This window comes from Phalangium opilio, unplaced genomic scaffold (assembly GCF_054372755.1).
Source record: "Phalangium opilio isolate 3A_F unplaced genomic scaffold, DU_Popi_V2 ptg000100l_1, whole genome shotgun sequence".
In the NCBI taxonomy this organism is placed as follows: domain Eukaryota; kingdom Metazoa; phylum Arthropoda; class Arachnida; order Opiliones; family Phalangiidae; genus Phalangium; species Phalangium opilio.
Genome location: NW_028324203.1, coordinates 1,939,294 through 2,011,382, shown reverse-complemented (window position 1 = coordinate 2,011,382; position 72,089 = coordinate 1,939,294). Strand labels below are relative to the sequence as shown.

At 34.7% G+C, this 72,089-nt stretch overlaps 1 protein-coding gene and 2 long non-coding RNA genes across 5 annotated transcripts; all 3 read left to right on the top strand.

Annotated features, from left to right (window-relative positions):
• The first annotated feature begins 29,152 nt into the window (after positions 1 to 29,152).
• LOC149632427 (uncharacterized) lies at positions 29,153 to 29,690 on the top strand. Its single transcript, XM_089851098.1, has 2 exons — positions 29,153 to 29,370; positions 29,427 to 29,690. Exons 1-2 carry the CDS (start codon positions 29,153 to 29,155, stop codon positions 29,614 to 29,616), a joined length of 408 nt encoding a protein of 135 aa, XP_089707224.1. The 3' UTR covers positions 29,617 to 29,690.
• Positions 29,691 to 35,481: 5,791 nt separating this feature from the next.
• LOC149632426 (uncharacterized) lies at positions 35,482 to 36,436 on the top strand. 2 transcript variants are annotated; one of them, XR_016373854.1, is made up of 4 exons: positions 35,482 to 35,554; positions 35,618 to 35,848; positions 35,912 to 35,995; positions 36,214 to 36,436. It is a non-coding gene; the product is annotated as an uncharacterized LOC149632426 (long non-coding RNA). The 2 variants fall into 2 exon arrangements; XR_016373853.1 differs by lacking the exon at positions 35,482 to 35,554 and having other exon boundaries at positions 35,577 to 35,848.
• A 13,242-nt stretch (positions 36,437 to 49,678) lies between these two features.
• On the top strand, positions 49,679 to 53,149 carry LOC149632425 (uncharacterized). Of its 2 annotated transcripts, none has more exons than XR_016373876.1 (3): positions 49,679 to 49,755; positions 52,524 to 52,588; positions 52,665 to 53,149. It is a non-coding gene; the product is annotated as an uncharacterized LOC149632425 (long non-coding RNA). The 2 variants fall into 2 exon arrangements; XR_016373877.1 differs by lacking the exon at positions 49,679 to 49,755 and adding an exon at positions 51,638 to 51,700.
• The last annotated feature ends 18,940 nt before the right edge of the window (positions 53,150 to 72,089 follow it).

Genomic DNA, 72,089 nt, shown 5'->3' with positions numbered 1-72,089 from the left:
ATTATTACGGATTGATACGATACGCGAGCGATTACACTCTGGAGTTAGTCGACTTACGGCCAATCACGGAGTCGATCGCTCTCTTATCGTACAAAGCCAAAAGCGATTACGTTTCGGACTATAAACTGAGGTCGGCCATTGTAGGTAGCTTCGTCTCGTGCTACGGGCGACTAGAATTGAACAAGATGCTGCTTCAATTGGACCGCTCAGCCTTGTATTGTGACACCGACTCCATAATCTACCGCCATCTACCGGGAGAGTTTGACATACCGACTGGCAATCATATTGGTTGCTGGGCGGACGAACTCGGCGGTGATTATATAAATTCCTTTTGTAGTACCGGTGCCAAAAGTTACTCGTTTCGCACTAGCAAAGGAAAAGAAGTCAAGAAAATTAAAGGGTTGACGTTAAATCGAGAAAATCTTGAAAAACTTGACTTTGAAACCTTTGAAAGTTTGGCGATGAATCCGGAAAAGGAAGTTACAGTCAATGTCCCTTTTAATTTTAAACGGGACAAATACAAGCTGCAGCTAGAGGCCGTTAAAATCACCAAAAGATTTCGCCAAACCTCGAATAAGAGATTGTTGAACGCCGATTTGACAACCAGTCGTCCGTACGGTTTCAAAGAGGCAACACCCGCTTCAACATCTCTTACGCATGAATTACGAGGCTAGGCGGAGACATGCTTTTGAGGGCTTGTGGGAATCTTGCGTTCCTATCGAAGCCCTGGCCAAAGACGGTTTCTATCTTTCAGATGTAGAAACACAGACGACGCGCTGCGCCTTTTGCGGTATTGCCTTGTACCAGTGGCGTTGCACGGACCATCCATCGAGGGAACATCGGAAGCACAGTCCATCGTGTCCGATGGTTTCCAAAAAACCGTGCAACAACAAACCATTGCGTCAGGGGTTTCCCGACTTCCCGACCAGCGAGGGCACGGATGTTTGCGACCTCCAAACGTGCCCAGCCACCAACGAAGAGCGGTCGGGAAACGAAAAAGTGCGCGTGCGCATCAATCCGTCGTGTTTTCTACTGTAGTGCGTGTGTACAGCCTACCCTCCGAGTCTCGCGTAAACTTTGACCTCCTGAATGCCCAACGGTTTCGGCAACGGATTACGGACTTTGAAAAATTTTTTTTAAAAACAATTAATTAATAGGGGTTTTTTCTGGGTAAAAGGGTTTTTGTTTGTTTATAGTGTGTTTTTTTTAATTCTGTTTAAATGTGTAAGGGTTTTTTTGGGGGTTTTCTGGGTTTATATTGTTTTAATTCTTTAATTATTGTTATGTTTTATAAAATATATTTTTATGTTACTATATAATATGTGCATCAAAATAAAAAATGTTTATTATTCGAAATGAATCCGCCCGAGTCAGTCTCGCATTCTTTAAAGTTCCAAACACCCGCTCAGTTTCTAATTGTGGGGCCGACGCAAGCGGGAAAAAGCAGCCTTTTAAGTAACTTATTGCAAAATCATCAGCTTATGTTTGACCCGCAGCATAAAAAGGTTATTTATTGCTACGCGGCCTGGCAACCAAACTACGAAAAGTTGAAACAATTGATTCCGGGAATTCAATTTATTCAAGGATTGCCAACCGCCGATCCGGACTTTTGTGAGACGCACCGCGATTCCTACTTGATACTAGACGATTTAGCTAGTCAATTATTTAAACAAGCTCATATTGCCGATTTAGTGTGCGTGACGTCGCATCATTTAGGGTATACGGTCATTATTATTACTCAACAACTGTTCTGTAACTTGACTGATGTCTCAATCATCCTTCTGGAGAAAGTATCTCCTTTTTAAAGAGAACCCAGCCAAACTAGCGTTGTTAAGGGTTATCACAAAAAAAGGTATATTAAGGAAATTTGCCCTTGAAATAAACGGAGATATTGGTGTAAAACGTAACCGGCAAAAAAATTAAACTGCAGTGAAAAACACTAGGAAGAAATTGAGGGTAGAAAAAATAGGAAGAAATTGTGGGTAAAAAAATAGGAAGAAATTGTAGGGGGAAAAACCTAGAAGGAAATTGTAGGAAAGCCAGGGAATGAGTTTAAAATGCGCAATTATGGATTTGGGATCAAGTTTATTTGGAACCGGCATGGCATACGTTGCTTTATCGCGAGTAACTTTCTTGGCCGGTCTCCATCTCTTGCAATTAGACCCGGATAAAATTATGGCAGATGGACGAGCCATTGCGGAGTATTACAGGCTGCGTCAAAAACACAGACCTGATCTACCGCTTATAGAAATAGTGGGGTCGGAAGCAAAGAGAGGTACAAAAAGGCCGACGTCGAAGAGTATTTTAGAAGGTGAAGGAGAGCGACCTAATGAAAAGGCAAAAGAAAGACCAAATAAAAAGATCAGACTATGTCTTCAAAGTAAGGACATTTTTCCCTTGAAGGGATTTGAAAATAGAGATGGAGTAACGTGCTACGCAAATAGCGTTTTGCAATTGCTCTTACTGATTCCGGAATTAAGAAACATAGTTAAAGGGCATAAAGGATCATTGAGCGATAAGCCTATTTTGACTTGCCTTCGTAACACTATTGAGCATGTTGAAAATTCAAATTCGAGTTCCTGCGACGATGGTTTCAATTTGCGAACGGCTGTTGGTCTGCCTTTTACCCACAAACAACAACATGATGCTAGTGAATTCTTATGGGTTTTCTTGCCAAAACTATGCGAAGAAATCGAAACTTGTGACTCTAACGCTCTTCAAGAACTATTATGGTCAAAGTCGCAAAACGTTATCAAATGCCCGAACTGTCGCCTTAAAAAAAGTTCTGGAAACATTATCCAAAGCTGCATTTTCACTCTTCCTTTGCCAAACATCGCGAAAATTGATTGGAAACTATTAATCGAAAGAATGAGACCAACAATGATGGCATGCGGAACTTGTAAACACAGAGAAATTAATGAACGTGATGTATTGATTTCTGCCAATAAGTACGTATTTCTGTGGTTTCCAAGAGATACTGCAGTAAATGGTCACCCTATTAAGATTTTAACCAAAATATCGGGATTCGAAAATCAGAAAGTGGTTTTAAACCAAAGCGTTTACAAAACTAGGGGCGTCATCATTCACAAATGTACATCTTTAAACCAAGGTCACTATCTGAATTTTATTCGAAAAGATAACAGCTGGTACGAGGTTAGTGATACAACAATCACCAACAAGACAGATTCGTCAGTAACTTGACTGATGTCTCAATCATCCTTCTGGAGAAATTATCTCCTTTTTAAAGAGAACCCAGCCAAACTAGCGTTGTTAACGGTTATCACAAAAAAAGGTATATTAAGGAAATTTGCCCTTGAAATAAACGGAGATATTGGTGTAAAACGTAACCGGCAAAAAATTAAACTGCAGTGAAAAACACTAGGAAGAAATTGAGGGTAGAAAAAATAGGAAGAAATTGTGGGTAAAAAAATAGGAAGAAATTGTAGGGGGAAAAACCTAGGAGGAAATTGTAGGAAAGCCAGGGAATGAGTTTAAAATGCGCAATTATGGATTTGGGATCAAGTTTATTTGGAACCGGCATGGCATACGTTGCTTTATCGCGAGTAACTTTCTTGGCCGGTCTCCATCTCTTGCAATTAGACCCGGATAAAATTATGGCAGATGGACGAGCCATTGCGGAGTATTACAGGCTGCGTCAAAAACACAGACCTGATCTTCCGCTTATAGAAATAGTGGGGTCGGAAGCAAAGAGAGGTACAAAAAGGCCGACGTCGAAGAGTATTTTAGAAGGTGAAGGAGAGCGACCTGATGAAACGGCAAAAGAAAGACCAAATAAAAAGATCAGACTATGTCTTCAAAGTAAGGACATTTTTCCCTTGAAGGGATTTGAAAATAGAGATGGAGTAACGTGCTACGCAAATAGCGTTTTGCAATTGCTCTTACTGATTCCGGAATTAAGAAACATAGTTAAAGGGCATAAAGGATCATTGAGCGATAAGCCTATTTTGACTTGCCTTCGTAACACTATTGAGCATGTTGAAAATTCAAATTCGAGTTCCTGCGACGATGGTTTCAATTTGCGAACGGCTGTTGGTCTGCCTTTTACCCACAAACAACAACATGATGCTAGTGAATTCTTATGGGTTCTCTTGCCAAAACTATGCGAAGAAATCGAAACTTGTGACTCTAACGCTCTTCAAGAACTATTATGGTCAAAGTCGCAAAACGTTACCAAATGCCCGAACTGTCGCCTTGAAAAAAGTTCTGGAAACATTATCCAAAGCTGCATTTTCACTCTTCCTTTGCCAAACATCGCTAAAATTGATTGGAAACTATTAATCGAAAGAATGAGACCAACAATGATGGCATGCGGAACTTGTAAACACAGAGAAATTAATGAACGTGATGTATTGATTTCTGCCAATAAGTACGTATTTCTGTGGTTTCCAAAAGATACTGCAGTAAATGGTCACCCTATTATGATTTTAACCAAAATATCGGGATTCGAAAATCAGAAAGTGGTTTTAAACCAAAGCGTTTACAAAACTAGGGGCGTCATCATTCACAAAGGTACATCTTTAAACCAAGGTCACTATCTGAATTTTATTCGAAAAGATAACAGCTGGTACGAGGTAAGTGATACAACAATCACCAAGCGTGATAGATTCGTCAGTAACTTGACTGATGTCTCAATTATCCTTCTGGAGAAAGTCTCTCCTTTTTAAAGAGAACCCAGCCTAACTAGCGTTGTTAAGGGTGATCACTAAAAAATGGTAAATTAAGGAAACATAGGAAATTTGCCCTTGAAATATACGGAGATGTTGGTGTAAAATGTAAGCGAGAAAATAATGAAATTGTGGGGAAAAAACTAGGAAGAATTTGTAGGGAAAAAACTAGCAAGAAATTGTTGCAAAATAAACTATAAGTACATAAATAAATTATCAATCAAAATCTACTTTCAAATGAAAAGTAGAAACTTCATTATAATTTCATGGTTTGAGAGTTTTACAAAACTATTCAAAATCTAATTATATTACTTTACGATTGCGAGTTAAATTCCAAAAATTTTCAAATTTCCTCCAAGCTATAGAAAGTATAGCTATAGTTATTTAGAAACCCACAAGAAACTAATTCCCGGTGTCTATTGTTATTGCTAAGTATTCCTCACAAACGAAGAACGTTTAGAAATATTTCAAAATGTAAGTTTTCCATTTAAATTTCAATATATCAATAAAATAGTTCGCAAAATCACAAGCGCCAATTAAATCTAGCAACATTCAATATCGTAATGCTGCCAAACAAGAGAATCGACCCCGTAATTAAGTAACATCGCTTGCGATTTCTCGCTATCCCTGATTCAACCTGTTTCCTTCTGCTGAAATATCCTCTAGTTGGCCGATGATTGAGAGGGGTGGCGGTTATTTCCTTTGCCTTTGAGACAACGTGGATAACACGTTGTTTAAGGCCATACTTCCTCATATCAGTTAAAAAAATACAATGGCTATAATCTTGGAAGCAGGGTCCTATACAAAACTCTCTTATGGCCGCTTCTATCTCCTTTTCCTTTCTCTTGAAGCTCATTTAACACGTGGTCAAAAAATTTATAGACATCTTCTTCAAGCTTTGCTACTCATGAAGAATTTCCTCAATAATTCTCATTGATATATGTATAGAGTTTCAAAAGAAATAAACATTTTTATCCTACATTTCAAATCGAGGGGTCACTTGAATAATCAGGTGTACAGAACTAAAGAAATCGATTACTTGATTACTAGAATTCTTAGAAAAACATTAGTAATCACAATAATTTTTGTGTTAATCAAAGGTAATGAGAAATCTCCTATAATCACTGGAAATCTCGTGAAACCTTGAGAAAATCAGAAACAATCACATGATTTACTAGTAATCTTTTGTAACCACCTCGGTAATCACACCTTTCGTGAAATAATCACAGATAAACAATCGAGGAATTCGAAAATCCAAAAGAAAAATCATAATCAGTTGAAATAGAAATAATCACTGCATTCATCGAAATTCACGAAGAACCCAGCGGTATTCACGACATTCACCCAAAAATCAATGGGATTCATTGGAATTCAAACAAAAATCGCGAGTAATCAGCGGCAATTACGGGAATCAGTGTAAAGATTATGGAAATCACCGACAATAATCGTAATCACAAAAATCAAGGAATTCTATCAGTAATCATCAAAATTCACATAAAAATTTAAAAATCAGTAGTCAGGTGTGAAACTTTTGGCTGATGACTAGACCCTCGTTTCAAATACTGTCATTTTTAAACTTACTACGTAAATAAAGTACAACATTATATGCTTATCGAAATCTGTTTTATTGAATATAACTTAAATATAATTACAGATATTCAATTATAATTTTAATTAAATTAAGACTGAAGGGACAGATATTATAAAAAAACGTCTTGGTTTGGACCAAGTCCGAAAAAACAAACGATATGTGTGAGGTTTATCAATTGGCTGAAGTTTCAGATATTGCAATTTTTTTAAAATTATTTTTATTCCTTTAATCCTTAATCATTATTTAATTCAATCACCTGATTTTACTGTTAATCGATCTATTCCCTCTAAATTAATTTAAAAAATTACATATCTACGCTTTTTCAAGAATAATTCCATTTTCCCAAAACATTTTATCATGAAATTAATTATTTTGAAGGGATTTCGTGTCAATGTTCGCTAACTTGTAAGCACCTTGACGGAGATAGGTTTAATTGTTGCTGGCTTGGCAAACTTTCAGGTTTGTAATTTATAAGTTCCTGAGAAGACTGCTGCTCAAGAAAATATGATAAATAACTTTTTTGCTCAAACTAATTTATAATCTTATGATGTCTTCTTAAGACAAAGCAACATGTTTATCCGGTGTCGTTTCTTTTAATAGGTGGCTCTCCGCAGTAATGGAAAATTATGATATCGGCTGATATAACCAAAGGTACGGGTAAAGATTACATAAAAAGAAATACTTTTCAGTACCAATGACTTGTTATATTCATTTCCTGCGGAAATAATATGGTTAAACACATTATACCTTACCTCAATTTTCCCAATATATATTAAATTTTGCAATCACCAGAGGTTCCAGTGTCGAAACCTTTTCACATTAGTAAACGGTACATGACTTTCCAGACCTAACCTTAATAACCTAACACTATAAAAAATTCATGTACATACATAAATGTTTATGTACATGGCTTGAGACTCGCTAGCGCCGAAGGACCGATCACTTAGTGTAATCGGTGTACATTTGTTAGTGTGTACACCATTTGGAAATTACATACAGGGAAACTAAACTGGGGTCTTCACTTTCTCGCCTAGAAGCACTGCTATAGGCAGTGCGAGTTGACTGGCCCCCCGCGGCCCGCCTGTAGTGAACTTTGAAACCGTCTGGCGATGACCATAATGGTGGACAAGCCCCTGTGTGTTTTCCGAAATGGTCTCTACGCCTGATAAAATGATTACGCGTAATACGTAACCAGTGCACAAGTAGCGCCAACAATGTAGTAAGGGGTGATGACGTTTCAAATGTAGATTGACCAAGAATCTCAGAAGCACGGAGAGTGAAATTGCAGTGCAATCTTTCCTTCATGAGGTGGCAAAAGAAATGTAGCGTTTTGATATACGAAATTAAATGTATAAATTCGCGCAACAACCTGGTATGGCATCCACTATTAAATATTCACATTTTCCTTTCGAATTATGTCAAAGTTCGCTTGCTCTTTTAAAACAATCTGTAGATTATTCAATATTAATCCCCCAACACGTACTCTCTTCAAAATAATTAATTTCATGATAAAATGTTTTCGGAAAATGGAATTATTCTTGAAAAAGCGTAGATATGTAATTTTTTAAATTAATTTAGAGGGACTAGATCGATTAACAGTAAAATCAGTTGATTGAATTAAATAATGATTAAGGATTAAAGGAATAAAAATAATTTTAAAAAAAATTGCAATATCTGAACTTCAGCCAATTGATAAACCTCACACATATTGTTTGTTTTTTCGGACTTGGTCCAAACCAAGACGTTTTTTATAATACATTTTGAGATGTAGTCCCTTTTAGGTCCACGCTTTCCCTTTCACTGTTAATGTTAAGGTCTTCTTGAGAAACAGGAACAATGCCAAGGCTTAGGTTTTCATTTGAAGTTGGATTAGTTGGCGAAAGATCTACTTGAATGCCTTTAGTTTTGCTCGAAAATTTGTTTGACCTTTTTATCTCTTGTTTCACGATACATTAAATTGCACTGAACAAAGCTATCCATCTTAAAATTTAAATAAATCTAGAATAACATGAAAAAACAAATTCAGCGCGGGTGGCAGCCAGGAGGATTTTTTTGTTTGTTTATGTTCGTAGTTCGGTATATCACGGTATGGTGGCGCACGGTCAAATATTTCTCTAGGTTCTCTGTCTCTCGCTTATTGGCTCATTTGAATATGTTGTGGCACGAAGTGGTTTTTAAGGAAAGAGAGAAGACTTGCACTAGCTAAAGGTATGCATAACTACTTCCCTATATTTACTTCTGAAATAACACTAGATTGCAGCCCAGCCCCTGTAAGTTAGTTTCTCCGCAAGTTTTTAATGGAACGGTCGTTAACAATCCGGAGTTTATCGATAGGAGTATCTAAAAGCAAATTCCTATAGTCCAAAGCTTCAAAAAAGTACGTATGTATAGTTAATATAAATACTACACCTAAGTGAAAATATCACTTTGAAATTTTTCAGACTTCAGAAATACTTTTAAAAGTTTCACACGTAATAATGCACTTAAAAATATGCAGCACACCAAACAAAAGTGTTGGCTACCATTCGTTATTGTCGAATTATTTTCACAAATGTTATTCTCATGATTTTTAATCACTTTAAAAAAGAGTGCGTTACAATTAATGCTAAATAATTTTACAATAGTATAACCATTGGTTGTCTTAGTTCAACCCAGCTTTGTTTCAATTTGTTCCGGGTTAAAACCTATTTATCCTGTACTATTCATTTGATGGGAATAGTCAATGAGATAGAATATATATATTAAGCCTAGAGTCACAACGTGAGATCTACTAGAGATCGACGTTTCGCGATACACCTTTTGTCGAGCATGAATTTTTATCAAATACGGGTGGCGCCACCCTAAGAACCTTTTTATTACCGTCTGCTGCTATAATCTGTGTAACAAGCTGTCAAGCTAGTTTTTAAACGTGTTAAATTAAATACGCGAGTTAAATAATAAAAACTCTAGTCCTTTTTATCTAATAAATGGATGAAATAAAAATCATAACGATGTTTCTGATTGCAAATAAACAAGTAAAAGTTGTAATTAGTTCCGCTAGAGGCTCACAGATGGCGCTGTCATGTTTTGATAAACTTGCTTGATAAAAGCAATGTGTTTCGCGGTAAGCCGATTTGAATTGTAACTCTATCCATCTCATTGGGAATCGTCTGATTTATATACTGCTATTTCCAGAATATCGCGGAGAGGCATAGGATAGGTGTCAATCGTTAAAAATAGCTAAGTTTCAAATTATATTAAGACGAACGTTTCTTAAAATTATTTAACTAGAATTCAGTTAAGGAACAGTTGATGAAAATAATTAATATCGATTATTATATTTAAATTATTTAATAAATTTGACTCCGCTAAGGGAATCTTCTTTTGTCAAAATCAATATAAGACAAGTAATGAAGCTTGCTTAAGAAGTAGATCACTACATGCAATTCATAGTTAATATATAGCGAGTAATTAAGAAATTATCCTACTTATTACATATCAAGGAAACTCGAAAGTTAATATAGGCCAATTAAAGAAATTGTTTTCGCGAAATGCAATATTTTCCTTATGTCTCTATGAAAAGAAATCCTACTAAACCTTTTTTCTTCGCAATATAAAACGAAAATAAAGGGAATTGTTTTTGGAATTTCGATGCGTTAAGTAGGTTTCAAGCTAAAAAGCTTCGTTTCATTTGGTTATTCTAAGAATGACTTTTCATATTGACAGGTGTTTACATATTAATTAAAGTATACTACATTTATATATATCCTAAACGCTAATTTGGACATTTCAGGCTAAAGAAGGAAAGTTTTGCTTAATGTCTTTCATGATATTGATGTCTTATCTGTTCTTAGTTGATTGAAAACCAAATACTTAATTTCCGACACGAGCTGAATTACATTTTCTTTTTCCTGTCCTCTTTGTAGAAACTCAACGGTTCAAATTGACAAATTAACCCCAAATTAATATTATTCTGAGGTTAAACACACATTGAAATGAGTAGTTTTAGGTATTTTCATGGAGCCAATTGTCATGAAAACAACAATAATCGGGTTACAACTTAGGAAGAGGTTCCATTATTTCAGTGCGGCTTGAGATAAATCGGTTCCAGTATGGTCAAACATTAACATTGACACTGGCTCAGGGTATCGTGAAAGTATAATTCGAGGATAGTGCTTAAACACCAATGTAATTGTAAACAGAGCTTTGTATAATTAATTAATTAAACTTCGGCAGTTGATTTTCAATAAAGAGAAATAATTACATATATAGTGTGTTTCTGAAAAGTCTATCAGAGATTAAGGGTGATGTTCATTGGGCCATCTTGAGTCGAAAATGTTCTATGACATTTATTCACGGTTTTCAAAGTTAAGATTGGAGTTATTTACGGACGACCCCTTTAATTTCTTTATGAAATATAAAGACAATGTTAATTTAATTAAGGAGTCATCCATAAAGCATTCAAATTATAACTTGATGACAGTGGCTCGGATGGCAAAATGCCACAGAACAACTTCACCCCTAATTTTTGATAGACTTTTCAGAAAAACCCAGTATAGGCAGAGAAGTTTGCGGTTAGACCTCCACTCGCCTCAAGATATAATATTTTGTTTTCCCAACTTCTATTTAAGTAACATCATGTGCGTAGTTGGCAATCAATGGCCTAAAAGCCTACTTAATAAAGTTTGTGTTAGGGAAAGATAATGATCCCAATCATGATTATAGTTGTCTATCGATTAGATCAGCTAACGACAGTAACAATTATCTTTGTGAAACTTTGTATTTTGTAAGCGTGTGTACATACCTACACTTGAAAATGAAAATAGTGATTTTACTTGTGATAAAAATCATCCTAACCTCTAAATATTTATAATAGTAGAGTGGCAAGACAGTGCTTGCTTTTCGAATTTTCACCTTATATATTTGTCCAGGAATACTTAGATTTACTACTTGGGATCTTTAAGAGGACATAGACCCCACACAAATATCTCATTGACTGTGAGGGGAAGCGCCAAAAACTTTTAAACCGCCTGCTCCTCCTTCCTCGCGTCTCATTGGTTATGCGAATGTGTGGGACAAATCGAGATCATGACCCTTTAAGCTGTCGTCTGCATCACTTTCGCATCGGAAATGATCGGGAAGTGAAAGAAATTGGAACAGTTTGACGGTAACGACGTTTTTGAAGCGGAAAATTCTCAAACTGTAACTAAATTCGACGATTTAGAAGTTAGTGTAGCTCGAAATTCAGTATTGAAAACGAATGCTTTAATAATCTCGAGAAAAGATGAAGTTTACCTCCCCTTCAAACCCTTTGGACACAATTCAGTGTGTTTTCAGCTTTTTAACACTTTAAATTTTCCACAATATCATATTTCCAAAACCCTTAGAAAACCCCAAATCTGAACAGTTACTGCTAAATATATACATCCTGACCCTAAGTATTGAACAAGGGACCCAAATGTGAACAACAATGATAATCAAAGTGGAGGAATAAAAAAGGCCCTAGGTACCAATACGTTGGGCGTAAATTCATGCTCCCAGATGAAAGTTCACGAAGATTTGATAAGCAAAATAGGATAATATTGTTGAAAATTTTCTAAACATTATATTTTGAAATATGAAGAGAAGAAAAAATTCCATGTTGACACCCAAGTAACGTTCCTGTTACACCAACTTTTCTGCACTTGTTCAATCGATAAAAAGGTTAAATTCAACTCAAACATCAAGGTTTTGTTTTTGATGATAAGCAATATTAATGGATAAAGTTAAAATTGATGTTTTCCCGGTTGCCTGTTTTCTCTACTGTAACACAACAAAAGTATGTCTTTTCAATGGTATTTCTAGGTGTTTCCATGTAAAATATGATTCTCGCCAACCTACTTCATATTTTTGAAACTTTAATAGATGTAGCACCTGGTGAACCAAATTGTGACACTATATATTTTATGTGATATAATTTTTCGTGTAATTATAAAAAAAATGTAAAAGAAATCAAATGTGAAATATTGATGCAATGCTTAGAAGTAAATATCCATTCCTTTGCAAATTAACAAATTTAAAAAGATCATTTTTTAGCAAATTACAAAGATTTCAAAATCAAATATAATTAAAATGCTCGAAATGAAAAACTTATATTTAATCTCGTTACTTATAATTCGATCGAAAACTGTACAATATATACATAAACATATCGAAGTTGTCGTTTTGGCATAAAGTTATATTTAAACATGGTTTATTATGAAGTGCAAAGAAGTATTTTGTTAGCTTAGACCTTGCACAAACATAGAAGGCTATATTTAAAATAGTAATTGAAAATATAGCTCTGGAACTTCGAGCGTAATTCAAACCAGTAACCTGAAACATATTAAATAATGAAGGGTGGAAACCTTCGGCGACGACCATTTTAGATCCTCTAACGTGTAAGTGTCCAGACGGGATGCCATAAAAAATAGAAGTAAAGCCTCTAATAATGTTGGGTCACTTTAGTTCTGTTCGTTTGTTACTAAAACATCCACGTTACTCTAAATAAAGCTATTCGCGATTACTAAATATTTTGTTTTTAAAGCCCATAAATTGTGAAAACTTTATCCCAGAGAAGCATGAAAGTGGTTGGAGGCGAAGGTTTCCACCCTACTTTTGGTGCGCTTCAAAGTCGGCAGTAGCGATTGTACTACATACCTTAATACTGTGTGAATAAAGTATCTAGTGAAATCTTTAAAGCCGAAGTCTTTTTGAAAGACATATACTTAAGTATCAATCATATCCGGATCAATTAAACTTGGCGTTCTATTTGATATGGTAAGAAAATATTTCCTTTCAGGCGATATTCAAAGTAAATACCAGAAACAAGTTCTCTTAAAGCGTGTATAAGATTATAACTATTAACCTTATATCGTCAATGTCAATAAATGAAAGTCTATTTATAATATTTAATAAGACAAAATACACAAAAAATATGATTCTATTGAGTTATGAAATATGGTTTTTTTTCTTTTAACTTTCATTTAGTATAAACGTTAGTGATTATGTTTATATTATATGCGAAACGCTGCGGCGAATTTCGGAACTAAACCAGAGAAATGATTTTGGCGCCAAAGAAATTTTTAAAAAGCAGGGCAAACCAAACGGAAGTAAGAGGTAGCCAATGAGGAAAAGTTTGAGAGAGAAGAGCGCGGAATGAAACAAGTTGTTCCATACACAGTGTTGGGTTGTAAATATAATAGCACAAGTCCACTTTATTTTTCCGATTTTGAAAAAGGAATTGGCGGTCTATAGGTATTTCGCGTAATTTTACCTCTCCGAGTGACGTATGTCACGGAGAGGTTCTAAATTCGACGTGTCTGTCTGTTGTTAAACCCCAGGGGACCGCGTTCGCAGTTGGCAAAATCGGAGCAAATGTGTTCTCAATTTCCGTGCCGCATTTACAGTTCCCGGAAATTTGGAAAATTGTATTCCACTTACAATGACTATTACTCCAATGTCTGTCTATCACCACCTACCTCTGGTCATTTGTCTATCTCATATGGACACCAGTCTGTACTTACTGGCCTTCTAAACACCATCATCATCAGGCTTTCTGTCCATCCCACATGGACACCAGTCTGTACTTTCTGGCGTCAATCTCCATCACCATCGTTAAGGTTAAGACATACGCGGCGATCGGCTAGGTTTACGAGAAACGTCTAACCTCCCAATAGCGGGGCTTCCACTTAAGGATCACGCAATTGCGCTGTACTTATCCATAGCTGCGATTCGAAACATTTGTATACTACCTATTTGAGTAAGGTGTATCAACAGGCGTATCCTTCATTTCAAACGTCAATATTAGCCAAGTCTCTCTAGAATGATTAATTGTTCCTTTTTAAAACGATGTAACGCTCAATAAGGCGAATAACTAACGAAGAAAATGTTAAATATTAATTATATTTATTTTAGTATGTAAGATAATCTTGTTTCTCAAATCAAAATTAATAGGAAAATGGATAAAAATCGGTCTATGTGATTGTCTGTGTGTGTCCGTCCGTTGTTACACTAGTGCCTCGCGTTAGCACTTCGCCTTGCGTTGATGTGTTAAGAAATCCTACAGAACTTTAGTATTCCCTTTATCCATAATATAAAGTGAATACGTGGAAATATTTTTCGTAATTACGATTTTTTTAGTAGTTTTGTAGCTTCAAAGCTGTTTCATTTTGATATTCCATAGATAGTTTTTAATATTAACATTTGAAATGGCTGTTTATATATTACTTAAACTATACCACATCTGTATATAGAATATTCCTTGCTATAGTGATAAGAAGAAGAAAGCTAAGGTTACGTCGTGTAAATCAAGTAAGATCCGTAATAGGCTTAGTGAACCACAGAGGAAATAATTGAGACCCGTGATGAAGTAATCTATGGGTTTTGATTTTCCTGTCTGTAATGAAGAGACATTAACAGTTCAGAGTGAACCGAAAGTTAAGTACACGTTAATAATAAGGTCTAGGTGTTGTAATAGAAGTAAGCACAATGATAATGGTGGCAATTAGATCAGTGAAAGGGCTAATCGTAATCGGGTTGTAGCTTCGGAGTTTTCATTCTTGTTACGGAGCTCATTGGCTTTCATTGCGTCTAACCGCAAATCAGTTTTGGTGATATTTAACGTTAACACTCGTGTTGGCAAACTAAGAATATCGTTGATGTGAAACAAGACAAGAGTGTTCATACTTCAAACCAGTTATTAATGAGAATATAGGGTTACAGTTGAGGCCTAGACAATTGGGCCTTTTCAAACACAAAGGTTATATCTCTCCTAAAGTTATACACTTCATTTCCTGTTTTTTTTTCATTGACTATTTTCCATGTGTCCATGACACATCTTTATTGGGTGTAAAATGTGTTCTGCTTTATTGGATAGTCGCTATGCTTAGAATACTACTTTAATAATTCGTAAATTTTTACTTCCAAAAAAAAAAACGAGAAATAATTATATATCTAGGTTAAAAAGTTTGTAGTAGTAGCCCTTCTCTTGACTCGAAGAGGTAATTTTGGTTTTTCCAACTAGTTAAACTCTTCTTTTGAAAAGGAAATTAATATGAATTCAAATGTTGAAAGTAGCCTTCATCATGCTAGAACATTTTAATGCATCCCTAATACAGCACTGAGTTTCCACCGATTTAAAGGTTTTTAGCAGGGATAGTTGGACCGATTTATTACTAAATATGGGTTATGTGCGTCTACATAGAAATTTGTTTTACTTTTTTAAGTCTGATAAATTTTTTCAATGCATTAACGTTTTCAGTTTGCGAAAGACGCTGGTCTCTATGTTTTTCAGTTTTACATAACGTTTTAGTCGCTTACGGTTAAATGCTTTTAATATGATATAGATCGTCGTTTTCAGATGTGTCTTTCATTTGGGCATGCGACGATTGTAATTAGTTACATTGATCCTAGGTGTTTTTCCTAATTAACATTTTGAACCAAAAATGAGTAGGCCTAGTTCATATTTCTGAAGGATAAAATTAAGTACCAAAAATTTAACAGGTGGGTTAGCTATTAGATGAGGACAATGTTGAACGTTCCGAGATCAGGTCTTTGCTTCAAATGTGAACTTATGAAGTCTGCAATCACAAGTTAATAATACAACTTCAAGGTAGAAGATACAATGGAGGATATTATGTGTTTACGGAAAATAATAATTAAAGAATGGAGCCATATTGGTCCAGGACGTTAACCAGAGTTCGAAAAAGTCAACAACCTCAAAAATACACTGAAACTTTGCGCCATAACACAGCGAAAAATCTACTTACACGAAAAAAAAGGTCCCTAGATGACGCTACTAACTATTCCCTTACGTTAGTACTACACTGTGAATAGCTTGATTTCGTGTCACCACTTCATGAAATTTTATTAAAAGAATGAAAATTAAATTATGAACTTTAAATTTTTTCTACACGCGCTCCCTTGCGACTTTAAACCCCACAATGACGACAGAAGCTCTTCAGCCAATCAGAGAAGAGGAGACAATTTGAGGTGAGGGATAAATGAGGTGAGATTGATTGGAAATGATGACGGTCAACCTGCGGCACCGTAACTCTCCCAGCATGCCTCGCGCACGCCCCTACCCTTTGGTAGGCGATTGTGAAGTACTGCCGCGTAGCTCCATTGTATTTGTAAGAGAACTAGACTCGAGCGTGGGAAATAAGGCGGTGGCACAGGGCAAATGACCAGTTTAAAAATTAAATTGGTGGAGGTGGTTCAGTGGGCCACGTGACCACTAAGAAAATTCAAGGGTAACCAAAGTCCAGACATTAATTCAAATATAGTATTTATCCATTTATTTAGTTTAGCAGACGACGTGCCCTGGTCATTGCTCATGGACCAGTTTATTTATTCCAGGCCAGGGGGGGGGGTGTCGCTGGTCAAATGTCCAGTTTAAAAATAATTCTTATTTCCCACCCTGCCAGACCCTATTTTTACGATTCGGTACTGTGCAACCCTACCTAAACGCTGAGGATGCTGGGAGAACTACGGGGCCGTTCCATAGGTGGGGGTACAGAGGCAACGTTATAGGAATAGGGGTGCCACTCCATCCCTTTTTCCTTCATGATTGCACGGATATATCAACTGTCATGATTCTCTTATAATTACCTTCTGTAGTTTTAATTCTTTCAGTGAAACGTTTCATCTTGAACTATTGTTGCTAACAAAAGTCGGTCCCTTGGAGGCGTATTATTTTTACCTTTTGGTTCAGCCAAGAAGTGATGTCTAGTTTACTAGGGAGAACGCCTCTAATTTCCAACCAGAATATCATTGGTCCTTGAAACCTCACGTCAGCGCGACGCTAATGAGTTCGAAAATTACTGTCGACTGAGAAGAGGCGAAATGGCCCGGCCTCCTTTTTTGTATTTTAAAAATGGGGACTGGGACTAAGGCCCCGGCGAATACTTAGGCATCTTACACCTTCTCCCTAATAAACCATAGATATCACTTCTTGGTTCAGCTAAAGAATGGAGAAAACCACACAGTGACTGTTCTCGAATAACTAACCCACCCTGACTGAAAGAAGCAAGTTGTAGGGAAAAGGGGGTATGGTTTATAATACAGCATGCGGAAAACAGTCTTCTAATTACAGGGTCTTTTGGCGGTTTTAATTAACGCTTACGCCAAGGAGAGCGGCCAAGTTGAAACGAAAGACAAACCCCAATTTCATTTATCGCATGCCGAATGGCCCGGAGCGCAACAGTCTGTATTCTCTAGCATCCATTTTACACCCCAGCGTGTACTCTAATACCTTCATGAAGCTAAAACAATTTAACCCAGAGTATTGACGATTTAGAGTTATTTGTATGCCGTTGTCTGTTATACCAAAGGCGAATAGAATTTAACAGAATGTGAGGTATTAGGATATAATGATAGTGGTGATATTTATAACAAACAATCAGCAATACTTTAATATTACCAAAAGCCTATAGATATAAAAACAAAAAGTATACTTCATTAATAATTCCCTGCTTTTGGTTCACTGTCGACGACATGTAAACTGAGAAGAAAACTACTCTCTGCTCAACCTTCTACAGGAACTAACCAATCAGAGAAAAGCTTCTTGACGTCATAGGTCTTTAGAAAGTAGTACATGATGCTGGCGATCCAAACGTTCATTTTTGGTACTAAAGCTAGCATCTGCTACATTATCAGCCTATAATCTCTGAGACTTCTGTTGAACATTTTGTTGCCGGTCCATCCTAATAAAGCAAAGGCCCATTGAGAATAAGGGCAAATGACTAAATCCACTCTTTTTGCTGTCCACAAACGTTTACTTTGAGCTAGATTTTCAATATCCTTATAAGAAACGTAATCCACAATTTGACTAGTGTTATCGTTTTCTGGATATTCTTCTCGGTACTTCATGATGGTAAAACACTTGTCAAAATTGTCAATTATATTACGACTACGAGAACCTAGGCCTAATTTTGATGAACTTGCGTTGGTTTGTTTTTCAATCCCTCCATATAAGATTATTCCCTTTGTTTTAAGTTTTGAAAAGAGATCTTCTAAGATGCCAGTTTCTTTTCCCTCATTTGGTGATGTTATAAGTAGATCAAGATCGTGCCCTTCTGGTTTTTATCTACGGAAACCTCCAGTTATTTCAACTAAGCAATTGTTTAGCAAAAGATTTTGCACCAAAGTTTTCATATTTTGACCTTCTTTCTAGGTCACCGGAGAATTTAGGTCTGAATGAAAAGCCAGGCCATATACTATTCTTAAGTTTGATCTCCATAATTTAGGCGTATTTTTAACTTTTTCCAAGGTATCATAACCTTGGCTGAACCATTTTTTAGCGGTGCTTGGTCCCACACCAAAAACTGATGTTAAATCAGTCACACTTTTGAACCAATTAGAGTTTGCAGTTTTTTCATCTTCTTCACAATGTCCGTTTTCTATTATATCTGTTATGATTCGCGCGGAATGTTGGCCAATATCATGGATTTTGGTAATATCTCCCGAATGGTTTATTCTTTTAGATTGTTTCAGTGCTGTACAGGCTTTTCTAAAAGCTAAAGCTCTGGGGTAATCTCCAGGGTCATCACGTAATTCAGCTTCTTTAGCCAAAATTTCTAAAGCTTTAACCAAATCTACGTTTTCGTGGCTTAATAGTGTAGGCCTTTAACACAAATACTGGTTTCTCTTCATAATTTTTGAAGGTATGACTTCACTATCTGACAATTTACGTTTCAATTTGTAACTTTCAGTTATTTGGGGTGTATGTGATTTAACGCTGTCAAAAAACCATTTTAGAGAGAGTATTTCAATATTACTATCGTGTTTTAAATCAATAATTTGTTTCAAAGCCAATTCCTCAGAGTCTACTTCAGTCAGTACATGGGTAACATTTTCAGATAAAGTTTCGCTTATCTTATAACCATTCTTAATAGCGCAGTTTTTTATTGATTGCAACCGTAATTTTTGTATTTTTGAAAGTATAATGTATAAAAGTATACCTTTTTTTTGTATCAATTTCATTAGAATTATTTACTTTGAAAAACCACGATGTTTATCAGAAACAAATTTACCGCCAAAATACTAAACAATGTAAACGATATTCATCCGCCGTTAGATGGCGTTCGTTACAGAAACGACGACACGCTCACGTGTCAAGCATTGACTAATGAGAGAACGCAAACTTTGAATTTCCAGTATAAAAGTTGGTTTGAAGTTCAGGCGGAGTGTACTACTGAGTAAACTAATAATTGTTAAAGTTAAAATCATATAAATTTAAAATGAATATTAATATTAATATATCCTAATATTCTTCTTCTTCTTTCTTTCTTCTTCTTTCTTTCTTCTTCTTTCTTTCTTCTTCTTTCTTTCTTCTTCTTTCTTTCTTCTTCTTTCTTTCTTCTTCTTTCTTCTTCTTTCTTTCTTCTTCTTTCTTTCTTCTTCTTTCTTTCTTCTTCTTTCTTTCTTCTTCTTTCTTTCTTCTTCTTTCTTTCTTCTTCTTTCTTTCTTCTTCTTTCTTTCTTCTTCTTTCTTTCTTCTTCTTTCTTTCTTCTTCTTTCTTTCTTCTTCTTTCTTTCTTCTTCTTTCTTTCTTCTTCTTTCTTTCTTCTTCTTTCTTTCTTCTTCTTTCTTTCTTCTTCTTTCTTTCTTCTTCTTTCTTTCTTCTTCTTTCTTTCTTCTTCTTTCTTTCTTCTTCTTTCTTTCTTCTTCTTTCTTTCTTCTTCTTTCTTTCTTCTTCTTTCTTTCTTCTTCTTTCTTTCTTCTTCTTTCTTTCTTCTTCTTCTTTCTTTCTTCTTCTTCTTTCTTTCTTCTTCTTCTTTCTTTCTTCTTCTTCTTTCTTTCTTCTTCTTCTTTCTTTCTTCTTCTTCTTTCTTTCTTCTTCTTCTTTCTTTCTTCTTCTTTCTTTCTTCTTCTTTCTTTCTTCTTCTTTCTTTCTTCTTCTTTCTTTCTTCTTCTTTCTTTCTTCTTCTTTCTTTCTTCTTCTTTCTTTCTTCTTCTTTCTTTCTTCTTCTTTCTTTCTTCTTCTTTCTTTCTTCTTCTTTCTTTCTTCTTCTTTCTTTCTTCTTCTTTCTTTCTTCTTCTTTCTTTCTTCTTCTTTCTTTCTTCTTTCTTTCTTTCTTTCTTCTTCTTTCTCTTTCTTCTTCTTTCTTTCTTCTTTCTTTCTTTCTTCTTTCTTTCTTTCTTCTTCTTTCTTTCTTTCTTCTTCTTTCTTTCTTCTTCTTTCTTTCTTCTTCTTTCTTTCTTCTTCTTTCTTTCTTCTTCTTTCTTTCTTCTTCTTTCTTTCTTCTTCTTTCTTTCTTCTTCTTTCTTTCTTCTTCTTTCTTTCTTCTTCTTTCTTTCTTCTTCTTTCTTTCTTCTTCTTTCTTTCTTCTTCTTTCTTTCTTCTTCTTTCTTTCTTCTTCTTTCTTTCTTCTTCTTTCTTTCTTCTTCTTTCTTTCTTCTTCTTTCTTTCTTCTTCTTTCTTTCTTCTTCTTTCTTTCTTCTTCTTTCTTTCTTCTTCTTTCTTTCTTCTTCTTTCTTTCTTCTTCTTTCTTTCTTCTTCTTTCTTTTCTTCTTCTTTCTTTCTTCTTCTTTCTTTCTTCTTCTTTCTTTCTTCTTCTTTCTTTCTTCTTCTTTCTTTCTTCTTCTTTCTTTCTTCTTCTTTCTTTCTTCTTCTTTCTTTCTTCTTCTTTCTTCTTTCTTTCTTCTTCTTTCTTTCTTCTTCTTTCTTTCTTCTTCTTTCTTTCTTCTTCTTTCTTTCTTCTTCTTTCTTTCTTCTTCTTTCTTTCTTCTTCTTTCTTTCTTCTTCTTTCTTTCTTCTTCTTTCTTTCTTCTTCTTTCTTTCTTCTTCTTTCTTTCTTCTTCTTTCTTTCTTCTTCTTTCTTTCTTCTTCTTTCTTTCTTCTTCTTTCTTTCTTCTTCTTTCTTTCTTCTTCTTTCTTTCTTCTTCTTTCTTTCTTCTTCTTTCTTTCTTCTTCTTTCTTTCTTCTTCTTTCTTTCTTCTTCTTTCTTTCTTCTTCTTTCTTTCTTCTTCTTTCTTTCTTCTTCTTTCTTTCTTCTTCTTTCTTTCTTCTTCTTTCTTTCTTCTTCTTTCTTTCTTCTTCTTTCTTTCTTCTTCTTTCTTTCTTCTTCTTTCTTTCTTCTTTCTTTCTTTCTTCTTCTTTCTTTCTTCTTCTTTCTTTCTTCTTCTTTCTTTCTTCTTCTTTCTTTCTTCTTCTTTCTTTCTTCTTTCTTTCTTCTTCTTTCTTTCTTCTTCTTTCTTTCTTCTTCTTTCTTTCTTCTTCTTTCTTTCTTCTTCTTTCTTTCTTTCTTCTTCTTTCTTTCTTCTTCTTTCTTTCTTCTTTCTTTCTTCTTCTTTCTTTCTTCTTCTTTCTTTCTTCTTCTTTCTTTCTTCTTCTTTCTTTCTTCTTCTTTCTTTCTTCTTCTTTCTTCTTCTGCAGTTAGGTTTAAATTCTTCGCCTAGAGCCATAATCTCTCGCAATAGAAACTGATTATCGTATCCGCTAGCATTATGGGCCAATAAAGTTACCTTCTTGACAGAGGCTAATGTTCTTAGAAAAGCTAAAAAATTTGAAACAGGGTTTGCTCCTTCAAAAACTCTCTGTCTCGGAGGAGACAGCAAAGGAGAGGCTGGTGGACTAACCCCCCTTTTTTTTCCTCAGATTCTAATACCTGAATCGCTTCAAAATCATAAAAAATATAAAGCAAATCAGGGACAACTTTCTGTTTCTTAGCTTGGCGAACTTTAGGAGGTTCTTCTTTAATTACCTGAACGTAACAATAGTGTGGACTGGGAGTGTATCTACTGCACACAGAACAATAGGTCTCACCGCACGTATGGGGCTGATTTTTACGCTTAAATAAATTTATTTGCGTGAAACATTGTTTGCAATGAAATAGTTGCGCGCAAATACTCTTCCCGTCTACACCATCTTGTTTATGATAATTAAAACATTCATCTCCTTTGAAAACCTTGAGACATTTGTCACACGCTCGGTCAGCACCCGTACAAGTTTGATCTCTTAAACAATTGTAACAATAAAGATTGCAACTATGATCTCTCTTGTTTCTAAATCCTACCAGACAATTTTCACAGTAATGGTCCATCCCGAACAAAGGTCTTAAAGACGTGACGACGTTGTAATGTCTATTTTGATTAATTAATATCAAACGAGGTCTATTGTCGTCATTGTCGATTTCCCCCAAAATCAACTCGGGCAAATTATTTTTAAAAATATATATTAATATATTATATTGCGCTAATTCGGCTTTAAATTTTTGTATAGATTCTACTTTACCGCAGTCTTTCGGGTTAACTTTAGCTTTGCGGCAAAGCTCTATAGCGGCATCTCGTTGAGAGGCCGTATCGCCTCTATCCGCTCGTGTGTACGAAATCGACTTAAATTTGTTTTTAAGCGCGATATTAGTCGGTTTTTCTTAAGTTCCGAATGCGCAATTGCCACGGAAATCGCTCTCGCTAGACACAGATTATCATTGTTCACGATCCTGATAATTCCTCGAGAGTCACGAGAAAAGATATCAAAGGACCGCACTCCTTTGGGAGCGGCACGGCCAAACCCTTCCACCGGGATTCTCACCACGTGAAATTTTAAGACGATGGGTCCCAAAAAGAATCTTTCAAACTCATCATCGTATAAAACTGACTCTATCTCATCTAAAACAGATTATATAAAAAAGGACTTGGTTTGCCCAAGCCTAAAAAACAAAACGATAAGAGTTTTTTCCAGTTGACTGAAGCGCGGATATTTTATTTTTCTATATAATTTTAAAGACAATCTGTATTTTACTACTCTTTAATTCAATCTCCTGATTTACTGGTAATGGATTTATTTCCTATAAATTAATTGAAATAAAATATTACTTATCTCAGATTTTTCAACAACAATTCCATTTTCGTAAAAATTTTATCATGAAAAATCTGAGATAAGTAATATTTTATTTCAATTAATTTATAGGAATTAAATCCATTACCAGTAAAATCAGGAGATTGAATTAAAGAGTAGACTCACTCAATAGTCTGCCTAAGCATGGATTTATAATAGAAGCTTACGCTTCCTGGATATTTCACTCACCTTAAAACGCGCACAACATTTATTCCTCGTCTGAAATAGTACCAGCCTGGCACGCGCGTTTGTGACGTAGAATTTGAGGCAAATTGAGAGGGGGGTAGAAGTGTTTCACGTGATCGAGTTCTAATTTTGAATAGCGCGTGCGAAATTATTTTTAGAAAAGGGCGCGCGCGCGCCGAAAGAAAAAAGTTTGCCTCAATTTCTACGTCATCAGTCCCCACCCGCGCGAATTTTTGTGACATAAATGTGTTTAAAATCAAAATGCCTTACTGAAGGCTACAGGGAAATATCCATGAAGCGTAAGCTTCTATTATAAATCCATGGCATAAGTAAGGCAACTTAAGCCTTAGTCGAAACTAACATCTAAAATATAAATTAAAAAGGTACCTTAAGTATAGAATTTCAACCGAGACACATAATTAAACGAAAATTAGACCCGCCAGAGAAGTGTTTAATAAATATAGTGTTATATTTATTGAAAAATATCAAGTTAAAGTTTCAAGGCGGTGAAATGGCAAATTAGCGTCGTCTACTGTAGAGTAACGAACAATTAGCGTCGTCTGCTGTAGAATAATCTTTTGAGGTACTTACATTTTTAATTAAATTAACATACTTAGACTTAATTAAATTTGATGAAACTTGAAAAAGGCACACCTTGAATAGTTACTTGTTAATTTAAAAGTATTCCGAAAGCTAACTTCCATGTAGTTTTTAAATGATTCGATGTACAGGAGCACCAAAAACCCCATGTTATTCCTATGGGAAAATCGGCGAAAATCTGTGAATTTTCATTTAACACTACGGGAGGGTGTGGGATCTTATCTAGAAGGGCCTACTGGCCCTCTAGAATTTAGAGTCCAATTGGTCAGCTCTACGAAATGAGAGTGATATCTCCCCCCTGTTTGGCAAGCTTAAACTTTCGGCCGTTATCTGAATCATATCAGATGGAGCTAACCTATTAAGAACGGCCTGGACAATATTGGCTAAGCCTTCAACCAAATTATTAGTTATTCTTACGGAAATTTCGAGACCCGTTAGGTTAAATCTAGGGTACATTTGCACTCTTTGATCCGTAATTTCACAGTGAGGTAGAGAATCTATTGGCGTCATAACTGCCCCCCTCGCTCCGCCTCCAGATTGGTCAGGGAAATTACTAAGACCCGAAAAATCTATAGAGGCGAAATCGTTTTGAGAGGCGAAACCCAGCTCTGGATTATTGTTTAAAAAGTCGCGAGCTATACGATCATTCTGGGAAGATTCAAATTCCCGCACAATTGATTCTTCCTTTTCGAAAATGTTTAAAGCTTTAATCATGTTTTCATCTTGCTCATCAACGAGTAGATTTTCAGCTTGCATTTCGTCTATATCGCGTTGACCTATGTCAAACGCCCTTTTTTCGAAACGAGCCATATATTGCTCACTACACGTTAAAGGCAGATTATTAAAGAATGTTTCCAACTCTTTAATGTCGCGGCATTGTTCAGGCTCACGCGGTACGCTTAACATATATTTAAATATGTCTGTAAATGTTTCAAGAATAGCGTATCCTCTATTAGATAAAAATGTCGGTAATATTTCCCCGACTGTAGCTGGGTTAAGTTTGAGTACTGTACATAAATTAAAGAAAAAAGCGTAGATTTTCTCAATGGGCCAAGGTCGTGAAACAACCAACGACTCGATCTCTAATAAAATAGATTCTTGAGCGTCTATATAGCGTTGATTTATTTCTAACGCTCTTTGTTCGAAACGGGCCCTATATAGATCACGATACGCTAAAGGCACATTATTATAGAGTGTGTCCAACTCTTCCGCGTTGCGGCATTGTTCGGGTTCACGCGGTACGCTTAACATATATTTAAATATGTCGGTAAATGTTTCAAGAATAGCGTATCCTCTATTAGACAAACAAGGCGGTAAAATTTCCCCGACTGTAGCTGGGTTAAGTTTGAGTAATGTACATAAATTAAAGAAAAAAGCGTAAATTTTCTTAATTGGCCATGGTCGTAACGCGGCCAATTCCTCGATCTCGAATTAAATAGATTCTTGATCCATCTTTACGCGTTTTTATAGTAAAAAAAAACTTACGTTAAATGCTATCCCCATGAAAAACAAAAAAGAATATAAAAATACGTTACCTTTCAAATCAAGACGTGTCCGGGCAGGTTTTGTAAAACTTTTCTAAAAGCGAGACTATGCTATTCGTCTTTACTTTATAACTCTGAAGTAGAGAATGAGTTTTGCATACTCAACATATCGCCTTATATAAGTCATAACACTCACCTTACCCCCCTCCTCCCCCCACATGTTGTACGTAACGGCTTTTTACGAAGCAAAAATGTAATCTTTTTTAGATACATCCCCCCTCTCTCCCTCTAAAGAGCCCGTACTATAACATGAACCGACCAACACAGTTTCGTCCAGGCCTGTTTACCCTATATGAAAGAGGCCAACCCATAACTAGAACTGCCACCCACCCTCTCTCCCCAAAACTAAACTCTAACTAGAACTCCCCCCCTCTCTCTACCCCCAAGCTAAACTCTAACAAGAACAAATCTTTGCCCAGACCTGTTTACCCTATATGAAAGAAGCCAACCTTAAACTAGAACTGCCACCCCCTCTCTCCCCAAAACTAAACTCTAACTAGAACTCCCCCCTCTCTCTCTACCCCCAAGCTAAACTCTAACAAGAACAAATCTTTGCCCAGACCTGTTTACCCTATATGAAAGAAGCCAACCTTAAACTAGAACTGCCACCCCCACCCCCCCCTCTCTCCCCAAAACTAAACTCTAACTAGAACTCCCCCCTCTCTCTACCCCCAAGCTAAACTCTAACAAGAACAAATCTTTGCCCAGACATGTTTACCCTATATGAAAGAAGCCAACCTTTAACTAGAACTAACCCCCTTTCTCCCCCTCTAAAGAATGAAGACATAAGCCATGTTAGGGCTCACTTTGATTTTGACAGTCGAATAAGAAGGTCGCTTGAATTGTAAGTAGAATTTTTGCGTAACAGTTTTGGGCGCTCGCTTGGTATAATAGCAACGGTTGCTTTTTTTAAGATAAGAATGGAAGTTGATAATTTTCGTAAACGAAAACTCCCGTCCAAACCTCGTAAAATCAATTCGAGATTTCATTTGGGAGAAGTATTTCTATCTTTCGGATTCACGTCTGATCTCAATATAGAGATTAGAGTATGCCAGAAAGAACCAGATTTGTCTACGTTTCGCTTTGATGTTGACACCTGGCAAGCTTTTGCATCCAAAATTGGTCCGCTTAGCGGATGGACAAGTTGCCAAGAACCCACATCATACGACGCTATTTTAGCCGATACTCCATTATCTTCGACATCAGCACACGCAACCTTTAACAATCTAAAGCTGGAAACGAATATCAGGGGTGGAGACAGTATCGACTTCACATTGAACGCTTCAGAAGCAAGCGAGTTAAATCGATTAATGCCATATATCAATGAACATGTGAAAAAGCTTGTATCGAACGAACAAGTCTATTTATTACTTGGTGATTTGATTTGCGCTGAACTTATTACCATATATAAAATATTACACATAGATTACGGTGAATTCTTTTCTTTCGAAGAAATTGAAGATCATATTAATTTTGACCGTGTACTATCATATTTTGGCTCGTACGTTTCACCGTATAAAATATTAATGGCTTTTGAAAGTAGATTAAAGGAACGCGGAATAAGTTTTGATTTTCAATCGTATAATATATTTAATATATTAATGTCTCAAACTTCTTATTTAAAGAAACGTATAAGCGTTGTCAATCTTATTGGCCTGGTGTAAATTTGTATTGAAATAAATTTTTTAAAACGTAATTTTTGTCATTTGATCTAGATAGGCATATATATTTATAGGACCATAACAAGACGCTTCTAAAGCATTGTGGACAACAATAACTAGTCTACAAAGAAATCGGCTAGGATTGTGTTATTATCGTTAGAAATCATTTGAACTCGGGGTCAAATTCTGTTTTTTAGGAATGTGACAGCGTCTAGACTTGTATTTATTAATGTACAAAAATCACTCTCAGCCTAAACACTGACGAACCACTACTACTAAGACTAAATCCAGCAACAAACTTTCAACATGTGAGTATAATGTTTTTTCTCCTGAAATCATAGAATAAGTTTTTTTGTTATTTAGGGCACCCAATCCTTTACCGTTTGGGGATAGGGTCTTTGAATTTCTAAACCCACCTGTCCCAGATGAACCTTTAGAAGAAGAACCTTTTCCTGTAGCGGAACTAGAGGAAGTGGTGGTGGGGGGAGGGGAGGAGGAATGGGAGAATGAATCCAATTCTGATGAGGAATTGGATGAGGATGATGAAGATCCTACGCCATTGGATTGTAACATCCAACGGTAAACATTCCATGTTTTCTCCTATTTTTTAGTAGCTATATTTCCTCCGTAAAATTTGAGCAGGATCTTAGCCCAGATCTATCAGGCGGCCGAGGAAGAAGAACGGCTTGCCAACAACGCAGTACGCACGGCCGTCGAACAAGTGTACGCGGTCGAGACAAATTATGTTATCGAAGCCCTGGGTCAAACCCTGTTGGGTTTCATGGTATTCCCTGTAGAACCCCTAGAAGAGGCACCCCTAGTCGAGGAACAGCCCTTAAACATAGCTAACTGTTATTGCGGCTTGTAAGTTATATAGTTTTTTTTCTTTTTTAAGACCATTTCTAATTTCTTTTTTCTTTACAGTCTCAATACGGCCATCTTAAAGTTTTTTAAAAGGAGAGCCCGAATATACAGGGAATCTGAAGGGGAGGTTGATGTTGACGGCGTGATTGACGCCGCGTCCGTTCGGACGGCAACCGAGCACGACATACGTCGGGCGAAACTGTTCCTCGACTAAGTCGCCTACGGGGTGCTCGCCCAACAGATGGTAGATCTAGGGCTTTTTCGCTAACATAAATATCCGCGTCTCGGGGGGGCTATTCAATTTCCCGCCCCTAGCCCCCAAAGGTAAGAAACCGTTTTTGTATATTATAAGGGGGGGGGGTAAAGAGCGTCTGGGTTTCAACGGTCCCCCTCCATACTATATATACGGAGAGTTTCCCAATACTAAAATCATTCTCGCTTTAGCTTCGGCCAGAACATCATCCACCATTATCATATGAGCATAGTGTTTTTTTCTGAAATCGTGGAAAGACTAACTTTTGAAATTAATAGGGCGTACAGTCATATTGACGATGTTCTTTTGTACACGGACGACGAGGAGGACCCGAGACAAAATTTTCACGAGTGGCAACAGCGTCATCCACCCCCACATCAACCCCAGGAAAACCCGCCGAGAGTAAATGAACATCCGCCAAATGATTGCAGCCTCTTCAGGTAAAGTCTCTATATTTTTTAAAACTTTAATGGCTATATTAAAACATTTTTTATAGGATCCTTGCTGATGTCCATAAGGACTTAGTGAGGATTCGCGCGGAGAATCTCGGACATGGTTTTGATCTCCGCGAGGACGATGTTGTCTTCCGGGAGTTGAGTTCTCGACTCATACCATTCGTTGACATAACACCCACTCCCGGAAACCCAATGCCGGTTTACGTTAACACGTCTCGCTCGGGCTCGTAAGTTAATTAGCATTATTTTTTTTAAAGATGGATCCCTAATATCTTTTCTTTCTATTTTTAGTCTCAATACCGCTATCACCGACTATTTCAAGGTAAGAAACCGTTTTTGTATATTATAAGGGGGGGGGGGTAAAGAGCGTCTGGGTTTCAACGGTCCCCCTCCATACTATATATACGGAGAGTTTCCCAATACTAAAATCATTCTCGCTTTAGCTTCGGCCAGAACATCATCCACCATTATCATATGAGCATAGTGTTTTTTTCTGAAATCGTGGAAAGACTAACTTTTGAAATTAATAGGGCGTACAGTCATATTGACGATGTTCTTTTGTACACGGACGACGAGGAGGACCCGAGACAAAATTTTCACGAGTGGCAACAGCGTCATCCACCCCCACATCAACCCCAGGAAAACCCGCCGAGAGTAAATGAACATCCGCCAAATGATTGCAGCCTCTTCAGGTAAAGTCTCTATATTTTTTAAAACTTTAATGGCTATATTAAAACATTTTTTATAGGATCCTTGCTGATGTCCATAAGGACTTAGTGAGGATTCGCGCGGAGAATCTCGGACATGGTTTTGATCTCCGCGAGGACGATGTTGTCTTCCGGGAGTTGAGTTCTCGACTCATACCATTCGTTGACATAACACCCACTCCCGGAAACCCAATGCCGGTTTACGTTAACACGTCTCGCTCGGGCTCGTAAGTTAATTAGCATTATTTTTTTTAAAGATGGATCCCTAATATCTTTTCTTTCTATTTTTAGTCTCAATACCGCTATCACCGACTATTTCAAGGGGAGAGCGGGTACCCCCAATGAGGGAGTCCTAGACCGGCATAGGCAAAAACGTTTCCTCAGAGCTGTAGCCGATGATGTTCATTTACAAACAGGCCTTTAATATTTCAATTTTTTTCTATTTAAAATTATATATATATACAAATAAAACATGGATAAAATATTTAACGCCTCTTGATTTATACATACATATTGCAAAAGTAAAAAAATGCCCCGCTTTAAAAAAAACGTTGAGAGAGAAATTCCTAGGCTTGTACATGCATTCCCCCGCTTTGCACGTGTAACGGAGAGAGGAAACCGAGAGATATATTCCTATAACATTTCAGTGCTATACGGAGAGAAAACGAGCGCCGCTAGGCTTGTACATGCATTCCCCCGCCTTGCACATGTAACGGAGAGAGGAAAAAAACCTCTCCAGTCTTCACAGCGCTCTCGCGGCGCTCGCCGCTAGGCTTGTACATTCGCAAGCGTAAAAATAAAGAGACGGTCAAAGGGAAAGAGACGGTGAAAGTCAGGAGGGAACCAAGAGAGATAAAAAAAAAACTCTCCAGCCTTCACAGCGCTCTTGCGGGTATCGGGCTGGGTAAAGAGAAAGTGAAAGTCAGAATAAAAAGGGGGACTTAGCGCAAAGAGAGAGCATACACTCAAGAACAACCTCCACCCTTCAGGTGGAGGAGGTGAGGGGGAGACACACCAACCCCCTCCGGGGATGGAGGCATGGGGCAAAATTTCGTCCCCCCCTTCGCGGGTATAAACCATGGGGGAAAAAAATTCATCCCCCCCTGCGCTGCCCGCGGTATCGAGGCTTACTATTCTCTCATGGCTTTCATAATGTCAAGTAATTTTGTACTAATATTTGGCAATGGGGTAGAAAAATATTCATTGGTATAAAAGTATCTAGAGAGGGATATTTGAGTGAAATTGTTGGACAGAAATTATCTGCATGTAAGACCAAAATTAATTCGTTCAGTCTCAAAGTATATCGCACACTGAACAGCCAAAAGAGTTAAAGGGTAAAGCATATATAGTAGATTAATAAAAGGTTACATGGTAGATGTTTTGATGGAGGAAGGCGGTACGGGGGAGAAGGAAGTGGTGGGGGAGGAGGAGGTGGTGGGGGTGGTGGGAGAAAAACCCCCATCCTCCAAAGTGACTGGAGGGGAGTCCCAACCAGCTCCAACAAATGCTAATGCAAAAGCCATGGAGACACCATTTTTAATATTTTGTAAGTATTAAGCCACATTTAAAAATGAAAAGCTTTTATTAAATTGGGGCTCATTAAAAGAAATTTAGCTTCAGGTTTTTGTCATAAATATCCCGAAAGCCTGAAGTTTTAAATATATCTAACAACCTCAATTCCTTTTCTGAGTTTCAAGTAAAACTTTTTGTTTACAACATATTTTTTTGTAGCATCATTAGTTCATCATCATTTTTATCTTTAAAATTTTTGTCTCTTTTTTTTTATGAAACATTTTCTTGCCCAAAAATTAAAATAAATCCATTTCATCCATAAATCCATTCTTTTTAATCCATTTTAATGAAGTAACGTTCCATTCTTAATAACTGACCTTTGCAAATTTTATTCTTTTAATTTAAGAAATGGTTTCGCAACTATTTTTTGTCCTTCGAACATTTGAAATGGTTCTTAAGAAACAATTGTCCAGCCATTTCGTTATCCCTTGAAGTTTACAAACAGGTGACCAGCCATTCCCTTATCTTTTGAACTTAATAAATAGTTTCCCAGCCAGTTTGTTTTCTCTCGGCCTTAAAAAACGTTTGACCAGAGTGGGGCACCATAGCATTTAGCCCTTTCGTCTCGCAGCAAAAGGATCCCGGGTTCAATGACGGAGTGTGCCACTGGGTCACAATCTACGAACGAATCCTGCGTATTTTGCAAGTTCTCTCCCCATTTAAAATTTTTCCTCCACGGCCTAACGCTGTTTCTCCTTTCCATCAAAATTTGTAGAAGTTAACGATAATTGTTAGGGTAGGGCGCTCTCAGTTAGCTGTGGCATAGGGGCTAGCTACAGCTCCTCTATGCATTGTAAAGGGACCCACCTGTAAGCAAGGCACATGCTTAGTGTGGCCATCCCTTCCCAGACAAAAGCTTAGATTATATTTCGTTATCCCTTGGGCTTAAGGAACAGTTGACCAGCCATTTTGTTATCCCTTGAACCGTAAGTTTATAAGATATGTTCCATAAGTAAAACTGATAGTTAAAGAACGACGCAACGACGCAAGAATTGGCCTCACACGTTTTCCAGCCCATCTTCCTACTTAGTGCATGATAAGCTTTTGACAAAACCTCACCAGCTGTCGCTTTACGAGAATAGACGTTCCGCTAGCGCCACTTCATTACAAGCTCTCAGTCACCTTGACAAATTTATGGTTCAAGTTAAGAAACGATTGAACAGCCATTTCGTTATCCCTTGAAGTTAACAAAAGGTTTTTTCATTCATTTCATTATCCCTTGACGTTAAGAAACGGTTTCACAGCCATTTTGGTATCTCTTAAAAAGATTCATTCCGCCATCCTTATTCCATTTTTTTTGATTAATTTTAATAAATTAACGTTCTGTTCTCATTAATCCATTTTAATAATTATTATCCCTGAACTTAAGAAAACGTTTCCTAGTTATTTTGCTATCCCTTTATCTTACAAATGGTTATCCAGCCATTTCCTTAGCAACACAAATGAATAATTTATTGTAACATAAATGAATCATTAATTACTGTAAACAAATATTAATTTTTATTAAATAATTAATTTCTTGATCAACTTGCGTTAATCAATTTCTTCATAACTTAATGACATTTCGACGAATTTTTAAAGAAAATAACTAAATATTTGCCTTTCTTTAAGTTTCTGCCTGCAAGCATAGCCCACTCGATCCGCGCTTATGGACACAAGCTGCTCGCGCTATATATTAATATTTGACCAGGTCACGTCGTCTGCTAAACTTAGGAAGTGGACAATTAATAAAATTTTTTGAGTTAATGTCTGGACTCTGGTTACCCTTGAATTTTCTTAGTGGTCCCGTGGTTTTATTTTTAAACTGGTCATTTGCCCTGTGCCATCGCCTTATTTCCCACACTGGACAAGGAAGCATTTCTCATGATTGAGTCATGAAGGATAATGGCCATCAGGGTGGGAAATAAGGATTTTTTTAAACTGGACATTGGGCCAGCGACCCCTCTGGCCTGGAATAAATAAACTGGTCCATGACCACTGACCAGGGCGCGTCGTCTGCTAAATTGAACAAGTGGATAATTACAATATATTAGGTAATGTCTGGACTCTGGAAACTCTTCAATTTTCTTAGTGGTCCTGTGGACCAATGACCCCCCTCCGTTTTAATTTTTAAACTGGTCCAGGCAATTTTTAAACTGGTCATTTGCCCTGTGCCACCGCCTTATTTCCCACGCTGATGGCCATCATTGTTGTGTAAGAGACAGCGTGGCACAGCGTGGGAAATAAGACGGTGGCACAGGGCAAATGAACAGTTTAAAAATTGCCTGAACCAGTTTAAAAATTAAATCGGAGGGGGTCAGTGGTCCACAGGACCACTAAGAAAATTCAAGGGTTTCCAGAATCCAGACATTAGCTAATATATGGTAATTATCCACTTGTTCAATTTAGCAGACGACGCGCCCTGGTCGGTGGTCATGGACCAGTTTATTTATTCTAGGCGACAGGGGTCGCTGGCCCCATGGATTTATAATAGAAGCTTACGCTTCCTGGATATTTCACTGTAGCCTTCAGTAAGGCATTTTGATTTTAAACACATTTATGCCATAAAAATTCGCGCGCGTGGGGACTGGGGGCTGATGACGTAGAAATTGAGGCAAACTTTTTACTCTCGGAGCGCGTGTGTGCGCGCTTTTCTAAAAATTATTTCTCGCGCGCTATTAAAAATTAGAACTCGACTTCCACCCCCTCTGAATTTGGCTCAATTTCTACGTCATCAGCCCCCCAGTCTACACGCGCGCGAATTTTTATGGCATAAATGTTGTGCGCGTTTTAAGGCGAGTGGAATATCCAGGAAGCGTAAGCTTCTATTATAAATCCATGCTGGCCCAATGTCCAGTTTAAAAAAATCCTTATTTCCCACCCTGGCCTGGCAGCCCCATATTTGTTTAACCTGCCCCTAGCCCACTCGATCGCGCGTAACACGCCGCAAGATGCAGAGAAGCGTCCGTGAGCATGGATCGAGTGGGCTATGCCCTACCTGGCCAAGTCAGCTGACTTAGGTGAAATATTTATTACTTCTATCATGAATCTATATAACTATGAGTATAAAGCTGCGTTACGCTGTCTAACCGTTTGGGCGAAAGGAGACATCAGTCACGTGTCTGCTAGTGTTAGGAGCGGGAGAAGGGAGGTGGAGTCCGGGGGGGGTGTAAATTCGAAACGTCACTTCCTCTTGTCTCATGATTGGCTATTTGAGCTACGCAAAACGCGTCAAAGCTAGGAGGGTAACACCCAAATCAAATCGACATGATAGAAGGGGCATACGATAGAGCTGTATATTCATAGTTATAGTTATATAGATTCATGCTTCTATGCGACTTAATTCTAGACATTCTTGAACGAATCATCTAGTGAAAATTTTATAAGACAGGCTTCTGGCGATGGGTTTTTTCTGAGCCAAATTTGCTTTTAAAATTTAAAAAAAATTCATTTCAACCTTTTTTCCTCTCTTCAGAAATTTAATAATGACAGTGTGTTACATATTTATCCAAAATTTATATTAATTAATTAACACACTGTACATCCGTATAATTTGTAATCTCGTGCTTGGAAGAGGCTGAATTAAAAATATTAATTTGATGACAGGAATCAGTGATGGTGTGATTGAATCTATCATTTATTTTGTCAGCAAAAACCTATCTTCGTAGCGGGGGTGGTCCTAATTTGCCAATAGATTTTTTACAAACTTTTTTTGCAAACTTGCCAATACTAGTTGTAGCTTACCCCTCGAAAAGTTTGCAAAAATTTTATACTAATTTGCCAATACTTTTTAAATTTTTTTACAAACTTGCCAATAGAAAAGTTTGTAAAATCTTATACTAATTTGCCCATAATTTTTTTCATTTTTTTTACAAACTTGCCAATAGAATTATACAAACTAACAAATAATAAGAGGAAATCACAAATGTCAAAAACTATGTGACAACTTACCAACCATCGTCTGCTTAGTACTACAACTTATGAAGATGCCGAGGATGTAATTCCCCAGAGAAATTAAAGAAATACATCTTAATTGCTTAGCTTTTAATCGAAATAATGTAGAAAAACACTGTAAAGTTAATAATTTTACAAAATGTTGAAAAAATATTAGCATTATTTTTCAGTTTCTAAGACTTTTATGCGTAAATTCTTTGACAAAGGAGTTTTCCTCCATGGAAATGGTACCAATTAGTGTCTAAAATTAATTAAATATTATTTCTAATTATTATTTACCGTTTTCATAGGATTTCATTAGAAAAAAGACAAAAATTCTAATTTGCCACTACTTTTAAAAACAACTCCAGAAACTAGTTTTCCTCCATGGATATGGTACCAATTAGTGTCTAAAATTAATTAAATATTATTACTAATTATTATTTACCGTTTCCATAGGATTTTATGGGAAAAAAAGACAAAATTTGCCACTACTATTAAAAACCACTCCAGAAACGAGTTTTCCTCCATGGAAATGGTACCAATTAGTGTCTAAAATTAATTAAATATTATTACTAATTATTATTTACCGTTTTCATAGGATTTCATTTGAAAAAAGTCAAAAATTGAATTTGCCACTACTTTTAAAAACCACTCCAGAAACGAGTTTTCCTCCATGGAAATGGTACCAATTAGTGTCTAAAATTAATTAAATATTATTACTAATTATTATTTACCGTTTTCATAGGATTTCATTTGAAAAAAGACAAAAATTGAATTTGCCACTACTTTTAAAAACCACTCCAGAAACGAGTTTTCCTCCATGGAAATGGTACCAATTAGTGTCTAAAATTAATTAAATATTATTACTAATTATTATTTACCGTTTTCATAGGATTTCATTTGAAAAAAGACAAAAATTGAATTTGCCACTACTTTTAAAAACCACTCCAGAAACGAGTTTTCCTCCATGGAAATGGTACCAATTAGTGTCTAAAATTAATTAAATATTATTACTAATTATTATTTACCGCTTTCATAGGATTTCATTTGAAAAAAGACAAAAATTGAATTTGCCACTACTTTTAAAAACCACTCCAGAAACGAGTTTTCCTCCATGGAAATGGTACCAATTAGTGTCTAAAATTAATTAAATATTATTACTTATTATTTTTTACCGTTTTCATAGGATTTCATTTGAAAAAAGACAAAAATTGAATTTGCCACTACTTTTAAATTTTTACAAGCTTCTCCAGAAACGACTTATTCTCCATTGAAATGGTACCAATTTGTGTATAAAATTAATTAAATATTATAACTAATTATTATTTACCGTTTCCATAGGATTTTATGGGAAAAAAAGACAAAATTCTAATTTGCCACTACTTTTAAAAACAACTCCAGAAACGAGTTTTCCTCCATGGAAATGGTACCAATTAAGTCTCTTAAACTGCCCTTGCTTAGCTGGAAAGAAAAAACTGAACTATGAGAGCATCTAGTGCCATTTGTTTACAATGAACCACAAGGTATCTTTAGTTGAAAATGGTTAATATCCCAAAGAAAAGGAAAGGAATTTTTTTTTCAAAACCATAATTTATCGGTTTTTTTTGGGATTATTATTTCTTTGAAGTAAATTCTGAAAAAATAATGAACGAAACATGTGCACGATGAATTCCTTTTAATTTTAATAATTCATAGTAATACAATGATCTTCAATTGAATAGTTCACAATTTATAAAATTATTAAACACCGCCATATTATCAACCCAACAAAATGTTTCTTCAATAACCCCAAAAATTATGTATAATTGTTGAGGCTTCACACAACATTCGAAAGTACAGTTAAAGAACCTCTTGTGAAATGGCTCCTGTTTGAAACATGTTTAGTATTTTGTGAGATTTTTGACACAATTATAACTCGACTATTTTCGATAATCAGAAACTGCATTGGTTTGTGACCGTCACTGTTGCGGTAACACTGCAAGTTCGGGTCGTGTGCTTTTGTTATTGATGAATTTCAGACCGAATGCATATGGTAATCTGCACCGGGAAAATTTCATCACATATAATTACTTATAAAACCATCACTAAACATGGCGTAAAATCAAGACTCCACCGATTTATGTTCTTCTGTTTCTCACAAGCGATGCGCGTTTACGAATGTTGCACTACTACTAGAGGTGCGTTCTGTATACCAATAGTTTTATGTAATAATTTCTGTTAAATTCGAATTCACACGACAATTACTTCATTGCACTATCGTTGTGTACGCTGTTCAACGGTTGTTGCTGGTGGCACTAGGCACACTTTCTTGTTCTTACATGGTCTTGGTGTTGGTTTTATTAAGTTCAAAGCGCCAGGCACCTATAGGGTAGGATCGCCGACATGTATCGTATACCCTCAAACTTTGTCTCCCAGAAGCTTGACTTACAGGAGTGCGCCACACTCCCGGCTAAACTTTAAGCTTTAAGTTTAGCCTTGTAGGAGAGAGGAATGGAGTGGAAACCACCATACCTATACGGGATTTACGAGAGGTATTTCTGTGGGCGCTGCCATAACCTGTTGGCGGCCTTAAGTTAGTGGCTGACATTCCCTGTCGTCGAACGCGCTCCGTAGCCTTGGCAGAACAACTCTCCAAAAAGGGGGTGGTAACCTCGTAAGTCCCGTATAGCGTTGCCTCTGTACCCCTACCTACGGCACCGTAGTCCTCACAGCATCCTCAGCGGTTAGGTAGGGTCGAGCGCTTTCTTTACGAACCTTGGTCGTACCCAGCGTGGGAAATAAGGCGCTGGCACAGGGCAAATGACCCGTTTAAAAATTCGGAGGGGGGTCAGTGGTCCACGGGACCACTACGAAAATTCTACGGTAACCAGGGTCCAGACAATATCTGAACTATTTTAATTACCCACTTCTTTAGTTTAGCAGACGACGCGCCCTGGTCAATGGTCATGGACCAGTTTATTTATTCCAGGCCAGGGGGGTTGCTGGCCCAATGTCCAGTTTTAAAAAAATCCTTATTTCCCACCCTGGTCGTACCGGACGAAATTGAAAAGGACGCTCCCTCTATCTTAAAAATAGAAGCTAGTTCTCGTACACATAAAATGGCGCTACGCGGTAGCACATGGCAACGCCTACCGAAGGGTAGGGGCGTGCGCGAGGTACATTGGGAGAGATACGGTGCCGCAGGTCGCTCATCATCATTTCCAATCCATCTCAACTCCCTTATCCCTGGTTTAGCGGCCCGAACAAAAAATCAAGCACAGCCCACTCGATCACGCTTTGGCTGCACGGCAGCACGAGTGCACGTCAGCGTGTGAAATAAGGTGGTGGCACAATTACCGGTTTCAAAATTGACTGGTACAGTTTAAAAATTAAATCGGAGGGGGGTCAGTAGTTCACGGGACCACTGGGAAAATTCATGGGTAACCAGTGTTCAGACATAGGGGCGCTTTTGTAAGAGGGGATACTCTACGTGCCTGGTACGGGGGATGACACTGAGCTAAGAGATAGAAGGGTATGACGTTACTCTATATTCGAGGGCGGGGGGGGGGGGATTTGGTGGCCAACCGCCCTGTTTAAAAAATCCTTATTTCCCACCCTAGTCGGGGAATTTAGGATTTTTTTAAACTAATCCTTTGGGGAGTCGGGACCAGTAACCCCCATTTTTTGAATTTAAAAACTAGTCCAAAAGGAAGATTGCTATTTCCCAGACTGTAGTCTGCACAATGCTAGCTGCACTGCATTGGCCTCAGCCCTCAGGCCTGGCGAGTATATATACCACAGCCCACTCGATCACGCTTTTGCGCACACGCTGTCAACTCCCCTTCTAACAATGTTTTTTCCTGTGCGAAAGCGCGTATTTCAAATTTTCGGGTTTTACGTTCGAAAATTCTAAGCTTTGACACAGTTTTTTCGCACAAATTTTTAAAAAAGTGGTTGAAATCTCTTGAAATTTTAATAAAAGTAGAAATCCGACCACAGTATGAAAACCTACATAAATTTGTCAAAGATATTGTCAATAATGGCATTATTAACTTAAACCTTGAAATTACGTACCAACTAACATATAGTGAATGACTAGGCCAATAATAGAGTTTGTACAACGTCTTTCTGTAAGATACAGGTTAGCTTAGGGTCAATACTCGTGTCCAAGAAATAAGTAGATCGAATATCGATACGAACACTCGTTTGAAGTAATTTTCAGGTATTTATCAGCTGGTGAAATACCATGGCAGTAACTGGCCTATTTTTCCATTCTAATGGCGTGAGATAGAAAACTCATTTTCCCACGCTTTTGATTGGCCATTTCCGTTTGGATAGTAAGGTTTTAGTTTTGTTTTAGTGGTTTTCTTCAGCTCAATATTTTTTTATTTATTTGTATTTGTCCACAAAGTCAACAAATGTGACGTGTATGTGAACAACGCAATTCGATACGCTATAGGATAGGCAACTCCCTATCTCGAACGACAGCTTATTCTGTATGTACTCTGTTACAACATCGGTTGTCTGTATGCGCAAAACTTGGTCTGTATGTAACCTAGTTTTGTGGGTACTGACAAGAGACGAAAACTTCAGGATTTTCTGGATTAAAAATATCCGCGGGTTTTTTTTTAGCTCGAGTGCGCGGACCCCTAGGCCTTAGTTTCAAAAACTTGTGAAATTGCCTACAGCCTACAACACGTATTTGCAACTAAGGCCTAGAGGTCCGTGGACTCGAGGCAAAAAACTAGCGGATATTTTAAATCCTGAAGATCCTGAAGTTTTTCGTCTCTTGTCAGTACGCACAAATCTAGGTTACATAGAGACCTAGTTTTGCGCGTGCTAACAACCGATGTTGTAACAGAGTATATACAGAATAAGCTGTCGTTCGAGATAGGGAGTTGCCTAACCTATAGCGGGGAAACAAATTTCTCACGCGCATTTTTTATACATGGTATTACAGTGGACGTGTCTGTGCGTGTGTGTGTGTGTTTGTCTGTCAACGCGCTTTCGCAATTGGCAAATCGTAGCAAACGTGTTCCCAATTTTTGCCTCCTACTCTCATTATTAAGAATTAAGATTAAGAAGCACGCGTTGATCGGCAAGGGTTAAGAGAAATGTCTAGCCTCCGAATGGCAGGGCTTATCAATCAAAAATTTCAAAAAATTGTGATAGAGGCATAGCTTGAATTCAAACGTCAACAATTGGTATGTTTCAAATTATTTAGGAATAAAGTTTCTCAAAACGATTGAAGTATAATAAAGATAAATTAATGACGATTAAAATAATTAATATCAATTATATTTAATTATTTAAGAAAAACCTCTTAATTGGTTTTCCAACTTGTCTTATAATGGATTAAAAAGTTTATCACTCTACACTAAGGGAGGCTTTCTTCCCTCCAAGGTCTATGGAAAATGCTTTTTGCAACCGAGTATTATGTTTTACAAAACATAGTTTTTTCATTGTCATATCTGTTAAAGTTAGGCCACTAATGTTCATTTATTTCGAAAACAATTAACAAAAACAATTTTCAGGTTCAAAACCAAATTTTTTGGCGTACCCCGTCTTCGGTGATAACCTGGGGGTCGAATTTCTAAATTTCATCGGATATGACAAAAATAATCATTTCGCAACATACATTGGCGGATGCAAATCGAATTATCGCGTTAAAACCCTGGTTAGTTATGTTGAAAGGGAACATTTTGAAAATAAAGGAATTTACTTTATAGGAAACACCGAAATGGTACAGGTCAGTACTCCTTTTTTTTCGACAAACCTTCACATTAAAGGTATAATGAAATCGCAATTGACCGGCCATTTCATTTTCTTTTTAAACTAACACGCTCAATAGAGCAATGTGAACATAAGTTTATAATTAGATTCATTTTTGCAAACAATTTTTAAATATTCGAATTATTTCGAAAGTTTGTCGCATTTTCAACAGGATGATCACATTAAAGGCCTTTTAATCTGTATTATTTTTAGTTTGAACGTTACGGAAGTGAAAAGGTGCTAACAGACGTGAAAGTGAGTTTAATAAAACTTGTGCAGTTTCTGAAAGATAAAGAAGAGATAATACTTGTGACCACTATACATGAACCCGAAGTGGTAAATGTACTTGAAACAGTAATTTCAAAACACGATCGTAAGTTAAACTATTTTACTTTTTATACATATGTAAATGACTATTTGAAATTTATTTTCAATTTAGATATCAAAATCTTGGATATCGACCAAAATTTCATGAAAAAGTAAGAAGTATTTCCATTACGTTTTTTTCAATGAATTGTCTGTTTAGTTTATCTCCTGATATAAAATTATTTTAAAGTGACGTTAAAGCGGATCTCAAAGAAATCAAAACCAAATTACTGAACATTTTATGTAAATTTGGAAACGTGACAAGTTTTGAAATAGTGCAAGAAGAAAACAAAATGACCCCAATCACATTGTGGGTAAAGAAATTAATGGATGAACTAAATCCTACGAAGCCCCTTGAATATAAGAAAGAGGACATTCTAAACGAAGTAATTAAATATTATTGCAATATTATTATTTAACGTTATTTATTCACCATTTCAACAGAAACCCAGAAGTAGAGCCAGGTTTGAACGAGACACTTTGAAACTGTTTTCAATTTTTTTTCGATAGGTTCAATATTCAAATTAAAATGGATGAAAAAATTTAGCATTCTTTTGATATCGGCTTCAAAGGGTCTCGTGCAAACGCTGCTGAAATTATCATAAAAAATCATAGTATCATTAATACCACAAGACAATTAAGTAACCCAACGCTAATGCTAAGGACTTGTGTTAATACTTATAAACACCTACCTTTCACTACTTATTGAAGCTTCCAAACCTAGATGGTCTAGTGCAGTTGCTTTTGGCGAATTAAGGCCTCCCTGCAGGAACGAGGGCTTTTAAAAACAAAAATTGGGTTGAAGTAAAATAAGGTTGAAACAAAATTGGGTTAAGAAAAATTAGGGAATTCCAGAACTTTGCCTGTGAGTTTCATCCGAGGGGATAATCACTCTGAGGTTCCCTTACGACTTGTCAAAAGCGGGGGTTTTAAATATTACGGCACAAATTGTGCATCCATTACACGTACGGTGGGGACGGATGTTTTTTTGACCCCGCTTTCATCTCCTTTATATTGTTTGTACTTTTATAAAACTTTTTTATACCGAATTCTTGGTTTTTACCTCTCCGTGTGACGTAGTCCAGGAGAGGTTCTGTAACGGCCGTATCTGTCTGTCTGTGTGTGTGTGTGTCTGTCTGTCCGTTGTTACACCCACGTGACCGCGTTCGCAGTTTGCGTATCGGAGCAAACGTGTTCGCCATTTCCGAACTGCTTTCACAGTCACGGAAATGGCTCCTCTACTTGAGTTCTCACACCACCAATCTTCTGGTCTTTGTCCATACCACGTGGACACCAGTCTGTACATACTGGCTTCTAATCACCACCATCTTTTGTTCTTTGTCAATCCCACATTGACACCCGTCTGCACTTACACTGCCTTCTAACACCACCATCCACTGGTCTTCCGTCTATTCCACATAGACACCAATCTGTATCATTGGCTTCTACTCCATTATCATCGTTTGGTTTTAGGATATACGCGGCGATCAGCTAGGGTTACGAGAAACGTCTAGCCTCCCTAAGGTAGGATCGCTACCAAAGGTTTTCGCATTTGCGGTTTTTCCTTACTATTATAATGGAAGCGAATCGTATATATACCCCAAAATTTGAAGAAAGCGGAAAGAGGGGTACCCTTCACTTTAAACGTCAATATTAGCAAAGTTTGAGAAGATAATAAGTATAACTTTATTTTAAACGATTTAACTATTATTAATGTTAATTATTGAAGATTAAAATAATTAAAAATAATTATATTTATTTAAATATTAAAGATAAACCTCTCGTGCAAAGAGAGAGATTATCATTGCCTCCTATATCTACCAAGGCCCGCGCATGCGATATATTTCCTTCATTGCCTCCTATATCTATCAAGGCCCGTGCATTGTGATATATTTCATTCATTGCATAAACATAAGCGAGATTGTTTTGGGAAAAAAATACTGTTTCCACTAATGCGTTTATACTCCTTGTTACTGTTGTATAGAGTAATCATGATAAAAGCTTAAAAAATTACGAGAGGACAGACCTTTTTTATCCTCATTCAAAAATATTTTTTGGTGCTAAGACTGCTTTAAAAAATCCAAACGGTTAGGCATTGGTAAAAAAGACAAATGATATTTTTCAAATCTTATGAGATAACGCCCACCTAGTTGAAAATTGCCGTTTTTTATCCGCGGGAGCCATTCCTTATGAGAATTTCGATGCTAGTAGGTTGTCAATTAAACTACCGGTATATTATTGTTGTTGGAAATTGGATATTAAGTCAAATTAAGTGGTTGTAAAGAGCCAGCAGGTTTTTGCCACTTCTTTTTGTGAGTATTTGATTTTTATATGTAAAATGGAGGAAGATAATGTTGAGAGTAAGGATGAAATGCGGAAGCGCAAAGCGCGGGAAAGGATGAGGGCAAAAGGTCGACGTTTTCATTGGATACTTAAGGTTATATAATCTTCTCGACACGGAGAGGTAATATTTTGGTTTTCCCGACTTGTTTTAAATGTCATTAAGCTTTTTGTATAGTTTTTACCTCTCCGAGTGACGTATGTCACGGAGAGGTTCTGTAACGATCGTGTGTGTCTGTTTGTGCGTCTGTATACGATTGACATGTGGGGATTCTGACAATCTTTTCACCCACATAGTGGGGACCCGACTTACATGTGGGGACATTTTAAAGTCCTCACATGTAAGTAATTAGATAAATGATATAATTAGACTAATTAGAGCCCAAATTAATTTTTTTAAAAAAGTCCCCACTTGTAAGGTACTTGGTCTTTTCACATTACAAGTGGGGACCATGGAAATTAACACATATCCGAGAGATGTCGCCAGAGGTTTTCACACACCCGGGTACCCAGTTGTACGAAATGAGGACCATATAGTCTCTTCGGCGTACATGTGGGGGCTCAAAAATGGGTTTTCATTAAAATAAGCACAGATAGATGTCGCTACTTTAGAAATACAAAATATACATTATTCAGCGATAACAATATAAAATCTTGTATCTCACAGACCGAACGGTGATTTTTTCATAATTTAATTACACTTGACGTACGAAAACTACTTTTCCTAATTCTTTAGGCGTCATTAAATTAACTTCGTTTAAAACATTAACTCGATTTTAAAAACTGTATGTCCCCAGATGTACATTAAAAAGATGGCCAAGTTCCCCACATTTTAAAATGGGACTAACGTTACATATAATGTAAATTTCATCATAATTATCAATATTTTAATTAAAAAAAGTGAATTAAAATGAGTTTTGAAAACATGTATATTAACGACCCCACTTGTCCGTTGAAATGACAGCGAAGGTCCCCACTTGTAAAATTATCTAGTTTAAAAAAATATCTTCAAATATTTGAAGGAACCGTAAAAATCCTATTTCTAAAATTTCATCATAATAATCTACATTTTAATTACAAAAGTATAATATACATGTATTTAGAAAATGTGTGTATAAAAGACCCCACTTGTCTGTTGAAATGACAGCCAAGGTCCCCACTTGTAAATTTATCGAGTGTGAAAAATTATCTTGAAATACTTGATGTAACCATATAGGCTTTGACACTAATTCAAAATCTAAAAATTTATACACAAATGTCCCCAGATATATGGTAGGAAGATGGTTTAGGTCCCCACTTGTAAACCTGAAATTGGCTCAAAACTTAAAAGTTAAGCTAGAAATAGGACTGATTACATAAATTTCATTCTGACAATCAATATTTTAACTTTAAAATTATAATATACATGAAATTTGAAAATGTGTGTTTAAAAGACCCCACTTGTCAGTTGAAATGATAGTGAAGGTCCCCACTTGTAAATTTATCGAGGGTGAAAAATGAAATACTTGATGGAATCATATAGGCTTTGAAACTAATTCAAAATCTCTTAATTTATACACAAATGTCCCCAGATATAAGGTAGGAAGACGGTTTAGGTCCCCACTTGTAAATTTATCGAGTGTGAAAAATGAAATTGAAATACTTGATGGAACCATATAGGCTTTGACACTAATTCAAAATCTAATAGTTCATACACAAATGTCCCCAGATATAAGGTAGGAAGACGGTTTAGGTCCCCACTTGTAAACCTGAAATTGGCTCAAAACTTAAGTGTTAAGCTAGAAATAGGACTGATTACTTAAATTTCATTCTGATAATCAATATTTTAACTATAAAATTATAATATACATGAAATTTGAAAATGTGTGTTTAAAAGACCCCACTTGTCAGTTGAAATGATAGTGAAGGTCCCCACTTGTAAATTTATCGAGGGTGAAAAATGAAATACTTGATGGAATCATATAGGCTTTGAAACTAATTCAAAATCTCTTAATTTATACACAAATGTCCCCAGATATAAGGTAGGAAGACGGTTTAGGTCCCCACTTGTAAACCTGAAATTACCTCAAAACTTAAGTGTTAAGCTAGAAATAGGACTGACTACTTAAATTTCATTCTGATAATCAATATTTTAACTATAAAATTATAATATACATGAAATTTGAAAATGTGTGTTTAAAAGACCCCACTTGTCCGTTGAAATGACAGTGAAGGTCCCCACTTGTAAATTTATCGAGTGTGAAAAATGAAATTGAAATACTTGACGGAACCATATAGGCTTTGACACTAATTCAAAATCTAATAGTTCATACACAAATGTCCCCAGATATAAGGTTGGAAGACGGTTTAGGTCCCCACTTGTAAACCTGAAATCAGCTCAAAACTTAAGTGTTAAGCCTTTCAAAGGTCCGATTACCTAAATTTCATTATAATAATCAATATTTAAACTCTAAAATTAAAATATACATGAAATTAGAAAATGTGTGTTTAAAAGACCCCACTTGTCTGTTGAAATGACGGTGAAGGTCCCCACTTGTAAATTTATCGAGTGTGAAAAATGAAATTGAAATACTTGATTGAACCATATAGGCTTTGACACTAATTTAAAACATAATAATTTATACACAAATGTCCCCAGATATAAGGTTGGAAGACTGTTTAGGTCCCCACTTGTAAACCTGAAATCAGCTCAAAACTTAAGTGTTAAGCCTTTAAAAGGTCTTATTACCTAAATTTCATTATAATAATCAATATAAAAATTATAAAATTAAAATATACCTGAAATTAGAAAATTGTGTTTAAAAGACCCCACTTGTCTGTTGAAATGACGGTGAAGGTCCCCACTTGTAAATTTATCGAGTGTGAAAAAAGAAATTGAAATACCTGATGGAACCATATAGGCTTCGACACTAGTACAAAATCTAATAATTTATACACAAATGTCCCCAGATATAAGGTTGGAAGACTGTTTAGGTCCCCACTTGTAAACCTGAAATTAGCTCAAAACTTAAAATTTAAGCTAGAAATAGGACTGATTACATAAATTTCATTCTGATAATCAATATTTTAACTATAAAATTATAATATACATGAAATTTGAAAATGTGTGTTTAAAAGACCCCACTTGTCAGTTGAAATGACAGTGAAGGTCCCCACTTGTAAATGTATCGGGTGTGAAAAATGAAATGCTTGATGGAATCATATAGGCTTTGAAACTAATTCAAAATCTCTTAATTTATACACAAATGTCCAAAGATATAAGGTAGGAAGACGGTTTAGGTCCCCACTTGTAAATTTATCGAGTGTGAAAAATGAAATTGAAATACTTGATGGAACCATATAGGCTTTGACACTAATTCAAAATCTAATAGTTCATACACAAATGTCCCCAGATATAAGGTAGGAAGACGGTTTAGGTCCCCACTTGTAAACCTGAAATTAGCTCAAAACTTAAGTGTTAAGCTAGAAATAGGACTGATTACTTAAATTTCATTCTGATAATCAATATTTTAACTATAAAATTATAATATACATGAAATTTGAAAATGTGTGTTTAAAAGACCCCACTTGTCCGTTGAAATGACAGTGAAGGTCCCCACTTGTAAATTTATCGAGTGTGAAAAATGAAATTGAAATACTTGACGGAACCATATAGGCTTTGACACTAATTCAAAATCTAATAGTTCATACACAAATGTCCCCAGATATAAGGTTGGAAGACGGTTTAGGTCCCCACTTGTAAACCTGAAATCAGCTCAAAACTTAAGTGTTAAGCCTTTCAAAGGTCCGATTACCTAAATTTCATTATAATAATCAATATTTAAACTCTAAAATTAAAATATACATGAAATTAGAAAATGTGTGTTTAAAAGACCCCACTTGTCTGTTGAAATGACGGTGAAGGTCCCCACTTGTAAATTTATCGAGTGTGAAAAATGAAATTGAAATACCTGATGGAACCATATAGGCTTCGACACTAGTACAAAATCTAATAATTTATACACAAATGTCCCCAGATATAAGGTTGGAAGACTGTTTAGGTCCCCACTTGTAAACCTGAAATTAGCTCAAAACTTAAGTGTTAAGCTAGAAATAGGACTGATTACCTAAATTTTATTCTGATAATCAATATTTAAACTATAAAATTAAAATATACATGAAATTAGAAAATGTGTGTTTAAAAGACCCCACTTGTATGTTGAAATGACTGTGAAGGTCCCCACTTGTAAATTTATCGAGTGTGAAAAATGAAATTGAAATACTTGATTGAACCATATAGGCTTTGACACTAATTTAAAACATAATAATTTATACACAAATGTCCCCAGATATAAGGTTGGAAGACTGTTTAGGTCCCCACTTGTAAACCTGAAATTAGCTCAAAACTTAAGTGTTAAGCTAGAAATAGGACTGATTACTTAAATTTCATTCTGATAATCAATATTTAAACTATAAAATTAAAATATACATGAAATTAGAAAATGTGTGTTTAAAAGACCCCACTTGTCTGTTGAAATGACAGTGAAGGTCCCCACTTGTAAATTTATCGAGTGTGAAAAATGAAATACTTGATGGAATCATATAGGCTTTGAAACTAATTCAAAATCTAATAGTTTATACACAAATGTCCCCAGATATAAGGTAGGAAGACGGTTTAGGTCCCCACTTGTAAACCTGAAATTAGCTCAAAACTTAATTGGTAAGCTAGAAATAGGACTGATTACTTAAATTTCATTCTAATAATCAATATTTTAACTATAACAGAAAAAGTTTCTTGTATTAGAGTGAGTTATTAAAGTCTTTGTGAGAGGAGGATTTATTTTGTTGTTTTTTTTCCTGTGGATTTATAGACTTATATACTTTGTTCCAGTATTGGTTATCAGCAGTGGCTTTCAGCACAAGCAAAAATAGGTCTCTATGTAACGACGAACAAATATTTTGTTTCATTATACAGAATATCGCGTTTTAAAATCCTAAATATCAGTATTGCTTTCTTCTGTTGGCAGTACGCAAAAACCTACCTCCCATAGAGACCTAGCATTGCTCGAACTGACCACCGAAGCTGGAACAGTGTATATATCGCGTCAGCTGCCGTCGGAGGTAAGGAGTAGAGCGAGGGGTTGGATATTTTGGATAAAATGTAGGGGATTTCGAAATCCAATTTGATTTCTTCGTGTATCGTTTGATTTCGTCGGATTTTGATTCATTTCAAGATTCGATAAATTCCCACGGATTTCGTCGGATTATATTTCCACGGATTTTGAGGTATTTCCTGTGATTTCCTCGTATTTTCAGATTTTTCTGTTGATTTCGTTGGATTCTGAGATTTTTTCTTGGATTTTGTGATTGTTTTAATGAATTTCGCGATGTCTTTACTGATTTTGTGATTTTTTTAATCATTTTTTTATTTTGTTTTTTCTTTACTGATTTTCTGATTTCGTTATTTCGTTACTGATTTCGGATTTTTGTAAAATTTCGAAATCAGCGAAATAAGTTTGATTTCATTCCGGATTTCTGATTTTGTTATTGATTTCTTATTTCTTAAGTTGGATTTCGTGAATGACCGACCCCTCGGAGTCGCCTATCCTATAGCGAGAAAAAAATTTCCTCACGCGTTTATGATTTCACAACAAAACGAGAGGAGAGGAGAATCTCGTCTGGTTGCCATCCATTATGACAGTGCAGAGAATGTAGGGGAGAATTATACACCTTCTGTTTTGTTCTGCCAACTACTGTTGGTTCTTTACATGTACATGAAAGAAACAGATGGAAATCGGGTTCGGGGTAGGAGTGTTGTTCAAAGACTGGTAAAAAGGAGACAGAAGTAGATTACCGTGGCGCGAAAAGTTTATTTTTGAATTTTGCCTCTGATTTCCAGAAATCTTATGGTTGAAATGTATTTATTATTATCTGGGAGAGTTTCTAATTGTGTTTGATAAGGCTAAATATGTTTAAAATTATATTAACGGCTTGTTGAAAATAAAATTTAACATAGAGTTGTAGCTTTAAGTTCATTTACTTCTGACAAGAAAATCTACGTGACGAATTGTAGGCGGATTTATATGTAATGATAATGCATGAAAGGGATAAAATAGATCGGATAACAGAGACAGATAGCATCACTTGACGTGGGGCCTTTGGGACTTGGGCTAAATATATTTTTAAAAGTGGACAAGAAAATTTCACTCTTCGTTTCTCTTTGGGTACATTATGGGTTACTATACCGAAGGTTTACGAATAACTTAAAACGTGGACGTGGTCATGTGGTACACTGCAGTCTTGTGTTATGTGACTTAAGAGTCGCGTACAAGTGTCTTCATCGTTATCGGCGTTAATTCTGTTGAAAAGGAGAATTAATTGTTGCAACTAATTGGAAGAATAGGAACTTGGCAATTCGGGCTTAACTCCGCCCCCAGCGCCATTATGGTATGTTTTTTAACAGAATGAAAGCTATATAAGCCCCTCCTCCTGGTAGGTTTTTTAGCACAACTGAAGGTAGACTGACGTTGCATGATGTAGTACTGCCAAGTCCCTATTATGGGTTTGATATAGCTTCTGGAAGGCTTGTGGTTTGTTCGCATTTATTTTGCAATTCCTTCACAACATGTTAATTTTGGACTAATTACACAAATTTAAAATAATCCTAATTAAAGTGTCGTTTAAATGGAAACTGGTTCCAAGCGTAATTTGAATTACCGCAGACATTTGTGAGATATCAAGGTTAGATTAATTACTTTTAGATGAAAACAGTGGGGAAGTTATTTTGTCTCGGTTATGACAGCTAATCCACCTTAATCCCAATCGTCTTAAGTTGGGGCTATCTCGGGATTCTTGGAGGGGATTAACTGGAAGAAAATTAAGAAATTCGTCTGTGGTATGTTACAGTAGCAGCCGACAGACGAATTTCTTCCCGTGCCTCTCCTCCAAGGCGGGCGTATTCGGTGTTGGGATTTTACGGTTTACCGTTCTAGCTACCTCTCTCGTCTAGCTCTTTCCATTGACGTCATACGTGGGCGCCAAAGAATACGCGAGCTGTCTTATATGAGATATAAAGTTTGTATGTCCGGAAAATGGTGAACGACATTAAAGACCGCTATATACGTGTAAACACGAAGGTTTTTTTCCATTCAAAATTGCTAATGTTCACCGTTATTTAGGATAATTATAATGTACCCATAGTAGAAAGACCAAGTATTTTGTAACAAATTTTATTTCAAGTAGTAACTTTTTTCATTTTAATTTTATCATCGTCAGCTTTGGTTTGTTTTGAAAGGTGATGGCAATAATTCATTCTTATAATAGTTCGTAGATTTGTAAAACCTTATATTAAATTAAAAGTTCATGAAGTAAATAATATTTACCTTTCAGAAAGAATTAGTCTGAAAGCAACTAAAGGCGAAGCGCAACGCGCCGTTACCAGAGAGAATTTAGAAGGGGAGTGGAAGGGGTGGTTTGGAATGTAGCGCAACGTCGTATGCTAAACGTTATCTAGGCAGGTCAATTTCCGGTATGATGCGTTTGTAACAGAGATATTTTAGAACACGTGACCGGAAACTCGCCTACCCCAAAAAGCTCAACGCGACATCTTGTTTGGGCGTCATCACGTTTAATAGAGTCAAGGGGGGGCCTTCCACTCCCCTTCTAAATTCTCTCTGCCGTTACCGCCTAAGATTTGAATTTATAACGGATAATCGGCCTCGCCCTAAACCATTGAAAGTTAGGTAGGGGTGAAGAAGAAAGGGGGTATACAATTTTCGAAGTAGAGAGACGTTTTCTCTCTCTGTCTCTGGACGCAGCTAACGCGGATACTTGTTTCTCGCCCACGTAAGACGTCATAGTAAGGGAAAAAATTACTAGAGCCCCCCTACTACAAAAAGGAGAATCTCCCGCTTACCACCCCTTAAGGATGCTCCGACCTAATAATGCGAAGCGTAGACCTTGTACAGACCTTGCCTCTCCTCCACGAATCACAAGATAAGCCTATTTTCTGGCGATAGGGAATAAGGTGGATCATAAGTTAATAAGTTATTTTCCGTAAGTATGAAACTTATGCTAGAGACTTACTGAGAGCTATCGAGATGGACGCTAGAATTGAGTACACTCGGTTTTCCAGTCCATCTTTCTATTTAGTCTGTGTTAAGCCTTTGTCAACGTCACTTCAACACAAGCTCTCAGTAACCAGTGACAAACTTATGGAACATATCTTATGACCTTATGGTGGATTGAAAATATTAATTAGTAATAATTCGTATTCATAATAAATTAGGAAAATTGAAGCGTTTAAATAGTTTTTAAAGCCATAATTATTTACTTGAGACTCAATCGCAATCAGTGCCTACAGATGGAAAGTTCAAACAGAGAGCTTCGAACGGTATGAGTCGTAGGATTTAAAAGTATTGTAATAAATGCCGGCGCGATTTATCCATTATGAATAATTGAGGATCCTACCTTTATTTTCTACTATATTTTCACTCTGGAAAATCTAGATGTATGAATAGACAAAAAGGGTAGAAACACTTTGTTTCAATCGTATTTAGAAACTGTGGGTTAAATATTTAATAGGCTTCTTTTTAAGTAATTGTTCAAATTACAAGGGAGGTAAATTAAAAGAACTAAGGCAATTTTAAAGCAAAATATTTAGTGGTTACAAATAATTTTCTTTTCAAGCCATTTTTTATTTTGAAATGTCGATAAATTTGGGAATGAAAACACCGTTATAAAGAAATTTGTTATAAATAAGTAAAACAACGTTAATAAAATACAATGCCAAACCAATTCTTCTCGAATTTTTTTGCAATATTATTCGCATTTAGCTTCTTTAAAATCTCTAGTCTTAAATTGATATGTTCTAGCATCACAGAATTAATTAAGGTTTCTCTTATTAGCCTGTAATAATGAAAAGCTTCAATAGTAGGAAGATTTTTAGGGTAATCGCGCTAGTGAAAATTGTTTGTATCTTTCAAAATCTCAAAAAAACATGAATACCTTTAATATGTTAATTTCTTGCTGAGCTGTGCTAATTAACTGGCAACTAAATAATTATAAATAGCAATTAGAAAAATGGTTTTGAACTAATTAATTAGCCAATTAGCAATAAGACATAAAATAGTTAAATTCAATGATAAATTAGTCATCTATTTTTCAAGTAATAAATTACAATTTCAAATTTCTAATTATTTACCTGTATAATTAAGGTCAAAAAACTGCAAGTAACAAATAACGCCTTAAAAGTGCCCATAGACTTCCTATTCCGCCTTTGGTAATGCATTTACCTTATTTTTAACAGTTTAAAGAACATAATAATTACATTCATAATCTTTATCCTTTAATTATAGCATATACTTAAGACTTTGCTCTCTCCGTTGCTTTAAATGAAGATTGAAAACTATAGCATTTCCAGTTCAAATATTCTTCATATTTAATTTAAATTTCCTCAAATTTGACGAACTAGACCCTTATTTTACTTACCAAAATGTTTTAAAGGTTCAAATAAGTATTCTTTTATGTTCAACATACCAAATAATGCTTATATTCAAGTAGTTATATTTGTCTGTTTAAATGAATCAAACAATTTTATTTCTACCTAAAGAAAACCAATACCTTAACATCAGATTGCACTTTATTACCACCGATGAATTATTAATTTTATATATATTTAACTGTGATAACTATAACCAACTGTATTTTTTATATATATATATATGCATTTATTACTCTTATATACAATTACTGTGAAAATTATAACCATTTGTAGTACAAGGCGGTAAACTCTGACTTTATGTAGCAAACAACAAATAAATAAAACATATGAATAATTCTTGGTGGCGTCAATGAATAACTTTAACGGTTGCATATGTCAAGCTTAAAATTCAATGCTAATATCTGCAGGCAGTCTTGGATTTGCATGTTTTGCCAAGATTGTTTTTTTCCAAGAGCTTTCCATATTACATAAACTGATTATCTTCAGGAATCTGAAAGATTTCAACGATATTTTCGAAGCCTTCTCGTAGATTATTTTTTACATCGATAACTGACAAGCGTAATAAATCTTGTTCCTACTAAATTAAGGAAAATTGTAATCATTTTAGTGGTTTAAAAAGCCAAATTTTAAGCGGACGTCCAGAATGCCAGAACACAGCCCACCCGATAACTTCTCTTCCTCGACCTGAGCAGGCTAGGAAATAAGACAAGTTTACTGGTCAAAAACCACTTTATAATAGCTCAGACCATCTTTAATTCCTACTTTTATTAAAAAAATAATGTATGGGAACCACTATAATTATTTTCATATTAACACAAATTTCGACTCCAGGAGTCCAGTTGTACATTTTTGTAAACAGTGCTAGGCTGAGAGAATAGAGAGAGGTTTGGAATGGAGACCAGCCCACCAGATCACGCTTCTACCCCGTCTGCACTTCATGGTGTCCAGGGGCAAGAGTGGGAAATATGGCTGTTGCACAAGTTAAAAAATTGCCTGGTCCAGTTTAAAGATTAAATTGGAGTGGGATCAGTGATCCACGGTTCCACTAAGAAAATTCCTGGGTAACCAGAATGCACACATTAACTCAATTTTATTAATCCACTTCTATATCTTAGCAGACGACGTGCTCTTTTCAATGGTCGATAAATTTACAAGTGGGGACCTTCACCGTCATTTCAACAGACAAGTGGGGTCTTTTAAAAACACATTTTCTAATTTCATGTATATTTTAATTTTATAGTTTAAATATTGATTATCAGAATAAAATTTAAGTAATCAGTCCTATTTCTAGCTTAACACTTAAGTTTTGAGCTAATTTCAGGTTTACAAGTGGGGACCTAAACAGTCTTCCAACCTTATATCTGGGGACATTTGTGTATAAATTATTAGATTTTGTACTAGTGTCGAAGCCTATATGGTTCCATCAGGTATTTCAATTTCATTTTTCACACTCGATAAATTTACAAGTGGGGACCTTCACCGTCATTTCAACAGACAAGTGGGGTCTTTTAAACACACATTTTCTAATTTTAGGTATATTTTAATTTTATAGTTTAAATATTGATTATCAGAATGAAATTTAAGTAATCAGTCCTATTTCTAGCTTAACACTTAAGTTTTGAGCTAATTTCAGGTTTACAAGTGGGGACCTAAACAGTCTTCCAACCTTATATCTGGGGACATTTGTGTATAAATTATTAGGTTTTAAATTAGTGTCAAAGCCTATATGGTTCAATCAAGTATTTCAATTTCATTTTTCACACTCGATAAATTTACAAGTGGGGACCTTCACCGTCATTTCAACAGACAAGTGGGGTCTTTTAAACACACATTTTCTAATTTCATGTATATTTTAATTTTATAGTTTTAATATTGATTATTATAATGAAATTTAGGTAATCGGACCTTTTAAAGGCTTAACAATTAAGTTTTGAGCTGATTTCAGGTTTACAAGTGGGGACCTAAACAGTCTTCCAACCTTATATCTGGGGACATTTGTGTATAAATTATTATGTTTTAAATTAGTGTCAAAGCCTATATGGTTCAATCAAGTATTTCAATTTCATTTTTCACACTCGATAAATTTACAAGTGGGGACCTTCACCGTCATTTCAACAGACAAGTGGGGTCTTTTAAACACACATTTTCTAATTTCATGTATATTTTAATTTTATAGTTTAAATATTGATTATCAGAATGAAATTTAAGTAATCAGTCCTATTTCTAGCTTAACACTTAAGTTTTGAGCTAATTTCTGGTTTACAAGTGGGGACCTAAACAGTCTTCCAACCTTATATCTGGGGACATTTGTGTATAAATTATTAGATTTTGTACTAGTGTCGAAGCCTATATGGTTCCATCAGGTATTTCAATTTCATTTTTCACACTCGATAAATTTACAAGTGGGGACCTTCACCGTCATTTCAACAGACAAGTGGGGTCTTTTAAACACACATTTTCTAATTTCAGGTATATTTTAATTTTATAGTTTAAATATTGATTATCAGAATGAAATTTAAGTAATCAGTCCTATTTCTAGCTTAACACTTAAGTTTTGAGCTAATTTCAGGTTTACAAGTGGGGACCTAAACAGTCTTCCAACCTTATATCTGGGGACATTTGTGTATAAATTATTAGATTTTGTACTAGTGTCGAAGCCTATATGGTTCCATCAGGTATTTCAATTTCATTTTTCACACTCGATAAATTTACAAGTGGGGACCTTCACCGTCATTTCAACAGACAAGTGGGGTCTTTTAAACACACATTTTCTAATTTCATGTATATTTTAATTTTATAGTTTAAATATTGATTATTATAATGAAATTTAGGTAATCGGACCTTTGAAAGGCTTAACACTTAAGTTTTGAGCTGATTTCAGGTTTACAAGTGGGGACCTAAACCGTCTTCCAACCTTATATCTGGGGACATTTGTGTATAAATTATTAGGTTTTAAATTAGTGTCAAAGCCTATATATTTCCATCAGGTATTTCAATTTCATTTTTCACACTCGATAAATTTACAAGTGGGGACCTTCACAGTCATTTCAATAGACAAGAGGGGTCTTTTAAACACACATTTTCTAATTTCATGTATATTTTAATTTTATAGTTTAAATATTGATTATCAGAATGAAATTTAAGTAATCAGTCCTATTTCTAGCTTAACAATTAAGTTTTGAGCTAATTTCAGGTTTACAAGTGGGGACCTAAACAGTCTTCCAACCTTATATCTGGGGACATTTGTGTATAATTTATTAGATTTTGTACTAGTGTCGAAGCCTATATGGTTCAATCAAGTATTTCAATTTCATTTTTCACACTCGATAAATTTACAAGTGGGGACCTTCTCCGTCATTTCAACAGACAAGTGGGGTCTTTTAAACACACATTTTCTAATTTCATGTATATTTTAATTTTATAGTTTAAATATTGATTATTATAATGAAATTTAGGTAATCGGACCTTTTAAAGGCTTAACACTTAAGTTTTGAGCTGATTTCAGGTTTACAAGTGGGGACCTAAACAGTCTTCCAACCTTATATCTGGGGACATTTGTGTATAAATTATTAGATTTTGTACTAGTGTCGAAGCCTATATGGTTCCATCAGGTATTTCAATTTCATTTTTCACACTCGATAAATTTACAAGTGGGGACCTTCACCGTCATTTCAACAGACAAGTGGGGTCTTTTAAACACACATTTTCTAATTTCATGTATATTTTAATTTTATAGTTTAAATATTGATTATCAGAATGAAATTTAAGTAATCAGTCCTATTTCTAGCTTAACACTTAAGTTTTGAGCTAATTTCAGGTTTACAAGTGGGGACCTAAACAGTCTTCCAACCTTATATCTGGGGACATTTGTGTATAAATTATTAGGTTTTAAATTAGTGTCAAAGCCTATATGGTTCAATCAAGTATTTCAATTTCATTTTTCACACTCGATAAATTTACAAGTGGGGACCTTCACCGTCATTTCAACAGACAAGTGGGGTCTTTTAAACACACATTTTCTAATTTCATGTATATTTTAATTTTATAGTTTTAATATTGATTATTATAATGAAATTTAGGTAATCGGACCTTTTAAAGGCTTAACACTTAAGTTTTGAGCTGATTTCAGGTTTACAAGTGGGGACCTAAACAGTCTTCCAACCTTATATCTGGGGACATTTGTGTATAAATTATTATGTTTTAAATTAGTGTCAAAGCCTATATGGTTCAGTCAAGTATTTCAATTTCATTTTTCACACTCGATAAATTTACAAGTGGGGACCTTCACCGTCATTTCAACAGACAAGTGGGGTCTTTTAAACACACATTTTCTAATTTTATGTATATTTTAATTTTATAGTTTAAATATTGATTATCAGAATGAAATTCAAGTAATCAGTCCTATTTCTAGCTTAACACTTAAGTTTTGAGCTAATTTCTGGTTTACAAGTGGGGACCTAAACAGTCTTCCAACCTTATATCTGGGGACATTTGTGTATAAATTATTAGATTTTGTACTAGTGTCGAAGCCTATATGGTTCCATCAGGTATTTCAATTTCATTTTTCACACTCGATAAATTTACAAGTGGGGACCTTCACCGTCATTTCAACAGACAAGTGGGGTCTTTTAAACACACATTTTCTAATTTCAGGTATATTTTAATTTTATAGTTTAAATATTGATTATCAGAATGAAATTTAAGTAATCAGTCCTATTTCTAGCTTAACACTTAAGTTTTGAGCTAATTTCAGGTTTACAAGTGGGGACCTAAACAGTCTTCCAACCTTATATCTGGGGACATTTGTGTATAAATTATTAGATTTTGTACTAGTGTCGAAGCCTATATGGTTCCATCAGGTATTTCAATTTCATTTTTCACACTCGATAAATTTACAAGTGGGGACCTTCATCGTCATTTCAACAGACAAGTGGGGTCTTTTAAACACACATTTTCTAATTTCATGTATATTTTAATTTTATAGTTTAAATATTGATTATTATAATGAAATTTAGGTAATCGGACCTTTGAAAGGCTTAACACTTAAGTTTTGAGCTGATTTCAGGTTTACAAGTGGGGACCTAAACAGTCTTCCAACCTTATATCTGGGGACATTTGTGTATAAATTATTATGTTTTAAATTAGTGTCAAAGCCTATATGGTTCAATCAAGTATTTCAATTTCATTTTTCACACTCGATAAATTTACAAGTGGGGACCTTCACCGTCATTTCAACAGACAAGTGGGGTCTTTTAAACACACATTTTCTAATTTCATGTATATTTTAATTTTATAGTTTAAATATTGATTATCAGAATGAAATTTAAGTAATCAGTCCTATTTCTAGCTTAACACTTAATTTTTGAGCTAATTTCAGGTTTACAAGTGGGGACCTAAACAGTCTTCCAACCTTATATCTGGGGACATTTGTGTATAAATTATTAGATTTTGTACTAGTGTCGAAGCCTATATGGTTCCATCAGGTATTTCAATTTCATTTTTCACACTCGATAAATTTACAAGTGGGGACCTTCACCGTCATTTCAACAGACAAGTGGGGTCTTTTAAACACACATTTTCTAATTTCAGGTATATTTTAATTTTATAGTTTAAATATTGATTATCAGAATGAAATTTAAGTAATCAGTCCTATTTCTAGCTTAACACTTAAGTTTTGAGCTAATTTCAGGTTTACAAGTGGGGACCTAAACAGTCTTCCAACCTTATATCTGGGGACATTTGTGTATAAATTATTAGATTTTGTACTAGTGTCGAAGCCTATATGGTTCAATCAAGTATTTCAATTTCATTTTTCACACTCCATAAATTTACAAGTGGGGACCTTCACCGTCATTTCAACAGACAAGTGGGGTCTTTTAAACACACATTTTCTAATTTCATGTATATTTTAATTTTATAGTTTAAATATTGATTATTATAATGAAATTTAGGTAATCGGACCTTTTAAAGGCTTAACACTTAAGTTTTGAGCTGATTTCAGGTTTACAAGTGGGGACCTAAACAGTCTTCCAACCTTATATCTGGGGACATTTGTGTATAAATTATTAGATTTTGTACTAGTGTCGAAGCCTATATGGTTCCATCAGGTATTTCAATTTCATTTTTCACACTCGATAAATTTACAAGTGGGGACCTTCACCGTCATTTCAACAGACAAGTGGGGTCTTTTAAACACACATTTTCTAATTTCATGTATATTTTAATTTTATAGTTTAAATATTGATTATCAGAATGAAATTTAAGTAATCAGTCCTATTTCTAGCTTAACACTTAAGTTTTGAGCTAATTTCAGGTTTACAAGTGGGGACCTAAACAGTCTTCCAACCTTATATCTGGGGACATTTGTGTATAAATTATTAGGTTTTAAATTAGTGTCAAAGCCTATATGGTTCAATCAAGTATTTCAATTTCATTTTTCACACTCGATAAATTTACAAGTGGGGACCTTCACCGTCATTTCAACAGACAAGTGGGGTCTTTTAAACACACATTTTCTAATTTCATGTATATTTTAATTTTATAGTTTTAATATTGATTATTATAATGAAATTTAGGTAATCGGACCTTTTAAAGGCTTAACACTTAAGTTTTGAGCTGATTTCAGGTTTACAAGTGGGGACCTAAACAGTCTTCCAACCTTATATCTGGGGACATTTGTGTATAAATTATTATGTTTTAAATTAGTGTCAAAGCCTATATGGTTCAGTCAAGTATTTCAATTTCATTTTTCACACTCGATAAATTTACAAGTGGGGACCTTCACCGTCATTTCAACAGACAAGTGGGGTCTTTTAAACACACATTTTCTAATTTTATGTATATTTTAATTTTATAGTTTAAATATTGATTATCAGAATGAAATTCAAGTAATCAGTCCTATTTCTAGCTTAACACTTAAGTTTTGAGCTAATTTCTGGTTTACAAGTGGGGACCTAAACAGTCTTCCAACCTTATATCTGGGGACATTTGTGTATAAATTATTAGATTTTGTACTAGTGTCGAAGCCTATATGGTTCCATCAGGTATTTCAATTTCATTTTTCACACTCGATAAATTTACAAGTGGGGACCTTCACCGTCATTTCAACAGACAAGTGGGGTCTTTTAAACACACATTTTCTAATTTCAGGTATATTTTAATTTTATAGTTTAAATATTGATTATCAGAATGAAATTTAAGTAATCAGTCCTATTTCTAGCTTAACACTTAAGTTTTGAGCTAATTTCAGGTTTACAAGTGGGGACCTAAACAGTCTTCCAACCTTATATCTGGGGACATTTGTGTATAAATTATTAGATTTTGTACTAGTGTCGAAGCCTATATGGTTCCATCAGGTATTTCAATTTCATTTTTCACACTCGATAAATTTACAAGTGGGGACCTTCATCGTCATTTCAACAGACAAGTGGGGTCTTTTAAACACACATTTTCTAATTTCATGTATATTTTAATTTTATAGTTTAAATATTGATTATTATAATGAAATTTAGGTAATCGGACCTTTGAAAGGCTTAACACTTAAGTTTTGAGCTGATTTCAGGTTTACAAGTGGGGACCTAAACAGTCTTCCAACCTTATATCTGGGGACATTTGTGTATAAATTATTATGTTTTAAATTAGTGTCAAAGCCTATATGGTTCAATCAAGTATTTCAATTTCATTTTTCACACTCGATAAATTTACAAGTGGGGACCTTCACCGTCATTTCAACAGACAAGTGGGGTCTTTTAAACACACATTTTCTAATTTCATGTATATTTTAATTTTATAGTTTAAATATTGATTATCAGAATGAAATTCAAGTAATCAGTCCTATTTCTAGCTTAACACTTAAGTTTTGAGCTAATTTCTGGTTTACAAGTGGGGACCTAAACAGTCTTCCAACCTTATATCTGGGGACATTTGTGTATAAATTATTAGATTTTGTACTAGTGTCGAAGCCTATATGGTTCCATCAGGTATTTCAATTTCATTTTTCACACTCGATAAATTTACAAGTGGGGACCTTCACCGTCATTTCAACAGACAAGTGGGGTCTTTTAAACACACATTTTCTAATTTCAGGTATATTTTAATTTTATAGTTTAAATATTGATTATCAGAATGAAATTTAAGTAATCAGTCCTATTTCTAGCTTAACACTTAAGTTTTGAGCTAATTTCAGGTTTACAAGTGGGGACCTAAACAGTCTTCCAACCTTATATCTGGGGACATTTGTGTATAAATTATTAGATTTTGTACTAGTGTCGAAGCCTATATGGTTCCATCAGGTATTTCAATTTCATTTTTCACACTCGATAAATTTACAAGTGGGGACCTTCATCGTCATTTCAACAGACAAGTGGGGTCTTTTAAACACACATTTTCTAATTTCATGTATATTTTAATTTTATAGTTTAAATATTGATTATTATAATGAAATTTAGGTAATCGGACCTTTGAAAGGCTTAACACTTAAGTTTTGAGCTGATTTCAGGTTTACAAGTGGGGACCTAAACAGTCTTCCAACCTTATATCTGGGGACATTTGTGTATAAATTATTATGTTTTAAATTAGTGTCAAAGCCTATATGGTTCAATCAAGTATTTCAATTTCATTTTTCACACTCGATAAATTTACAAGTGGGGACCTTCACCGTCATTTCAACAGACAAGTGGGGTCTTTTAAACACACATTTTCTAATTTCATGTATATTTTAATTTTATAGTTTAAATATTGATTATCAGAATGAAATTTAAGTAATCAGTCCTATTTCTAGCTTAACACTTAATTTTTGAGCTAATTTCAGGTTTACAAGTGGGGACCTAAACAGTCTTCCAACCTTATATCTGGGGACATTTGTGTATAAATTATTAGATTTTGTACTAGTGTCGAAGCCTATATGGTTCCATCAGGTATTTCAATTTCATTTTTCACACTCGATAAATTTACAAGTGGGGACCTTCACCGTCATTTCAACAGACAAGTGGGGTCTTTTAAACACACATTTTCTAATTTCAGGTATATTTTAATTTTATAGTTTAAATATTGATTATCAGAATGAAATTTAAGTAATCAGTCCTATTTCTAGCTTAACACTTAAGTTTTGAGCTAATTTCAGGTTTACAAGTGGGGACCTAAACAGTCTTCCAACCTTATATCTGGGGACATTTGTGTATAAATTATTAGATTTTGTACTAGTGTCGAAGCCTATATGGTTCAATCAAGTATTTCAATTTCATTTTTCACACTCCATAAATTTACAAGTGGGGACCTTCACCGTCATTTCAACAGACAAGTGGGGTCTTTTAAACACACATTTTCTAATTTCATGTATATTTTAATTTTATAGTTTAAATATTGATTATTATAATGAAATTTAGGTAATCGGACCTTTTAAAGGCTTAACACTTAAGTTTTGAGCTGATTTCAGGTTTACAAGTGGGGACCTAAACAGTCTTCCAACCTTATATCTGGGGACATTTGTGTATAAATTATTAGATTTTGTACTAGTGTCGAAGCCTATATGGTTCCATCAGGTATTTCAATTTCATTTTTCACACTCGATAAATTTACAAGTGGGGACCTTCACCGTCATTTCAACAGACAAGTGGGGTCTTTTAAACACACATTTTCTAATTTCATGTATATTTTAATTTTATAGTTTAAATATTGATTATCAGAATGAAATTTAAGTAATCAGTCCTATTTCTAGCTTAACACTTAAGTTTTGAGCTAATTTCAGGTTTACAAGTGGGGACCTAAACAGTCTTCCAACCTTATATCTGGGGACATTTGTGTATAAATTATTAGGTTTTAAATTAGTGTCAAAGCCTATATGGTTCAATCAAGTATTTCAATTTCATTTTTCACACTCGATAAATTTACAAGTGGGGACCTTCACCGTCATTTCAACAGACAAGTGGGGTCTTTTAAACACACATTTTCTAATTTCATGTATATTTTAATTTTATAGTTTTAATATTGATTATTATAATGAAATTTAGGTAATCGGACCTTTTAAAGGCTTAACACTTAAGTTTTGAGCTGATTTCAGGTTTACAAGTGGGGACCTAAACAGTCTTCCAACCTTATATCTGGGGACATTTGTGTATAAATTATTATGTTTTAAATTAGTGTCAAAGCCTATATGGTTCAGTCAAGTATTTCAATTTCATTTTTCACACTCGATAAATTTACAAGTGGGGACCTTCACCGTCATTTCAACAGACAAGTGGGGTCTTTTAAACACACATTTTCTAATTTTATGTATATTTTAATTTTATAGTTTAAATATTGATTATCAGAATGAAATTCAAGTAATCAGTCCTATTTCTAGCTTAACACTTAAGTTTTGAGCTAATTTCTGGTTTACAAGTGGGGACCTAAACAGTCTTCCAACCTTATATCTGGGGACATTTGTGTATAAATTATTAGATTTTGTACTAGTGTCGAAGCCTATATGGTTCCATCAGGTATTTCAATTTCATTTTTCACACTCGATAAATTTACAAGTGGGGACCTTCACCGTCATTTCAACAGACAAGTGGGGTCTTTTAAACACACATTTTCTAATTTCAGGTATATTTTAATTTTATAGTTTAAATATTGATTATCAGAATGAAATTTAAGTAATCAGTCCTATTTCTAGCTTAACACTTAAGTTTTGAGCTAATTTCAGGTTTACAAGTGGGGACCTAAACAGTCTTCCAACCTTATATCTGGGGACATTTGTGTATAAATTATTAGATTTTGTACTAGTGTCGAAGCCTATATGGTTCCATCAGGTATTTCAATTTCATTTTTCACACTCGATAAATTTACAAGTGGGGACCTTCATCGTCATTTCAACAGACAAGTGGGGTCTTTTAAACACACATTTTCTAATTTCATGTATATTTTAATTTTATAGTTTAAATATTGATTATTATAATGAAATTTAGGTAATCGGACCTTTGAAAGGCTTAACACTTAAGTTTTGAGCTGATTTCAGGTTTACAAGTGGGGACCTAAACAGTCTTCCAACCTTATATCTGGGGACATTTGTGTATAAATTATTATGTTTTAAATTAGTGTCAAAGCCTATATGGTTCAATCAAGTATTTCAATTTCATTTTTCACACTCGATAAATTTACAAGTGGGGACCTTCACCGTCATTTCAACAGACAAGTGGGGTCTTTTAAACACACATTTTCTAATTTCATGTATATTTTAATTTTATAGTTTAAATATTGATTATCAGAATGAAATTCAAGTAATCAGTCCTATTTCTAGCTTAACACTTAAGTTTTGAGCTAATTTCTGGTTTACAAGTGGGGACCTAAACAGTCTTCCAACCTTATATCTGGGGACATTTGTGTATAAATTATTAGATTTTGTACTAGTGTCGAAGCCTATATGGTTCCATCAGGTATTTCAATTTCATTTTTCACACTCGATAAATTTACAAGTGGGGACCTTCACCGTCATTTCAACAGACAAGTGGGGTCTTTTAAACACACATTTTCTAATTTCAGGTATATTTTAATTTTATAGTTTAAATATTGATTATCAGAATGAAATTTAAGTAATCAGTCCTATTTCTAGCTTAACACTTAAGTTTTGAGCTAATTTCAGGTTTACAAGTGGGGACCTAAACAGTCTTCCAACCTTATATCTGGGGACATTTGTGTATAAATTATTAGATTTTGTACTAGTGTCGAAGCCTATATGGTTCCATCAGGTATTTCAATTTCATTTTTCACACTCGATAAATTTACAAGTGGGGACCTTCATCGTCATTTCAACAGACAAGTGGGGTCTTTTAAACACACATTTTCTAATTTCATGTATATTTTAATTTTATAGTTTAAATATTGATTATTATAATGAAATTTAGGTAATCGGACCTTTGAAAGGCTTAACACTTAAGTTTTGAGCTGATTTCAGGTTTACAAGTGGGGACCTAAACAGTCTTCCAACCTTATATCTGGGGACATTTGTGTATAAATTATTATGTTTTAAATTAGTGTCAAAGCCTATATGGTTCAATCAAGTATTTCAATTTCATTTTTCACACTCGATAAATTTACAAGTGGGGACCTTCACCGTCATTTCAACAGACAAGTGGGGTCTTTTAAACACACATTTTCTAATTTCATGTATATTTTAATTTTATAGTTTAAATATTGATTATCAGAATGAAATTTAAGTAATCAGTCCTATTTCTAGCTTAACACTTAATTTTTGAGCTAATTTCAGGTTTACAAGTGGGGACCTAAACAGTCTTCCAACCTTATATCTGGGGACATTTGTGTATAAATTATTAGATTTTGTACTAGTGTCGAAGCCTATATGGTTCCATCAGGTATTTCAATTTCATTTTTCACACTCGATAAATTTACAAGTGGGGACCTTCACCGTCATTTCAACAGACAAGTGGGGTCTTTTAAACACACATTTTCTAATTTCAGGTATATTTTAATTTTATAGTTTAAATATTGATTATCAGAATGAAATTTAAGTAATCAGTCCTATTTCTAGCTTAACACTTAAGTTTTGAGCTAATTTCAGGTTTACAAGTGGGGACCTAAACAGTCTTCCAACCTTATATCTGGGGACATTTGTGTATAAATTATTAGATTTTGTACTAGTGTCGAAGCCTATATGGTTCAATCAAGTATTTCAATTTCATTTTTCACACTCCATAAATTTACAAGTGGGGACCTTCACCGTCATTTCAACAGACAAGTGGGGTCTTTTAAACACACATTTTCTAATTTCATGTATATTTTAATTTTATAGTTTAAATATTGATTATTATAATGAAATTTAGGTAATCGGACCTTTTAAAGGCTTAACACTTAAGTTTTGAGCTGATTTCAGGTTTACAAGTGGGGACCTAAACAGTCTTCCAACCTTATATCTGGGGACATTTGTGTATAAATTATTAGATTTTGTACTAGTGTCGAAGCCTATATGGTTCCATCAGGTATTTCAATTTCATTTTTCACACTCGATAAATTTACAAGTGGGGACCTTCACCGTCATTTCAACAGATAAGTGGGGTCTTTTAAACACACATTTTCTAATTTCATGTATATTTTAATTTTATAGTTTAAATATTGATTATTATAATGAAATTTAGGTAATCGGACCTTTGAAAGGCTTAACACTTAAGTTTTGAGCTGATTTCAGGTTTACAAGTGGGGACCTAAACCGTCTTCCAACCTTATATCTGGGGACATTTGTGTATAAATTATTAGGTTTTAAATTAGTGTCAAAGCCTATATATTTCCATCAGGTATTTCAATTTCATTTTTCACACTCGATAAATTTACAAGTGGGGACCTTCACAGTCATTTCAACAGACAAGAGGGGTCTTTTAAACACACATTTTCTAATTTCATGTATATTTTAATTTTATAGTTTAAATATTGATTATCAGAATGAAATTTAAGTAATCAGTCCTATTTCTAGCTTAACAATTAAGTTTTGAGCTAATTTCAGGTTTACAAGTGGGGACCTAAACAGTCTTCCAACCTTATATCTGGGGACATTTGTGTATAAATTATTAGATTTTGTACTAGTGTCGAAGCCTATATGGTTCCATCAGGTATTTCAATTTCATTTTTCACACTCGATAAATTTACAAGTGGGGACCTTCACCGTCATTTCAACAGAAAAGTGGGGTCTTTTAAACACACATTTTCTAATTTCATGTATATTTTAATTTTATAGTTTAAATATTGATTATTATAATGAAATTTAGGTAATCGGACCTTTGAAAGGCTTAACACTTAAGTTTTGAGCTGATTTCAGGTTTACAAGTGGGGACCTAAACCGTCTTCCAACCTTATATCTGGGGACATTTGTGTATAAATTATTAGGTTTTAAATTAGTGTCAAAGCCTATACATTTCCATCAGGTATTTCAATTTCATTTTTCACACTCGATAAATTTACAAGTGGGGACCTTCACAGTCATTTCAACAGACAAGAGGGGTCTTTTAAACACACATTTTCTAATTTCATGTATATTTTAATTTTATAGTTTAAATATTGATTATCAGAATGAAATTTAAGTAATCAGTCCTATTTCTAGCTTAACAATTAAGTTTTGAGCTAATTTCAGGTTTACAAGTGGGGACCTAAACAGTCTTCCAACCTTATATCTGGGGACATTTGTGTATAATTTATTAGATTTTGTACTAGTGTCGAAGCCTATATGGTTCAATCAAGTATTTCAATTTCATTTTTCACACTCGATAAATTTACAAGTGGGGACCTTCACCGTCATTTCAACAGACAAGTGGGGTCTTTTAAACACACATTTTCTAATTTCATGTATATTTTAATTTTATAGTTTAAATATTGATTATTATAATGAAATTTAGGTAATCGGACCTTTTAAAGGCTTAACACTTAAGTTTTGAGCTGATTTCAGGTTTACAAGTGGGGACCTAAACCGTCTTCCAACCTTATATCTGGGGACATTTGTGTATAAATTATTATGTTTTAAATTAGTGTCAAAGCCTATATAATTCCATCAGATATTTCAATTTCATTTTTCACACTCGATAAATTTACAAGTGGGGACCTTCACAGTCATTTCAACAGACAAGTGGGGTCTTTTAAACACACATTTTCTAATTTCATGTATATTTTAATTTTATAGTTTAAATATTGATTATTATAATGAAATTTAGGTAATCGGACCTTTTAAAGGCTTAACACTTAAGTTTTGAGCTGATTTCAGGTTTACAAGTGGGGACCTAAACCGTCTTCCAACCTTATATCTGGGGACATTTGTGTATAAATTATTATGTTTTAAATTAGTGTCAAAGCCTATATAATTCCATCAGATATTTCAATTTCATTTTTCACACTCGATAAATTTACAAGTGGGGACCTTCACAGTCATTTCAACAGACAAGTGGGGTCTTTTAAACACACATTTTCTAATTTCATGTATATTTTAATTTTATAGTTTTAATATTGATTATTATAATGAAATTTAGGTAATCGGACCTTTTAAAGGCTTAACACTTAAGTTTTGAGCTGATTTCAGGTTTACAAGTGGGGACCTAAACAGTCTTCCAACCTTATATCTGGGGACATTTGTGTATAAATTATTAGGTTTTAAATTAGTGTCAAAGCCTATATATTTCCATCAGGTATTTCAATTTCATTTTTCACACTCGATAAATTTACAAGTGGGGACCTTCACAGTCATTTCAACAGACAAGAGGGGTCTTTTAAACACACATTTTCTAATTTCATGTATATTTTAATTTTATAGTTTAAATATTGATTATCAGAATGAAATTTAAGTAATCAGTCCTATTTCTAGCTTAACAATTAAGTTTTGAGCTAATTTCAGGTTTACAAGTGGGGACCTAAACAGTCTTCCAACCTTATATCTGGGGACATTTGTGTATAAATTATTAGATTTTGTACTAGTGTCGAAGCCTATATGGTTCCATCAGGTATTTCAATTTCATTTTTCACACTCGATAAATTTACAAGTGGGGACCTTCACCGTCATTTCAACAGAAAAGTGGGGTCTTTTAAACACACATTTTCTAATTTCATGTATATTTTAATTTTATAGTTTAAATATTGATTATTATAATGAAATTTAGGTAATCGGACCTTTGAAAGGCTTAACACTTAAGTTTTGAGCTGATTTCAGGTTTACAAGTGGGGACCTAAACCGTCTTCCAACCTTATATCTGGGGACATTTGTGTATAAATTATTAGGTTTTAAATTAGTGTCAAAGCCTATATATTTCCATCAGGTATTTCAATTTCATTTTTCACACTCGATAAATTTACAAGTGGGGACCTTCACAGTCATTTCAACAGACAAGAGGGGTCTTTTAAACACACATTTTCTAATTTCATGTATATTTTAATTTTATAGTTTAAATATTGATTATCAGAATGAAATTTAAGTAATCAGTCCTATTTCTAGCTTAACAATTAAGTTTTGAGCTAATTTCAGGTTTACAAGTGGGGACCTAAACAGTCTTCCAACCTTATATCTGGGGACATTTGTGTATAATTTATTAGATTTTGTACTAGTGTCGAAGCCTATATGGTTCAATCAAGTATTTCAATTTCATTTTTCACACTCGATAAATTTACAAGTGGGGACCTTCACCGTCATTTCAACAGACAAGTGGGGTCTTTTAAACACACATTTTCTAATTTCATGTATATTTTAATTTTATAGTTTAAATATTGATTATTATAATGAAATTTAGGTAATCGGACCTTTTAAAGGCTTAACACTTAAGTTTTGAGCTGATTTCAGGTTTACAAGTGGGGACCTAAACCGTCTTCCAACCTTATATCTGGGGACATTTGTGTATAAATTATTATGTTTTAAATTAGTGTCAAAGCCTATATAATTCCATCAGATATTTCAATTTCATTTTTCACACTCGATAAATTTACAAGTGGGGACCTTCACAGTCATTTCAACAGACAAGTGGGGTCTTTTAAACACACATTTTCTAATTTCATGTATATTTTAATTTTATAGTTTAAATATTGATTATTATAATGAAATTTAGGTAATCGGACCTTTTAAAGGCTTAACACTTAAGTTTTGAGCTGATTTCAGGTTTACAAGTGGGGACCTAAACCGTCTTCCAACCTTATATCTGGGGACATTTGTGTATAAATTATTATGTTTTAAATTAGTGTCAAAGCCTATATAATTCCATCAGATATTTCAATTTCATTTTTCACACTCGATAAATTTACAAGTGGGGACCTTCACAGTCATTTCAACAGACAAGTGGGGTCTTTTAAACACACATTTTCTAATTTCATGTATATTTTAATTTTATAGTTTTAATATTGATTATTATAATGAAATTTAGGTAATCGGACCTTTTAAAGGCTTAACACTTAAGTTTTGAGCTGATTTCAGGTTTACAAGTGGGGACCTAAACAGTCTTCCAACCTTATATCTGGGGACATTTGTGTATAAATTATTATGTTTTAAATTAGTGTCAAAGCCTATATGGTTCAATCAAGTATTTCAATTTCATTTTTCACACTCGATAAATTTACAAGTGGGGACCTTCACCGTCATTTCAACAGACAAGTGGGGTCTTTTAAACACACATTTTCTAATTTCATGTATATTTTAATTTTATAGTTTAAATATTGATTACCAGAATGAAATTTAAGTAATCAGTCCTATTTCTAGCTTAACACTTAAGTTTTGAGCTAATTTCAGGTTTACAAGTGGGGACCTAAACAGTCTTCCAACCTTATATCTGGGGACATTTGTGTATAAATTATTAGATTTTGTACTAGTGTCGAAGCCTATATGGTTCCATCAGGTATTTCAATTTCATTTTTCACACTCGATAAATTTACAAGTGGGGACCTTCACCGTCATTTCAACAGACAAGAGGGGTCTTTTAAACACACATTTTCTAATTTCAGGTATATTTTAATTTTATAGTTTAAATATTGATTATCAGAATGAAATTTAAGTAATCAGTCCTATTTCTAGCTTAACACTTAAGTTTTGAGCTAATTTCAGGTTTACAAGTGGGGACCTAAACAGTCTTCCAACCTTATATCTGGGGACATTTGTGTATAAATTATTAGATTTTGTACTAGTGTCGAAGCCTATATGGTTCCATCAGGTATTTCAATTTCATTTTTCACACTCGATAAATTTACAAGTGGGGACCTTCACCGTCATTTCAACAGAAAAGTGGGGTCTTTTAAACACACATTTTCTAATTTCATGTATATTTTAATTTTATAGTTTAACCGTCTTCCAACCTTATATCTGGGGACATTTGTGTATAAATTATTAGGTTTTAAATTAGTGTCAAAGCCTATATATTTCCATCAGGTATTTCAATTTCATTTTTCACACTCGATAAATTTACAAGTGGGGACCTTCACAGTCATTTCAACAGACAAGAGGGGTCTTTTAAACACACATTTTCTAATTTCATGTATATTTTAATTTTATAGTTTAAATATTGATTATCAGAATGAAATTTAAGTAATCAGTCCTATTTCTAGCTTAACAATTAAGTTTTGAGCTAATTTCAGGTTTACAAGTGGGGACCTAAACAGTCTTCCAACCTTATATCTGGGGACATTTGTGTATAATTTATTAGATTTTGTACTAGTGTCGAAGCCTATATGGTTCAATCAAGTATTTCAATTTCATTTTTCACACTCGATAAATTTACAAGTGGGGACCTTCACCGTCATTTCAACAGACAAGTGGGGTCTTTTAAACACACATTTTCTAATTTCATGTATATTTTAATTTTATAGTTTAAATATTGATTATTATAATGAAATTTAGGTAATCGGACCTTTTAAAGGCTTAACACTTAAGTTTTGAGCTGATTTCAGGTTTACAAGTGGGGACCTAAACCGTCTTCCAACCTTATATCTGGGGACATTTGTGTATAAATTATTATGTTTTAAATTAGTGTCAAAGCCTATATAATTCCATCAGATATTTCAATTTCATTTTTCACACTCGATAAATTTACAAGTGGGGACCTTCACCGTCATTTCAACAGACAAGTGGGGTCTTTTAAACACACATTTTCTAATTTCATGTATATTTTAATTTTATAGTTTAAATATTGATTATTATAATGAAATTTAGGTAATCGGACCTTTTAAAGGCTTAACACTTAAGTTTTGAGCTGATTTCAGGTTTACAAGTGGGGACCTAAACCGTCTTCCAACCTTATATCTGGGGACATTTGTGTATAAATTATTATGTTTTAAATTAGTGTCAAAGCCTATATAATTCCATCAGATATTTCAATTTCATTTTTCACACTCGATAAATTTACAAGTGGGGACCTTCACAGTCATTTCAACAGACAAGTGGGGTCTTTTAAACACACATTTTCTAATTTCATGTATATTTTAATTTTATAGTTTTAATATTGATTATTATAATGAAATTTAGGTAATCGGACCTTTTAAAGGCTTAACACTTAAGTTTTGAGCTGATTTCAGGTTTACAAGTGGGGACCTAAACAGTCTTCCAACCTTATATCTGGGGACATTTGTGTATAAATTATTATGTTTTAAATTAGTGTCAAAGCCTATATGGTTCAATCAAGTATTTCAATTTCATTTTTCACACTCGATAAATTTACAAGTGGGGACCTTCACCGTCATTTCAACAGACAAGTGGGGTCTTTTAAACACACATTTTCTAATTTCATGTATATTTTAATTTTATAGTTTAAATATTGATTACCAGAATGAAATTTAAGTAATCAGT

Excerpts from the sequence above, each read along its gene's own strand:
- LOC149632427 (XM_089851098.1), top strand. The coding sequence starts at position 29,153 with ATGAGCATAGTGTTTTTTTCTGAAATCGTGGAAAGACTAACTTTTGAA. Across the intron at positions 29,371-29,426 it reads AATGATTGCAGCCTCTTCAG|GATCCTTGCTGATGTCCATA; the intron begins GTAAAGTCTCTA and ends CATTTTTTATAG.